The sequence below is a fragment of the Myodes glareolus genome, chromosome 6 (genome assembly GCF_982192425.1).
Source record: "Myodes glareolus chromosome 6, mMyoGla1.1, whole genome shotgun sequence".
NCBI classification, from domain to species: Eukaryota; Metazoa; Chordata; class Mammalia; order Rodentia; family Cricetidae; genus Myodes; species Myodes glareolus.
In genome coordinates this window covers 40,837,193-40,909,281 of record NC_142031.1, presented here as the reverse complement: position 1 = coordinate 40,909,281, position 72,089 = coordinate 40,837,193, and the positions used below count along the sequence as shown (strand labels likewise).

Sequence of the window (72,089 nt, the reverse complement as noted above, 5' to 3'; positions counted from 1 at the left end):
GTTACTTACATCTCTCTTCTCAAAGCTTATTATATCCACTAACTATGCCATTCGACTTTGGGCTTGCTAGAAAGTTCTTCAGTTGTATGTTTTTACCATAAATACACAGCATAATCCTAACATTTACACACGTACACAATCATGAGAATATTAACTCCTAATGTTTCTAACCAAACTGTTCTAAGTACAAAAATGGTCTCTACAAGTTACAGGTGGGAATATAGGCCACAGATACAGAAAATCTCTATTAAAATAAAGACATACACCATGTATGCATTAAATTATATAACAAACTTAAGAAAAATAAACCTTTAGCAGGAGATATCTGAAGACTCTTCCGCTTTCCATTAAGTACAATCACAGAAAGAAAAGCTCATTATATTTTATGGAGTGAAAGGTGGACTGCTTATATTAAGTATGATTTTATTCTGTTTCTGTATCATAATTTATGACCTCTTTCCTTTAGTTAATTAAGAGTAATACTTACTTGCATGGAAATAAACTGTCTCTTCATCTGTATTTCACGGAAACCCAGAGTTTGCTCCAATACCTCAGGATAAAACAGGTTTATCACAGAAACTCTCTTCCCAGTGAGAGTGGCACTGGAGTCAGATAAGCCTGAGTAGCCCGCTGGGAACTATTGCTAAAGAAAATATCTCCCTGTGCTGTTCTGGTGCCAAGTGATCAATTATAGTGTTCAGGTATGTTCTAGAACAAGGTCACCAGTGAGAGATAAATCAATCCAGTAAGCAAAGGAGCCAATTATTGTAAAGGAAAAAACTTTTTAGTGTGGGTTAGTCGATGAATTTGAAATGAAGAGGAACTAGCAAGAGACATTGTCTTCAATGATACTGCCATTAGTGAGTGACCCATTTTTCAATTGAAAGATTACCTCCAGGTTCATGTGGGAAGCTATAATTAGACTCAGAGTAGGTAAAAAGCGAAAACCAAACAAAAGAAATGATTGTAGGATGGAAACCTCTTGGAAGGAAGAGATTGGTGTGGTCAGGACGGGAACAAAAAAATGGAAGGTGAGGATGACTATAGTATAATATTTATATATGTGTATAAAAATACCAAAGGATAAATTCATTTATAAAGAAACTATAAAAACAGTGTATGTAGGATATCCTAATAACATTAGATATCCAGAAATGATTCTAGTCTATAATAAACCACTATATCAATATAATTTATATTATACAACTGACAATAAAAATATCTATAAAATATAAATATATAAGTATATACATAACACCTCATAATTAATAGACCTAAATTAGATATCCCTGCTCTAATATAGGTAGAGAAGGCATTCATACATAAGATTACATATACGTGTGTGTATATGCCTATGTAAGAAGGCTAAGTGCTATAACATCTGAATTATGAAAAATTAATAACAAAGAATTCTGATAATACTGGTTTCTGCCAGAAGTATGATACCAGCCTGGACTACATAAGTTCCTGGCCACCAAGGAGCACATAGCAAGACCTTGTCTGAAGAAGAAAGAGACAGAGACAGAGAGAGAGAGAGAGAGAGGGAGAGAGAGAGAGAGAGGATGCTAACCATTAGGCCTCATAAGTTCAATTAGTAGCACTAGAGGAAGAAATCCTTAAAAGCAAATTGTTTGATTCTTTTTTCAAATTTAATTTAAATAATTTAGAGGATTTCATACATAAGTACTATATTTATATCATTTCCACACCACCATCTTCCCCTCAAATTCCTCCTGTGTCAATAATGGCTATACCAGTTGACATGAACATGGATAGGTCCCATCCCTCAAGGAAGAGCTACAGGAAATTGATGTCTTCTGAGAGAGGGAGAATCGTTTCTTCAGGGACATGCCCACTGATAGGTGATCCAATCCCAAGTGGTCAGCTCTGGATTAGTGTCCAGATGAGCAACATTCCTTTCCTTATGAAGAAAAAATGAAGATAAATTCACCTGCATTCAAGAAATTTATTTTCTGTATTATGACGCTCACAAGCCCATTTGAATTCTGGGCATACAGAAAACTAAACTTCCCATAAGAGTTTTGAAAGCTAGGTTTATGTGACTACATTCTGGCCAAAGAAATATGGACAAAAATCATTCATCTTTCCTCTTCTCTTCTGCTAAATCGTAATGGCTACGTCCTAGAGATGGCGATAACATGTTCTCAGTCACTATGCAGAGCAGACATGAAGCTTGCTAAAAACCTGAATTGTATCACCATCTGGTCAACCCTTTAGTAAAAGATTGGTTAGTCACTTAAACAGCAAACAAATACTGAAACTCCAACAATTATACAATATTTATACTTACTAATAATGCATGTCAAATGGAAACACCTCCCATTCCATGAAGATAATTTAGTGGTGGAAACGCATAATTTATCATTAAATTACTACTACAAAATGTGTCTTAAAGATCAACTGGCATTAACTTGGTTCAGCATTTTAGGGATAGCACACACACACACACACACACACACACACACACACACATGGGGGGGCACACATACACAGGACCAGAACTTTCCAAGAGACTCTCAAAATATATAGCCTATTGCTATTTCTCTTGGCTACTCTCTAGAAGTGGAAGGTATGTCCCAGTTGCTGAAAACACCATGAACTTAAGAAACACCTCCCAGATACCCCTGAGCTGGAACTGAACTGATTGCTCCCTCTCTGAGAACTAGTTTTCATGATACTATAAGGCACCATGCAAGCTTCCAAAGGAGGAAAGGAACTAACAGTCCTATTCTATGAACCATATCAACTTACAGCATGGAAAGATAACCCAAAGTATGCAGTAGTATTATACATACCTTGACAGTAATGAACTTAAGACAAGAGGGAAACAATGTCTGGTACTGGAAATCAAGTTAACTACTCAGCATTAGTGAAGTTATTGTTATTTGGGGATAATATAAAAGAACTAATTTACTAAACCAGCATAATCCCTACCAACAATCTGTAAATATTTGCCCTTATATACACAGATATGTGTAGGCTTCGCTCTTAATCAAGGAAGCTTCTCCTTGCAACAGACAGATCACCACAGAAAACTACAAGCAATCAATCTTCAGAGTGCATAGCCCAGTTCCAATATATATATATACACAAAAAAAAACACTTCACTACTAAGGGTCTGGGGATGTTGCAGAAGACGAGACAGGAAAATAGTAAGAGCCCGAGGACCCCAAAATTTTCTTTGAAATTATGTCTCCTACTAACATCAGAAGCAAAACTCATAAAGTCTCACCAACATTACCAACCAAATGTAAGTTAAATAAGAATGATATCAATGAGCATACCAAATCTGGATGTGTAAAAGCCCATGAAGACTCAACCTTAAACAGAGTATTATAAGAAACTGAGAAAAGCTAGGAGCTGGAGAGTTAGCCTTCCCCGAGGAAGAGCTCACCAATTGGTTGTCCAGAGTCAAATGCTCAGTCCTGAAAACATACATGCAAGTAGCATTCTGTGGAAGTAACAGGTTATATTTAGATGTGTGTGTGTGTGTGTGTGTGTGTGTGTGTGTGTGTGTGTGTCCATCCTGGCTAGTTGTGTGTCAACAAGACACAAGCTAGAGTCATCTGAATAGAAGGAACCTCTATTCTGAAAATGTCTTTATAAGATTCAGCGGTAAAGCATTTTCTTAATTAGCGATTGATGAGAGATGGTGCAGCCAATGGTAAGCAGCACTATCCCTAGGATGCTAGTCCTGGTTTCTAGAAGAAAGCAGGATAAGGAATCTCTGAGAACAAATCAGTAAGCAGCACCACTCCTTGGCTTCGGCATCAGCTCCTGCCATCAGGTTCCTGCCCTGTTTGAGTTTCTGTCCTGACTTCTTTCAGTTATGAACAGTGCTGTGGAAGTAGAAGCTGAATAAACCCTATCTTTTATAAGTTTCTAGATCATGGTGCTTTTATCAGTGCAACAGCAATCCTAAGTAGAGATAGATAGAAAGATAGATAGATAGATAGATAGATAGATAGATAGATAGATAGATAGATAGATAGATAGATATCACATGCATGCATGCAATACCAGTTTGAATTGGGGCCATGAATTTTCAAAAGGGAGGAAGGGTATATGAGAGTTTGGAGGGACTAAAGGAAAAGGGAAATGGTATAATTATATTCTCAAAAAACTCAAATGCCTTTTAAAAAGAAGGGACTTATAAGTTGGGCTTGAGAAGTAGCAACCATGAAGTACACGTTTGAAGGAAGGTAGTCATCTATGGGTTTCAGTGGGATTTGGAGTTTTTAGTAAGAGGCACAAAATAATACAGTACCCATGGAGTTGAAATTAAAATTTAACCTTGGCAATATTAAAAACAAAGCAAAAGTATGACCCTGTACCATGCTGCCACTGGGGTTCATATGAATGTGAGTGGCCTGCAATTCCACCTGAGGCCATGCTGATATCTGGGTCCCTGCTGCTGTTGCTCCAGGGCCACGTATGGGTCATGTCCTAGTGCAGCCGGGTTCTCTGTTGATATCTGTGGCCCCTGTTACCACCTAAAGCCGTGCAGATGTCATTGGTTTGTACTTCTGCCTGAAGTCATATTGATGTCCGTGGACTGTAATGCCACTAAGGGACAGGGCCATATTGATTTGAGTAGCCCACACTGTCACCTGAGATTGTGCTGATCTATGCTGATCTTGATCTATGCTGCTGAAAAAAGCTAGGATGGTTTACGTGGCCTGAGCAGCATCAGAGGTCCATGTTTATGTCCATGGTCTGTGTTGTCCCTGGAGACCAAGCTGAGGTCTGTGGCATTTGCTGATGCAGAGATCATGTGGGTTTTCAAGGACCACGTTGTTGCCAGAAACCATGCGTTTGTCTATTCTCTGTGCTCCCACTGGCTGTAAAGGACAAAGAAGCTACTTTGTCCACGCATTGATGACCATAGACTCACAGTTGAGAAAAAGGCACATAGAAGGCTTGTGTGACAACCCATATCCCCACCCTACTCCCACCCCCACACCTCCAAAAAGTAAGAGCTTAGACAGAAAGCCATCAAAGAGAACTTTTAACATTTTTCATAAGGATGCTGAAGTGGCTTCTGTGGAAGAGAGAGAGGTTGGGTAATACAGGTGGGGGCGAACTCAGTTTTCTTTAAGGAACTAGACACTGGGAGCTTGGACATGCGTCTTCAGTGACTATACAGGCAACAAAATTGGAACTTGCTTTTTTTCTTTTTGTTTTCTTTTTATTCTTCTATTTTTTTGGGAATAGTGATGGTGGGGAAGATCACAAGGGTGGAGGAAGCAGACCTTGGAGGATTGGGAAGTGGGAGTGCTCAGGGGTCATGATGTGAAATTCCCAAAAATCAATAAAAAGTTTTTTTAAAAAAAACTGTCTTATATGACATTTTTATTATGAAACACTAAACCTTTCTGAGCTTCAGCTCAATAGGCAAAGTTACTCTCCTGGAGAATTCATGCCTTCTTTGTGGTGCTGGATAAGCAATGTCTGTGGTCAGCATCTCCATCCACGTGATGGACCGGGAGCTGCATCTTCCAATACATGAGCTCTGTTGCACTGAATACTCTAAGAGAATCTGTACACATCAAAATCTCTAAAGCCAAGAATCTCAAACTTTGTGCCCTTTATTATGTTGTAAAATCTGCGTGGGTTTGGAATGGAAACTTGCTCCATGTGTCCCCAGAACCACAGGTTCAAAGAAGCGAGTCCCCTGGTTTTCTTCCCTGCTCTAAACTCATTCTCAGCAAGGCAGCATTTCATATTTATTGAGTTGTTATAATTAATTAACATTCAGATAATCAAGAAAGCAAACTGATAAACTCTGTAGTCAGTGCTCCTCATTTTATTGATGTGTATCTTAAAAATATATTCTTGAGGTATATTCTTGCTAAAAAATTTGGTAGAAGGAATCATAGATACTGTTAAAAATACTTGCTGTTAGAGAAGCTGGAGGCCTGAGGTATAATGATTTATCAGTTCATTTTGAATATCTGTTGTGCTTACCTTATCAATATATTTATTATGAACATATTTTTGATTTTTTTAATATTTTAAATTAAAATGGCATTATATCATTTCCTCATCTTTTTTTACCCTCCAGTTCCTCACAATTATCCTCTTTTAAGTCCCTCCATGTTGCCATCTCTCTCAAGCTGATAGACTTTTTTAAATTAAAGGTATTATTTTATTTTACATCCTGATTGTAGGACTTCAGTTTTTCCTCTCTCCCCCCTCCCATTTTCTCCCTCACCTCTCCCCTCTCCACCACTCCCATTCACTGTCTCAGTTCCAAAAGAAGCAGGTCTCCCATGGGTATCAACAAAACATGGACAGCCTCTTTGTTGTTGTTATTATTATATTTGGTACATGGTGAGTGTGTGTGTGTGTGTGTGTGTGTGTGTGTGTGTGTGCGTGTGTGTGTAAGAACATGCATACACTCTGCATTGAACAATCGATAACTGGTCTCATCTCTGGGAAAGTCTAATTCTCCTCCTAGCAGGCATTAATTCCATCGTTCTTTACCAAGGGGTGGCACCACACTTAACTTTTGCCTTCCACATTAGCATATCTGTTGACACTGCCACTGTTCCAGTACGGTTTGTGCAAACAGTTCTAGGAGAAACTGTTTTTCAGTAGGATTCCTAGTATTCTGACTTTTACAGTGTTTCCACACCCTCTTCTAAGATGTTCCCTGAGCAGGACTGTGATGGGTGGAGATGTTTCGTCTAGTTCTGGATTTCTGGGATGGTCTTCACTTGCTGTAAAGTGAAGCTTCTTCAATAGCAGTGATCACTATACGTACCTTTAGGTATAAGGATAGGATTCAGGATGTAGTAATTATGGTCTTCTGGTCACCTGCTAGTCGTCCCTTCTAGTCTAAGATCCATGCTCTCACCAGCCAGGAAATATGGCTACCACCAGCCTGCAAGTACAACTGTTTGCACCTTTATACATAGCCTGTCATGCTGGTAATTGCTGTCCATAGGTATTGTCCGTAGGTTCATAGGTATTTTATCTGGTTCGGACTCTAATTGCTTCCTTCCTTTGCTCATAGTAAACTTTGGAACCATGAAAGATATGCCACGGGAAAGAGGATTTCAGGTCAAATCCAGCTCCAGACCCAAGTTCTATGTCCTAAATCGATGGTGTCTTCAGCAATAAAGGTCCGCCATCAACCCTTGAGAGGAAACCAAGGTCTACACGGGTAATATTGTTTTAGAGAGTCACCAGGACCAGCCTGGCCAAGCCTTCAAAGGGAAGTTCCTCTTGTCTGGTACTGTGGTTTTGTTAGTCTATAGTTCTTGTAATGAGCACTGTCGGTCCAAGTGATTAAACATCCTTTAAGAGAGAGGGAGGAGAAGGAGAGAGAGAAAGGTTATGTGACTGTGTATGTTAGGATTTCTATTGCTGTGATGAACACCATGACAAGAATATCACTGTCACATCTCACGAAAACAGAAAAACACTTAGGATTTATATGAAATCACAAAAGATATCAGAGTCAAAGTACTCTTAACCCAAACTAAATTATCAAGTATTAGTGACCAAAAGAATAAAACACTAGTGTTACAATAGATCCATAGGCAAACAAAATATATACACCATCAAGAAATACATACAATCTGCTATTCAACAAATGTGTCATGACCATACATTGTAGAAGTGAGAAGAATTTTTAAGATTAATATCATGGGAAAGAACAGAGTATTTACATGGAGATAAATAAAATTAATCTATATCCCTCACCTTATCCAACATTCAACACTTAGTGGCTTAAAGACATAACTCTAAGAATTAAACTATGAAACTGCTAGAATTAGAGAAACACTCAGGGGATGACACAGGTGAGAATATTTTTAGGTAAAATGGAAAATAAAACCAAAAATGGACCAATGGAATATGCCAATCTAACAGGGATGAATGACAGAATGGAAGAAAGTATTTGTAAACTGTGTATCTGATAGGATCTTGGTAGCTCCCTAATTTGACCTGGGGCCTGAGAAGTGTATGAGAATAATCTTTTCTGAATCTCCACTGAGATAATTTAAATGTGTATATACACAACGATTTTCCAAGCACAAGAAATAAAATGTTTATGCATATAAATATCTAAATACATGTCTAAAACTTATATCCCTTAGTTTTCTATCAAATGTTTCTCAGAGAAAACATCTAGATAAATTCATAAACAACCACGTGAATAAAAATGAAGAAAGACTACAACAATTCCAGCAAGTGTTCCCCTGAGAGAACAAAGCTGTTTCCTCCACTAATTGGCTTCATCAGGAAATAAGGGCTCTCAGGTCCAACAAGCACCTCACTGCCATATCGGGAGTTTCATAATTATCACAATATAGCTTTTATCTTTAAAATGCTAAGTCCTTTAGAAAAACTATAAGTTAATCATAAAAGATTTAACAATCCCTTTCCAGTTTGACATCTATTTGAGCGTGTTTTCCTTTTCTTCCTCCTCTCCTCCCTCCCTCCCTTTCCATTCTTCCCCCAACGTATTTTCATCCTTTGTCCTCAGCCCTTTCCACCCTGTCTTTTTGAGCACATGTCACGTTACTCTAAAACATTAGAAAGGTCAGGTCCTAGACCTGTTTATGATCGCAACTCATTCTATATAGAACAGGTTAATTCTCTATTTATTATTCGGTTCCCTTTCATTTAACAAAGAAAAGGAATATCCCAGATCACATGTAGTGTACTTTTTAGTCAAGCATTCTCATAACTACATGAAACTTTTCATGAATTTGGAGCCTGGGCTGCAGTACTTAACGCTCCAGAGAAACCATTAAACTCTTATTACCAGTGCAGGACTGGGTCTCCAAAGACAAACAATTCCTACAGATCTTTCTAACAAGATGCCTTGAGCATAATTAAGACTTATTGGGTGCTCAGAGACAAATAATTACAAAACTTAATTAATGATCTGTCACACTTCTAAACAAGTTTCAGAGGAACCAATTAATAGGGACAATTAAAACTTCCTGGGTGTTAATTAGTGTTCAGTTCTGAAGTTATCTCGCAGGACTTGGTAGATAGCAAAGAGGTCTCAGTTCTGATGACAGCCAGGTTGGTGAAAAGCAGGAAGGTCAGTCTGTATCGTTATTATTCATTAACTTATGTCCTGTCATCCTGGCTCTTGATTCTTTACCCTACAAATGAAACAGAATACAACATAACACATTCAATTCACAACAACCAATAGATCAAATACTAAACAGAAATCTGTAGGAGAAAGTGAAATTCAGATCTTCACCATACGAATAGCAGAAGTCTTTCTAGATAGTCACACTGAAACATCACCTTTTGATCTGGAGCAACTGTCAAAAACTCTAGAATTCTCACTCCCTCCATGTAAAAGGAAGTTATGGATTCATCAACGAAGAATTTCACAACATGATTATTGAGTGTTTGCATGATACATAAAAGAAATCAATACATGTACAAAGTCACCATTGTGTAGTTCCCTTTTTCCTTCTCAATCCTGGGCTCACTCTTAACTTCAACTAAATCAGGTGGTTCTGTTCAATTCCAACTGATTGACTCTAGACTAAGAAGTTCTGTTCTTGGCCTTTTCCTCCAGAAAAAAGGAAACAACTCCTTTAATTTCGTGCTGTAAACTTAACTCACTAATATTTAAATTATCAGTCAAAACTGAGTATCTAAAGCCCTGAGAGATGTCTCATTGTTTGAAGTGCTTACTGCACAAGCATAAGAAATTGTGATCAGGCCATCAGCACAAACTAAAAGCTGGGTCCTGTGGCACACATCTGTAATCTCAGGGTGATGGGGTGGACATAGACATATTCCTCGTGCTTACTGATCAACAAATCTAGCTGAAATTAAAGCCACAAACTCACTGGGAGACTAACTCCAAAATGAATGTGGAGGCTGATAAAGGAAAAGACCCAACTTTGACCTCTGTCTTATATGTATACATGCACGAGAGAACACACATTCAACTAAGCACACACAATTATTTATATAGTTTTTCTTTCCATAAGACATTAGTCAAAGGTATTTTGTTGGACATAGTGGGAGAAGGGAACTAGTGAAGACAGTCAATTGCAAATATGTATTTATCAGCATTTGAGAACCTCATTAGTCCTAAAGGTGACATATTTAGGTCAAAAATACTATTCCTAGAAATTAATTGTCACAATGTTAGACATACTTCAGCCGGCAATGATAGATAGAGTCAGTCTTTATGTATATATTAAATTCATTTTTTGGATCTGACAACTCAAAGAATTAATACAAAAAATATGCAGCCAAGCAATAATTGGAGAGAATTAGTGTATATGAACAGAGACAAAGATGTGGGATACTACAAAAATGGTTGACAACCTGGACAGATATTCAGCCTCAAGTTTTTCAAAGTCTGCAATCCAAATCTCTCAATGTAAGTGTGGCTTTTACCTTTTGTTAGAGAAGCTCCTTTCACAGAAGATGGAGATGATTACAGAAATCTACAAGTGATCAACGTGTATAGAACGACTGTAGGGATCCCAACCTTCACTGGTAAACCTGCAACGCAACCCTTACACCTAAGGTTGAGGGATATTGTAGGAGGAGAACGACTGTAAGAGTCAGGGGAACATCTTCTGTAATAGAGTGTCTTCTAGACAGTACAAGGATGCTGTATCTATGAAATTTCCACAACATTGTGAATAAGACGTGCATGATGACAACGCCAGTTTATATGCCCATGTAGATAGAAGAAATCTCACAAAGTCCCAAGCCTAGATGAAGAACTTTAGGCAATAATGGCTGAGAATCAGTTTTCTGCAGAGCTGAGGCCCCCAATATGTTATTCAATTCCAAGTGGTCACCTTAAAAAGTGAGCATTTTGGGCAGTATTAAATGGAATATATAATACATATTATATAACAATTACTTATGTATGAGTGTAACAGTAATAATTAAGATATAATCAACATAAATATGGATGTAACAATAATATGGGAAAAGTCATGAATTTGAGAAGGAGTGCAAGAATAAATAGAAATTGGAAGGAGAGAGAATGGGATAGAAATGATATAAATACAGTACTTATCTATAAAATTTTCAGAAAGCCAAATTTAAATTTTAAAAGAATGTATACATCAAAAAATCATTTGAAGAAGGGAAGAGTAAAATGATGTAATTATTATCTCAATAACTAAAAGAAATATTTCAAAAGATATCATTTTATAATTTTCACAAAATAAATAATTATGTGTCAATATAAAATTTAAATACATTTTTTAATTTTATGCCTGTGTTTATACTTTAAATGCCTAATGCTGAACACTTTTTATCCATGAGAAGCTACATTGAAACTTTATCAGTTTCCTACAAAGTACATTGAGTTTTTAACATGATAACCTAGTATGTTTATTATGGTCCTTCCTCCCTTTTGACAAGACATTCAATGTCTTATATAAGTCATCTCTGAAGTACTATTTACAAGGAACTATGAAATTTAATTGTTCTTCAAACATTTCTAATATTTTAAATAAATAATGATCTTACATAGTTATGTATAGTTTGAAATTATAAATATGCCTGTCTTCATTGTGTAATATGAAAAAAGAATGGAATAATTGAAATATCCAAACTTTTCTGCTTATGTAATTCAACAATTTTCTGTGGTGTTATGAATAATTGTTTGATTGGTATCCAAATATAAATTTAAATTTTGAATTGATATTTTTATTCTCTGCATGTTGCCTCCATATTCAATCTAAAATAAGAATCTAAAATTCATCAATTTTAGGGCGAAAATACGTTTATATGATCATGGATGAATTTATAGCTGATGATCTCCTAATAATGAATAGAATCCTGAAAAAATAATACTTGTCCAGGATATTGTCATTATCGTTTCTGTTCTAAAATCTAAAATAAATGTCCTATGGAAACAAAATCAAATTCCTCATTCAAACTTCTTAAAATATTTTGTTATTTTGATATTTTGTTATTTTAAATAAATTTAATGCTGTCATATCATATTTTATTTTACAGATTATTTTTAGTTTTTAATTTTGTGTTTGGTGTGCTTGTGTATGTCATAGCACCTGGAGGTCAGAGTATGACTTGCAAGAGTGAGTTCCTCTCTTCCACTGTTTGCATTCCTTGAACCAAACTCAAGGTGTCAGGCTCGGCAGCAAGCACTTTTAAAGGTAAGCCATCTCACCTCACAGCACAATTTTCAGTTAATGATCTGTCCTACCAACTCAAGCTTAGACATTCTAGTTCTTTCTAATTATCCAATAAATTGTTCAAATACTAAAACTGGTTTTTTTTAAATTATTTTATCAGCTCATCTGAGTCTACCAGGTAGACATACATCTGGTGGAGAAATGAATCAAGTTAGAGAAGAAATAAAAAGCCACTCATGTCTAAATAATACACTGTGCAGTTCACTTTTCTTTAATGTAGACATTGACAAGAAAAGATACAAATTCAATTCTCCTTCTGTTTAAGACCAAAGAGGTCGAGGGTGCTTCCCTGGCATAAGTGATCTTACTTGGAGGTTCTCCCAGCCTCAATTTCTGCATTCTGTTCTGCTCTTTTCTATTTTACAGACAGTAGCCAGTAATAGGAATATTGAAAAATAAATAAACTTAGTCTTTCATTTACAAAAGTCCTACTCCTAATCAGTATTATTCTATATGATTAAATCTAGAAGGCACCTTCTTGGATCAGTGAGAGAATTATTGTAGATAACCAGAGATGTGAAAAACACATTTTACAATCATGAACTAATGAAATCATGAAAATGTCCAATTGTGATTTGTCACCCTTCGTTGGAATGGGTTTTTTGTTTTGTTCTTGTTTTGTCTTAACAATCAGTGACATACCAGCAATAAAAATGTGCTTTCTTTTCAGCTTTTGGCCTATCTGATTGGAAGACTCCAGATTTGTGAGCCAATTGAGGGGTTTTTCTTTGTCATCCATACTATTTAAACAATTTCAATAATTGCAGTTTTCCTCAAAACTTTAGACTCACAAAGAATCTAATGACAGACCCACAGACTCCCGTGTAGGTCAACAGCGGGTTTTCTTGGCCTGGAAGTATAATGGCATCAGCAAGTAGAGCTGTACAATTTCCTAGAAACCAGATTGCATTTTCCAATGAGTGGCCGAAATGGCAGGTGAAACACATGGTATCCTGGTGTCCAGTCATCAGGGAGAAGCTGGGACCCAAGCTCTGGCAGGGTCTTGGGTGGATTCCCATGTCTCCATCCCCTCACTACAGTCAATCTCACATCTTTCTGTAAAGATGTGCCAGATACAAAAAATATTAATTGGAATTATGTTCATCCAGTTGATAATTTTATAGATGAATTCCTCATAAAAGAATATCCAATTTTAAAAGGATTACAATTTTCAAATTTACCCCTTCTCTCTATTCCTTTGTCTGTCTATCTATCGTCTATCTATCTATCTACCTATCTATCTACCTATCTATCTATCTATCTATCTATCTATCTATCATCTATCTCCATGTCTTTGTCTATGTCTATATCTCTGTCTTTATCTCCCTACCCTATCTCTATCCCTATCTCTATCCACGTCTCTCTTTGAGACAAGGTCTCATATTAGTCCAGCTGGTCAAAAACTATGTATCTAAGGATGGCTTTGAACTTCGGCTCTTCTTTTCTCTACTTTCTAAGTGCTGGGATTATAAGTGTGCATCACCGTACTGGGTTTAGAGGGTGCTGGAGATTGAGCCCAGAGCTCCATGCATTGTAAGTTAGCACTGTACCAACTGAGCTACGTCCTTGGTCAAAATTTCATTTTTAATTGAGAAAAATTTATCTAAGTAAATATTAGATGTTTTACTGAGAAATTATATTAGTTCTTTTTTTTCCTGTCTGAGAAGAATACTCGACAAAATCTATGTAAGCAAGGAAGGGTGAACGTTTTGTTTTAATTTTAGCTTTCTCCTGTTAATGGCTTTATGGTACAGTCCACGATGGCACTAAAGCCATAACTGCTGAAAATGAGGCAGGAAATGATCAGAGGTGAATTTGTGTGCTCAGTCCATTCCTGTTTTTTTTTTTTTTTTTTTTTCAGTCCAGGAACCCAGTCCATGAAATGATGCTGCCCACATTCAGGAAAGGTCTCCCTGGAAACCTCACAGATGCATCCAAATGTGCACCTGCCAGATGATGCTAGATCTGATGACAAAGGTGGTAAAGATTAGCGACCACTGAAATACATAAACACAGCTTCTAAAATATTAGGCAGGCCACAAAAGAGTCATTAGTAATAAATATTAGACTTATCAATGAAATTGAGAAATAAAAGATGTAGTAATAAATGTTCTATCTAAACAAAGGTCAGAAGCAAACTGATTATATTGACACAGAAAAGAAGGCTGAACGAAACAGGTATCACTGTAATATATATTTCTTAGTCCAACACAAATGTAAAAGAAACATTTGAGGACAGGGAAGCAGTGATAGAAAACTAAGCAGAATATAATTTGACATCCGTGGGGGTTTTGCTTTGTTCTGTTTTGCTTCCAGGGAACTTCACAAAGCCAGTGACACCTACAAGCCCCAGCCTCTATGTCTCTCAGAAGAGGATGATTCCGACTTTATAATGTCATCTTGAAACAAAATTATTTTTACAGGCATCACAATACCACCTCCATAGTTTTTCTGTATTTTATGCTGACAATATATTTTAAGAGTTCGATATTTGTCGGCATTTTTAAATTTCCATTATGTATTTAGCATAGTGAGCATAGATTTATTAAAGTGAGAAAGAACTACCAAGAGCAAGAGTGTCACCAAGATTTGAAGGTCTACAACTTCCATTATTGTATATGAGCTTTGTGCCACCAAAAGAAAGGTTTCTTTTGGAGTATTTTAAAGTTTCTGGAAGATGAAAATAAAATTGAAAAAAGTAAAAAAAAAAACCACAGAACAAATATTCTAATAGCCAACTACAGGAAGAGCAATGAAAGCAGCAGCAAACATTTTTTGTGCGCCTTTAGAAGTAGCGAGGGACCAACTAGGAAAGATATTTGCAGCTAAGAGAGCAGAGCTGTTTTATCTGTTATTGCTCTGATGGCAGCAGACACGCAAGGATGTTTGACAAGTCGGAGCTAAACTCTGTGTCTCTAGGATGGACATATCCAAGCTCTTTTGCATGCCGTAGGAAACCTTTTATCCTCTATAATTAGTTCCATAATCAAAAGGCATGTCAGCACCCATCCGTGAGGATTAAATGATTACGCGATGATGAAAGCTCATAAGCCAATTAAAGTGCCAGCCTTTCACTAGGGAGTCGGTGCACACAGGCACACTCTAAACGTTCCTTGATCTCTCAGCCCACACAAATCATTTCTCCAAGCCTGGCGTCTCCCTAACACTACAAGAACAGGAACATGGACAGGCCGCTTTAAATGTTGTTTCTATGCTGATGCTGCCATCTAATGGTCAGATGCTGCAATAGCATAGTGAGAAATGGCTACTCAAAATGAAGGCCTTTATTGAACACACATGATACTTCTCAAGCAGGTGATGACTTAAAAGATACAGGGAGATAAAAAAAAAAAGGGTTTCTCATTACTTCCATGAAATGGTTCATGTTGTGAATACCCTATTATGAGAAAAGTTTGACTCTCACATTCTAAAATACAACTAGTGTCTAAAACTAAGTTGGTAAAAAAAAAAAAAATCCAGGATATAAAGACATGTTAAAAGAGTATTTATTAACCTAAAGCTATAGAAACATCACAGATGATGGATGCAAGACGCTTATAAGACAAAGGACTCGGTTGCTATAATCAAAATGATCACACAAGTTCCAGCCAAGAGTTCCCACCCTGTATAATTTAAATATGTCAGGGATAGAAACATTGGCGTGAAAATCTAGAATTTCCCAGGAGCACCCACAAATCTTCCACTGGTGTATATCACGTGTACTTGGTCACCCGGCAACAACAGGAGACTGATAACTATGTCACTCATCTTCCACCAAAGGGTTGTCATTGGTTAGTAGTGATCGCAGTGTAATAGCCTAAACCTAAAGGGAGACTGGGAAGTGTAGTCATGTACGTTGGCTGCAGGTACTTATATTTATAGCTAAAACTGAGATTTTAAGTAAAAATTTTAATAGTGGACATTGGGATTCGTCCATATATATTTATACTACAGAGTTAAATGTAGTACAGTTGGCATCTGTCTTTCCTGGTGATTCTTTGTCTTATTATCATGATGGTACATCTCATAAGGGCAGTGTCCCCCACACCCATGTATTAGGAAATGAACAAAACCTAAAAACTTGTTTCTTCTGTGTCTCTCATTTTCACAGCTTCCCAGGGGTGTCAGAGGACCAGCCTTAGCAAAACTAGCTCTTGCCAGGGTAGACGTATAGGGATTTAGACATATAGTAAAGAATATGAAGACACATATATATGAAAATAATAAAACGGAGAAGCATATAGGATAGTATCAAGAGGGAATTCCAGTGAATACTGAAAATCACTTGCCTTTAATTTCCAATTGCTTTAAATACCCCTAACACCAAAAGGTGGGAGTAAGACAAAAACTGAATTAAAATGATAAAACGAAATGAACAGACAAACTGAAGGTTGCAGGCTACATCAGCATTCTGTTGCTACAACAAAACAAGTCATGCTCACACCCTATACATTCTGTAAATCCCAGGTGGATTCTAAAGTTATCTCTAAGGGAACTGAAACTTTGTTGGATCCACATACTTTGTTTGAGGTAGGTGAAAATCTACTTCACTTTTCCTGAAGTACAAGGCCTGGCTATTAGCCGCACCTGTGGACAATAACCTTGAGAGAGCAGAACTCTGACCTAAATCTAGGTGGGACTTCTGTTTGAGGAAGAAGCACAATAACCTTGAAGGAATAGACGTCTGACCAACTCTCTGACCTTTGGTCAACATGGAAACAGACTCACATTTTTGGGCCTCTGCAGAAACAGTGATATACCGTCATAGGATCATAGTGGAGACTTGGAGTAACCCAATACCCTTACTGGTTGAACCAGTCATGCCCCAATGCCACCCCAGTCACCCCAGTAAACATGAGTCCTGACCTGAGCTTCAGTACCAGTAACCGATGTGGGAATATGATTGACTGTTGAACAAGTTAACAAAGAAGCTTTTGTTTTATTTCTTTTTTTATTTGAGGGTTTTAGTTAAATAACATTGTATATTTCCTCATTTAAATCATAGAAAAATAAAATCAGTATATGAATGTACTTTATAACATCAAACTCTGTGATCAGATAGATATTCAGTTGCCACTGGGAGGTGGTGGCATAGTCCTTTAATCCCAGCACTAGGGAGACAGAGGCAGAAGGACCTCTGTGAGTTCGAGGCCAGCCTGGTCTACAGAGTGAGTTCCAGGACAGGCTCCAAAGCTACAGAGAAACCCTGTCTTTAATTTGGTACAGATATTGAGTGATGGAGGCTTGTGGAAGAGTGTGTAACTTGAAAGCAGAATGCAGAGCACAGGGTGTAAACAGTTATTTTTCTTACCCAAGGAAAGGAAGGAATAGCAATGGTGACAAATGAGGTAGAAACACAAATCCTGCCTAAATAGCTATTCCTTTGCCTGCGACTCAGAAACACTGAGTAACCTGGAACCATGGGAACATTGCAGGTGTGTTTGCTTTTCCTGAAAGTTCTTCTAAGAGTCCCCTACACGTTTTGTCTGTACGTGTGTGTGTGTGTGTGTGTGTGTGTGTGTGTGTGTGTGTGTACATGTGCGTGTACGTGCATGTGTATGTTCAAGCTTAGGTACATGTGTGAAGGTTAGAAGCGAGCCTCAATCATCAGCTTGCATTTTCCTTCTTGTTTGAGATAGAATCGCATATTGTTCCCCATTGTTGCTGGCAGAGTAACTGAGCTACAAACTTGTGGAAGGTTCTCCTGTCTCCACCTCCCAAGGAAGCTGGCTTCACAGATGTGAAATTCTTCACCAATTTTACATGAGTTCTGGGGCTCTGAACTCAAGTCCTAACTGTATCCACTGAGCCATCTTCCCAGCTCTATAAGCAATTTTTATTCTATTGACTAGTCTGAAGTGTATCTAGGTCCTCTTCTCTTTAGGCAGTCCTACTGTTAGCAGGACTTGCTATCAGAGACATCCTAGTTCAAAATAGTCATGTTTGTAAAAGCCAAAAAACCTTACTGTACCTAATAAAAAAGTATAAACTTGATCACCATACAGGATGGATTTTTATCATAACTGCAAGGGGAGGAGACTGAAAGGATTCTCAGTTTTAAAAAATAAAAATCAAACAGTTAAAACACCAGGCTAACTACACAATTAAAGAATCACAAACTAGAGGGTGGAAATATAAGACTCTCTCATGCTATTTTATCATTTCATAGAATTAAAGACATTGCATTGGGTACCAGAATTTTCAGTGGCAGACGAGTTAAGAGATGGAGAAAGTGGGAAGACAGTAAGCATAGAGTTGAAGCTTGCCCAGCACTGTGACTAAGTGTCAGAGGGATGTACCAGTGACACAGGAGAGTGTACCATGATTGACAGGAATTCTAATAAAAATCACAGATTCAAAGAACCTTGCTATCAAGTACAGACCAAGTTTGGATAACTTTTGTTTTTAGGAGGACAAGCAGTCACTCTTTTTTTTTTTTTACTAAAAGTAGCAAGCACACTCATATCTGAGATTGCTCATCCTAGCCTCCAACTAATTGTTTAAAAAAATAAATTGCATGAGTTAAATGGAAGAACTTTCTGAGCTACAATATGAGTCCATTTTATGTTCCCCTATTGGCACTGTTTCTGTTTCCTTACCAACTTGGCTCAGAATCCAGGCTTTCATTCTGAGACAATTGCAGCATACAGTCTTGTTTATGTGTCCTCTGACCTGTCTGGATCTGCAGCTCCTGAGAGAACCTGAGGAACCCGTCTAAACCCAAAGCAGTCTATCCTCAATCATGACAAAGTGCTGTATTTAGAGTGACCCCAACACTTGAAGCAAGTCTGACTGTGTTCTGAAGAAAAGAGGACCATGATGCTGTTTTACATCAAGGTCTCCAGACCAGGCATGCTGCACCATGAGCTCTTTTCCGTCAGAGTCTCCTGACCAGGCATGCTGGACCACGATGCTGTTTTCCATCAGGGTCTTCTGACTAGGATGCTGAACCATGATGCTGTTTTCCATCAGGGTCTGCTGACCAGGCATGCTGGATCACGATGTTGTTTTACACCAGCATATTCAAATCAGCCATGCTGGACCATGATGCTCTTTGACATCAGGGTCTCCTGACCAGGCACGTTGTAACCCAGAGACAACATTGCGAAATCCTTTTGAGCAGGGCTTGAGATAGATCCGCAGTCTGGTTTTTCCTTGTATCACTACAGCATGCTTCACCTGTTTTTATCTCCTCAGTTATAGATCTTGTAAAGAGGCAAATAACTGAAATAATTATATTTTATACCATATACAACCAGCATAATTAAAAATCATGGTAGATTCTGATTTTTTTTCATAAAGTCACTTTCAAGTAAAATCTTATCTTTTTAAAGTAAGCAGAATTTTTTATTCTTTGAACATTTCATACAAACATCTAAGACATTTTGATTAAATATAGATCCTTCCTTGTTTTTTTAACTCTTTAACGTTTTCAAGTTGGCAGAAAGTTAGTAAAGTTGTCTATAAACTTTATCAACTATTGTTTGTTTTGCTTTGATGTGTAAACAAAAAAAGCTAGTGTGAAAATAAATTATACAGGAAGAAAATTAAATAAGTGAGAAAAAATTTAGTTGAAATTACTTTCACTCTAAGCGAAGCCTTCTGCCTCTTATTTTCGATTTTATATGTAGGAAATAGGGACGTACATTCTACAGTGTACCGCTCATATCTATTGGTACTGTATTTATTAGATTTTACTTTACTTACAGTAATAAACATATTTAAGAGAGAAAACACACTTACATAGGGAGTTTTAGCATTCATTCGTAGTTACATGATTAAATAAAGCTTAATTATTTTATTTAATAAAATAAAATGTATTTTATGTAGTAAGATAGAAAGCTATGTGAAATGATAAAAAAGGTGCCAATTATGTCAATTACAAATTCTGCAAACTATTATGTTAGGATGATGTATTGTGTAGGTAGATTTGATCATGTCTATCAGCTTTGCCTTGAATCTATTTTCTAGGCATTTAGGATTTTTTTATTTTTGTGTTTTGTTTTTGTTGTTTTGGGGGGTGTTTTTCAAGCCAGGGCTTCTGTGTAACAGTCCTAGCTGTCCTGGAACTAGCTCTTGTAGAGCAGGCTGGCCTCAAACTCACAAAGATCCACCTGCCTCTGCCTCCCAAATGCTGGGATTAAAGGCGTGGGCCACCACTGCCCAGCCCCTATATTCTGTTCTTGATGACAATTTAGTTTTTAAGGAAAACTTTGGCCTTGGTGACTGTCCTGCCCATGGCCGCTTTCACCTCCTTATTCCTCAGGCTGTAGATGAGTGGGTTGAGCATTGGAATCACCGCTGTGTAGAACACAGACACCACCTTATTAAGGTCCAGCGAAGAGATGGCGCTTGGCCGCACATAGATAAAAAAGAGAGTCCCATACAGAATGGAAACCGCTGTGACATGGGATGAGCAGGTGGAGAAGGCTTTCCTCCGCCCTTCAGCAGAGCGGATCCTCAGGATGGCCATGAGGATGTGGAAGTAGGAGATTACGATGGTGGTGCTGCTGACAACCAACACAGCTCCTGCCACAATGAACACCAGCAGTTTATTGATTCGTATGTCCGCACATATGAGGGAGAGGATAGGAGACATGTCACAGAAGAAATGATTGATGATGTTGGAGCCGCAAAAGGGAAGTCGGAAAGCAGCTGTAGTGTGAGTCATGGTGTTGAAGAAACCAACAGCATACGGTCCCATCACCAGCTGTATGCAGAGTCTCTGGGACATGGCCACTGAGTACAGCAGTGGGTTACAGATGGCCACATAGCGGTCGTAGGCCATGGATGCCAAGAGAAGGCACTCGATGGCCACAAAGAACCCAAAGAACCATTGCTGCAAGGCACAGCCCATGAAAGAGATGACTTTCCGTTCTGCAAAGAAATCTGTGAGCATCTTGGGGCCCACAACTGATGAGAAGCAGATGTCCACAAATGACAGGTGGCTGAGAAAAAAGTACATGGGGGTGTGAAGACGAGAATCTACACGAATGAGAATGATCATACCCAAGTTTCCTGTCATAGTAACCAGGTAAAACAGTAGAAAGAGCAAGAAGAGGAAGACCTGAAGCTTAGGGTGGTATCTCAAGCCAATGAAAATGAACTCTGTGATCCTTGTGTCGTTGCCATATGCCATCGGTAAAGTTGGTCTCTGTAGCAAGAAAAACAAAGAACTATAGGAGCGTCACATCTCTCAGTAAGGCACAAGAGGCTGAAGCCACAGCACTGGATTTTAGGATCAACAAAATATACTAGCAAATCAAATATGTGTTATCAGAAGAGTAACGTGAGTTAAAATACAACAGAGAAAATGAGGGTGTTAGTATAAAAGGGTTCAACATTACCTGTAAAATCATCACAGTCCAAAAGGAAAAGCATTGTTGTTATTTTCATTAAATTTTTAAAAGAATTCAGTGGAAGGTAGTTCTCAAATAACCTTTTCAAACTAGACATAAAAATAATGATTTGTTTTTTGGGTGGAAGCTGAATGAAACAACACCTTACTTAATAAATGTCAGATTCTAGGTTTGATCCTAATTGGAAAAGTATTTAACTGAATAAAGAGAATGTCCCTGAAAATATATAGTGTAGACACTAATCATGTCATATGGTTGAATAGAAATTATGGATTAAACATGATTGAACACTCTATATAAAAGCTATGAAGAAAATAAATTAAGAGAATTATAAGAAATGACTGGGGATGTAGAGATTGCTCAGTGGTTAGAGCACTCACTGCTCTTCCAGAGGATCCCAGTTCAGATCCTAACACCCATTTTGGAATCTCCCAGACAGCTGTTACTCCTGTTCCAGGAAATCTGATGTTCTCATCTGGCTTCCTTGGATACCTGTGTATATGAGTGTGTGCGTGCGCGTGCGCACACACAGACACACACACAGAGTAAAACTAAAACAAATCTCTTTGAAATAAGCAACTACAAAAAATAAAAGCTAGGAAAAATATCACTATTCAGCAAAATTCCATATAGAAATCTTTGAAAAATCAACTAAGATAGTTGGGGTGCTGACGGTATGAAGGAGCATGCTAAAAATGCATGTGATGAGGTAATCAAAATATATTACATACACACATGAGATTATCAGGTGATAAAATTTAGCACTACAAAGGAGCTAGAACTGTTCAACAAAGCATAGACAGTGTGAAAAGTAAAGAGATAACTGAATACAAGTTTCAAAGGGAAACAGTCACATTATAAAGATCAGTTGTTAAAATCGTCATCAAGAAGCTCAGAATGTAATAGATTTATTTTTTCTGTGAAAAGAACTCGGGATGCGGTTCAATGGTAAAGAAAAAGTCAAGAATATTCAAGGTCCTGGTTCCATTCTCAGTGTGGCAAAAGACAGTTGTAAAAGTTGTTTTTAAATGTTTACTTAAAAATATAAGGTATGGAGCTCAATGAAACAAAGAAATGACTAAATAAATTGAAAAGATAAACATATACATAAAAATCTCAGTGGTAAAGATACATTTCCTTCCAGAGGGCAAAACAAAACAAGCTCTCATTGGAAAAGCAAACACTCACTGGTCTGATCTTCAAGCTGGGTGACAGACACAGATAAACCCACTGTGACATCAGAAGGAAGGGACATTTTTCACATGAATATTTTGCACTTGTTCAGGATCCTAGTAGCACATTCTTGTCAGTGACTATGCTCTTTCCTTAGCGAGAAATTTTATTTTTTTAATATTGGGTTCTCTATTCTTCACTGTTTGAAATTACATCCGTAGCTGAAATATTGCATCATTTTTTGTTTTGCATTGGGCAATAAATAATGCAGAGACTCATAACTGATCAAAGTGCTAGAGAAACTGTCAGTACATACTCAGCCTTAACTGGAACATCTACATTAACCATCCCCAGGAGAACATCATAAAAGATGTTCTATGAAGAGTGTAAAAACAGGAGGATGGGGAGGTAGGGGTGTTCTCTTTTGACATGGCATAGCAATCGCATTCATTAACTTCCAGCAGCTCTGTGGACCAGCACAAGTCTTCCACAAGAACAAGCCACTCAATTACTCAGGAGAAACTCTGGAAGAGCTTTGAGTCCCCAGCCACACCTGAGGAACTATCAGTAATTGATTCTTTAGAAGCAAATAAACCTTGCTGTGCTCATTCTAAGAAACTGTCAAAATGAGTCCATTTCAGGTTTGCAAAGAATGAATGTTCAGAGGATAAAGTATTTGTGGCGCAAACTTGATCCCCAGAACCTGCATAAAGCCAAATGTAATAGTATACATCTCCAATCCCAGAACTCCGATGATGACATGGAGCGTAAAGACAGGAAAATCTGTAGACACTCACAAGCCATTTAGTCTAGTACACACAGTGATAAACAGCAAGAGAACCTGTCTCAAGATGGTGGAGAGGGCCAATATCCAAGGTTATTCTTTGACATCCACAAACATGACATGACATATGGATCTTCACTCTCACACATTTCAACTTAAATATTCACACTAAGACAAACACACAGATACACATATCATATTTCCAAACTTACACACATACACAAAAGCACACATGTGAACATTCTACAAAACTAGGCATTTCTTCAAACATATATTTCAAAGAAGAGATTCATGAAGTGATGGCTACAATGAAATATTAGAATTCTTTTTAAACCCTCAGAAGTTTTCTTTCACTATAACTCCTTAAATTTTTCTTGTGCAAAGTAAAAAGAGTTCAGAAAGAGAGACATAAAATCAAAAGGCATTTCTCTAAGCACAAAGAACCAGGGAAATGTATTTTCATGAATTATCCAAAAAAGATTCAACCTTTAATTCAGCTCTACTTGCAATTTTAAGATTTTAAAACAAAGAGGAAGTATATACATGTGGTCTTTATAATTAAAAATAATCTAAAATCAAATTGCAGATGATAATGCTCTAAAGCTCCATAAAGGATATCAATGGCCAATGGAAAAAGTAGCTACCATCAGCACGAGACAAAAGCAAGTGAGGAAAGAAATGTGCGGACTGTAGGAGGCAAAAACTCTCTAAGCTATAAATTCAGAGCCCTAGATTTTCAAAATTTCTGAGAAGCTAAGAGAACGCTCAGTCACACCTCATTTTTTAAGAAATTGGATCTCCAAGATGTGTAGTTAAAGACTGTAGAAATGGTTCAAGGTTCAAAGTCACTTTACACCCTGGGTGGGAATGAGTAGGTGAGACTATTCTCATGACACAGTAAATCTGAGGTTTCGAAGAATGTGGGACAATGACAAGAACTGGTCAGTGTTCACAGGTCTGCTACCCCCAAGCTCCTTTTGAGGATCAGTGCATTTGATCCCGCCTACGTCAGGTTCATCATCACTGTACAGAACAAACTTTCACAGCTTTAACTGTGCAAAGGGATGTGTCTAAAACCCCAGGGAAGATGTTTCCTAAAAGCATTAGGAGATTTTTATCATCATGATGGGACTTAGTGTATCTGGTCTTTCTGCGTTAAGACTTGCCTATCGGGAACCTGAAATCACTCAATATCCCTACTCAAGCCTACACGTTTTTGTAGAATCCAAAATGTCCAAAGCTTAACAGTACATCTGATAGTAAAGTGATTGCTAAATCCAAAGAAATGGGGAAAATCACAAAGAAATGATGCTTGGGGGTAAAGTTTGGCTAAAAATTATGCTGCCATGTGTAGCTCTCTTGCGATCTTCAACAGGAGATCATCTCTATGTACAAAGTAGCCTAGAAAAACTATACAGATGACAAAACACACAATGAGAGGCCTGGGAACTTTCCTTGCCCATCCTGTGTGACCTAAATAGGTATCAATTTTGTGTACATGAAGACTGATTTAATTTTAACATAACTTCCTTGTTCTTTTTCAGTTCAGAGTAACTTCTCACTAAATTTTAGTATAGTTGTGATCAGATAAATTATGTCTCTCTACACCACATTTGAAATTTTTTTATTTTTTTTTGTTTCTTACAAATCCATTTAATTCACTTCAGACTTCTTAAAGAATAAACAAAGAGACAAAACTGAATTTTGAAGGTAACCAAAACTTACATTCAAATGTGTTTCTTTCTTCTTTGGAGGTGACAAAAATAATTAAACTTAAAATAGAACATAAACTGGGTTTCCTCTCAAAATGCAGCCATCCTTGGTCCTGACTGTGCCTCTGCACAGAGAAGAAGCCAGGCCTTCTAGGACTTAATTCTTATTTATTCTTGCTTTTCTTTTCAAAGAACAAGTACGACTTATTTCTGGAACAAATCGTTCTTCACCTACATGAAATTCCCAGAAGTTACATCATTTTCTTCCTTTAGGGAGTTTATGTTTCTAATGTGTGCTGCATCTTGGGAATTCTGATTTTGACTGAGAAGTACTTGCTATCATGAAAATTCTGCAAAGAAAACTCCAGTGAGAACAACTTAATTTGTTTTGCATATTTGAGTGAATAACCTTGTTTTGCTGAAATAATTCCAAAACAATAAAAAGTTTGAGACAAATTGCTTTAATAAGTAAAATAAGTAATGCATTTATACATTAGAAAAGAGTTTGATACAATGTCAGTTTAACAAAACCATAACAAGTTCCTGCTCTAGAACCTATTACTTCCATTGGCCATGGACTTTTGACCAGGCTTATAATACCAGGTTTGGATTCCTTCTTTTGAACAGTCTTCAGATACAAAGAGTTGTTAGTTACTCCCATAAGAGATGTGCCACTCTCTCAGCAGTGGGTACATCTTGCCTGGGAGTTGGTGTTGTAGTTCTAACTCCTGGGCATGTAGTGTTTGTACTTGGGTAAGACCCCTGGTGCATTTTCCTTCCCTATCAGGCTGTGCAGCATCTTCCATCACAATGAAAGCCACCAAGTAAAGATGAAGCTCCCAGTCTGGTTTCAGCATTATTTCTCTATATATCTTGCAGCCAAGGTTTGTAATGTCTTCAGCAATAAGGTCTTACCAATAAGCTCTGCTGGACAAGAAAAATGGCAAGGGTCTGTATAATTTGGGGAGCCTCTGAGGTCTCTCTGACCAACAAATCATAAGAACAGGGATTTGTGTTCAATAATCCATAGTATCTAGAAACAACCATATCCAGCAAAACAGAATATCTCCCCATTACCTGTTACTCTTCTTGAACTATTGTCTTACAAAATAGAATGTTTCCATGTGTCTTTTTCATATACCCTTTGTTTATGTCAATTCTCCTTTGCCTACATTTTTTTCTATCCATCTTACCACCTCCATTTCTGCTTAAACCTTTCTCCCCCAGTATGTCCCTCTCACCTTTCATATTCCCCTCCTTTACGGTGTTTCATCCCCTCATAGCTCCTTTCTTCTCTCTTTGTTTTTAGAAAATTCTGTGTTAGTTATTTTTGTGCTACTGCTGTAATAATAAAAAAATGACCAAAGCAACTTATAGAAGAAAGTGTTTATTCGACCTTACAGTTCCAGCAGAATAAGGGGCCATCATTTCAGGAAGCTATGGCAGCATACAGCAGGCATGGTGGCTGGAGAAGAATGCCAACAAGACGTATCTTTTATGCAAACATTAAGCAGACAGAACAACCTGGAAACGGCATAAGTCTCTAAACTCTAAAAGTGACACAGTTTCTCCAATTGGCTATACCTCGTAAACCTGCCCAAACAGTACTCCTCAGCTGGGGACCAAGTATTCAAATGCTCAGTACGATGGGGGACATTTCTCATTCAACTACTGCATAAAAATAATACAAACATAGATCCAAAGATTTGAATGTATGATTCTTTATGAGCAAGAATATGTAGGACTTATCTTTCTATATCTGAGTATTGTTCAGTAGAATCTTTTCTATTTCCATCTGTTTATTTGTGAATTTCGCTAAATAAAATTCCAATGTGTACTTATATAGTTTTGAGTTTTGTGACCTTAATTAAGTACCTTGAGACAGTGGTACATGAGTTAAATTGTAATAAATATGTTAATCTCCTCTCTCTCTCTCTCTCTCTCTCTCTCTCTCTCTCTCTCTCTTTCTGTGTGTGTGTTTGTGGGGGTCACAGAATTCAGGGAGGGGAGTATTTCCACTGGCAAATGAGTCATTCACTGGTCCTGGTTCTCAACAAGGAAATATTTTTAAATGATGTACTCCATTAAACTGGAAAACCTTTAAAAAGTGGATGGATGTCTAGTTTCAACCAAATCATCAAAATTAAACAAGAAGGTCAACATCCTAAAGATCCCCAAAACAAATGAAGAGCTAAAAATAGTAATTTAAAAGATAAAACTTTCCAGCTTTAAAAAAAATAAGTTCAGGGTCACTTAGATCCACAGTAGAAGTCTCATGGAGATCTTAACTACTCAATAAAATAGAAACATAATGAGTGCTCTGAAACTCCTTCTATTAAGTCAGTCGCTTTCTAATACCAAAACACAGCAAAGACACAACAACAATCACAAACACCACCAAAGGAACAATAACATATAAAACCATGGGACTATATTCCTGATGAACATAGACTTAAAAATGGTCAGTACATGGACTGACTTTGTGGGAGCCTGGTTTGTTTGAATGCTCACCTTCATAGACCTGGATGGAGGGGGGAGAACCTTGGACTTCCCACGGGGCAGGGAACCCTGACTGCTCTTAGGACTAGAAAGGGAGGGGAAGGTGAGGAGGGGGAGGGAAAAGGGAGGTGTGGAGGAGGTGGAAATTTTTAATAAATAAATAAATAAGTCTTTTTACTAAAAACAATGGTCAGTACAATTCCTGGGAACAGAATGCAAAATGACAATCCATGGTAATCAAGTTGGCTTTATCCCTAGAATGCACGAATGTTTCAATATATACAACTCAATAAATGTAATAATCCACTTGTGTGGACTTAAAGACAAAAATCACATAATCATATCAATAGATACAAGAAAGCCTTTTACAAAATCCAACATACCTTCATGGTAGAGGGAACTTAACACAATAAAAGCCATACATGAGAAACATACAGCCAATATCATCCTAACTCACACTGAAGTCAGGAACAAAACAGGGATACCTACTATCCCTGCTCTTTTTCAGTAATTTGTTCAAGATATGAATGAGTGATAATGTAAGAAAAGGAAACTAAAGCACTACAAATAGAAAAAGAGATGTCAAATTATGTCTATTTGAAAATGACATGTTGCTATATATTAGAGATCTAAAAGTTGTACCAGAACACTTCTAGAAATGATAAACTAATTCAGCAATATGGCAAAATACAGAATTAACTCAAAGAAATTCAAAGTTTTTTAAGCACTAACAACAAGCAGACAGAGAAGGAGATCATGGAAACCCTCCAATTCACAACAACAGCAAAGAAAACAACATATATAGGAATCATTCTAATCAAGGTTTGTGAAGGAGCCCTATAATGAAAACATTAAACTTTTGAAGAAAGAGGTAGAGAAAGACACTAGAAAATGGAAAGACATTCTATGCTTACGGACTGGCAAAAGCATTAGGAAAATGATCATTTTCCCAAAATCTATTACATTTTCAATGAAATCTCAACCAAAATACCCATTTAATTCCTTAGGGAATTTTTTTAAATTATCCTAAAATGCATACGAAATCCCAGAAGAACCCATGCAACCCAAACAATCCTGACCAAAAATAATATTCTGAGGGGATTAACATTCTAGAACTTACGAAATATTACAGAGCCATAGTAGTAAATATGACACTGTCATAGAAATAAACATGCAAACTAATGGAATAATATCAAAGAACCAACATGATCACACATAACTTCAGTCATTTAATATAAGGTGCCAAAAATAGAAGCTGAAGAAATAAAAAACATCTTCAACAAATATTTTGCAAAAACTGAATATCCACATGCAGAAGAATTAATTTAGTTCTCTATCTATCATCTGTACTGAAACTAGCTCCAAATGGATCAAAAACATAAATGTGAATCCAGAAATACTAAAACTGCTAGAGGAATACGTAGGCAGTGCCCTACAGGGCATACATATGAAAAGGGACTTCCTGCATAGGACTCTAATTGTTGAAGATTTATGGAGAACAGTTTAGACACTGACCTTCATAAGCTAAAAAAACTTCTGCCCAGAAAAAAAATCAACTGAATGAAGAGACAGCTTAAAGAATGGAAGATAGTCTTTGCCAGTTATACACCTGAAAGATGAATAATATTCTGAATGTGTTTTTAAAAACTCAAAAAATTGAATTAAACACGCACACACATGCAAATGACCCATTCAATAAATGGCCCTAGTACCTTGTCTTAGTCAGTGTTTTATTGTGAAGAGACACTACAACCATGACAACTCTTATAAGAAAACATTTAACTCGGGCTGTGTAATCTCAGCCTCTGACTCCATCTTTGGAGGCCCCTCCTCTGTGCCCTCAAACATTGACCCCTCCACAGAAAAGATCAAGACCACTCCCACAGGCTATTTAAACTGCTCCCCAGAAAATAAACACATGGTTTTCCCTCTTCCTATCAGATGGTCACACTGGGGGCTTCCCGTTTTCCCTCAGGGGCATCCAGGAGTGTAGGTGTCTTATTAAACCCGAATACCTTTTAATCTGGACTGATTTGGCTTGATTGGGATTATTTTGCATTGTCGGAGTGGCTCGGTTAAGAAATATTCCTAATAGGCTCGTTTACAGATTCATATATTTAATCCATTATCATCATGGCATTAAAAGAAAAAAACATGGCAGTGCACAGGCAGACATGGTGCTAGAGAGGTGACTGAGATTTCTACATCCTTGTTTGAGCTTCTGAGACTTCAAAGCCCACCCCAAGTGACACATTTTCTCCAACAATGTCACATACACATACATATCCAACAAGGCCATATGTCCTAATAGTGCCACTCCCCATGAGCCTGTGGGGGCCATTATCATTCAAACCGCCATACACCTGCACAATATTTCTTAAAATAAGATAAAAAATGCTAAGAAATATTTTTTAAAAGTTCATTGTCCCTATGAATTAGGGAAATGCTATTTTAGGTTTTATCTTAGCTCCATCAGAATGGCAAAGATCCGCAAACACAACAAAAGCAAATCTGGATAGGTTGTGGAAAAAGGTGAACCTTCATGCACTGTAGGGATGTCTGAAAAGTCAGAAGAATTCATATTGTTAACTACCTAAAATAACCTGCAATACATGTAAGTCTGTATGTAAATATACATATAAATTTTAAACGAAGTTTTCTTATCTGGACTTAGAATGCTCCCTCTAAGAGCCAAAAACCACCTAACAAAAACCCTCACACCAGGCAAATAAAACTTTATTTTGAGTTGTTGATTAGTTTTCTCCGTGAGGCTTCGAAAGCAGGCTATTGCTATTATCCTTTACTGCCCACAAAGGTGAAAGATAATTCCCTATTGCTTTAGACACCATGCACTTGAGACATTGAAGCCCCTGGTCTGGAACTGACCTGAATGTCCCCTCCCTGAGGACTAACTTTCATGATACCAAGGCACCACGTATGTTCGAGAGGAGGGAAGCACTCAATGGTCCTCTGATGTCTGTGAGTCATCACAGAGACCAGCCCGACACAAGGCTATGAATGAAGCGGGGGCACAGGTACTCCGGTGGTAGCCAATAGTGCTCTCATTAGATTTAAAACCCACACCTGTAACACACACACACACACACACACACACACACACATATAACCCATTTCTTCTTCCAAATAGTACATTCTAGCAAGTAATAGTAAACCATTTCACAAACTGCCAAGTGGTTGTCATTATATCATTGAGCCCAACACTTTGCCAAAATAATATTTTTCCTTTCATCAAAAATGATTTTTTCTCACATAATCTAACCTAATTATGGTTTCCCTTTCTTCTACTCCCTCTCGCCAGACCCTACCTTTCTCCCCTCCCATCTGTTCCACTCCCTTTCTATCTCTCATTAGAAAACAAAAAGACTTCTAAGAGATAATTAAAAATGATAAGATAAAACAAAAACTATCACATTAAAGTTGAATGAAGCAAACAAAGAGGATGAAAAGAGCCCAAGAGAAGGCAAAGGAATCAGAGTCCCACTCATTTGCAAACTGGAATCCCATTAAAACACACCAAAAACTGGATGTGGTAGAATATTATTTTAAGATATGTTATTTTTATGCTATGGAACATTTGTTTTAATGATGCAAAGATATGTTGCATTCTTTTATGTTGATTTTTTTTAACTCCATGAAGCTGTGAATCTTTGCCTGTCTAAAACACCTGGTGGTCAAAGAGTTGAATGGTCAATAGCAAGGCAGGAGAAGGAGTAGGTAAGACTGGCAGTCAGAGAGAATAAATAAAAGAAGAAATCTGGGAGGAACAAGGGAAAGCAAGAGAGAACAAGAAGAGAGAGTTTACCAGGGGCCAGCCACCCATCCACATAGGCAGCCATGGAACAAGAATGGAAGTTAGATACACAGAAGAAAAGGGAAAAGCCCAGAGGCAAAATGTAGATGACATAATTTAAGTCAAGAAAAACTGGTTAGAAACAAGCCAAGCAAGACCAGTTGTTTATAAGAAAGAATAAAACTCCCTCCATGTGTAATTTATTTGGGAGCTAGGTGCTAGGTCCCCCAAAAGAGTCCAAAAAGCCAAAAGAATAAGAAGTGAAACAACCATCAATATTTTGCTGTTCCACCATGGGACTAGAATAAAAAAAATCCAACTACACTTGGAAGTCATAATATATGTGCAGAGGTCCTGGTGCAGACCAGTGCAAGCCCTATGCATGACGCTTCAGTCTCTGTAAGTTCATAAGATGTTGATTTAGAAAGTATTGTTTCTTGGTGTCCTCCACCCCCTCTGACTCTTACTTTCTTTCTGACTCCTCTTCCTGCACCATGAGGGGAGGGAGGGATTTGATGGAGAAATCCAATTTAGGGCTGAGTGTTTTTAGGTCTCTCACTCTCTGCATATTGTCTCTCTCTGGGTCTTTGTATTTGGTCCTATCTCCAGCTAGTAGTCGATAAGTATGGTGGAGAGAAATTTTCTTCCTTTCTCTCTCCTGCTTTTCTTCCCTCCTCCTTTTCTTTTTAAAACAAGTTTTCATAATGCTGACATTACAAACTGCAAGTTCAAGATTACCCTGCCTCAGTCTCTTGGTTCTAAGATTGTAGGTATGAATCTTTCCTTTCCACAATTTACAGTTGAAGAGTGTCTACAGTGGACCTGCAAACACGTGCTTCTTTAAACTCTGAAATCTGCAAACATGATTTTGTTTCTGAATGTGGTTATATAATGTTATATGACAAACTAAATCTTTGGAGGGAGAAGAAGAGAGTTTATTGGGCTTAGAGATACAATCCATCATGAAGGAAGGGAAGTCAGGGTAAGAGCCCCAGGAAGAAACTTAAGCAGAGTCCATGAGGAAGCAATGTTTTCTGGCTTGAACACTATGGCTCATTTAGCTCGCCTTTTTATATGGTCCTGGGTCACGTGACCAATGGCTGTACCACTCACAGTGGGTTGGGCTCTCCCACATAGTTAATCAGGAAAATACTCTACAATAGGTCTTAAAGGAGGAAGAAGCAGGATAGAGCAGAGGTTATTTTTTTCCACCTACAAGTTGAAGAACTCAGAGAACTTTGCCATGTTGTTAAGGATCAGATAGATGTGTCCCTGGTCTTCTGAGGATGGAGGGACGTTTGAGAAGGAAAATAAAGGCCTTAAATGTCTGGGTGAGGTTCCTGACCAGCAGCTGTTGAAGAACAGGGATGAAGGCTCCACAACTGCAAGGAACTAAATTTTTCAGTCAAATTCTTTCAGTGTTACATTCTTTCATAAGGTATCCAGAAAATACTAAACATCCTGACCTGTTCATCTCAGTCTTGCATGAGTGTAGCTGCCTGGACTCCAGATGACTCGGACTGAAATGTGCTACATTAGCTATGCATCAATAACTATACCCAATATATTTTTCTTTAAAATATAGATGTTATTATTTTACTTGTAAAATTGTTATAGACACAGCAGATAAGTCTGTAAACAAGATAGCATGTAACCTAGTACATCCTATTCACTAATGGATTAAAAATGAGATGGGATTGCTGACAATCCCAGAGTAATTCAGGATTAGCAGAATGACTTCTATCCTAAGATATAATTTAAATGTAAGTAATATATAAATTTAAAGGTTTCAATTTCTGTACTAAATATTATTTCTAAGTTTAAAATATATTGCAGAAAATAAAACGATCCTCAAATGTCTTTCTAGGCAAACAAAACAAAATTGGTCAATTTTCAATTTTCAGAAATGCCATTTTAGTACAGATGATATCTTTCCCCTAAGAAAGCATTGTATGGTGTCTTTATCCTCAACCCTGTAGGTTTCCAAAGCACATAAAAGGCACAAAGATATCTCAGGGAGTAGCACAAACCAGCTTGAATACTTTGCTCTCTTTCTTGGACTATATATATAAGTCTCTGAGAATAATGTGTGGAGAATCCCTTTCACCTTTTGTTGCTTCTCCATACCATGGGAAGCCATACTAAAAATATATTCTTTTCATCTCTTTTTACCCCCTACCTTTTTTTTACAAGTTTTTCAATACCGTACCTAAAATACAGCCTTATATATAGTGTCTTGGATTCCTGATATCTTTAGTAACAAAATTCTACATATTTATTTTAATTTCTGATCAATTACTCATTTATTATCTTTATTAATCCATACCTTCCATGAGGATTTTTATTCCTAATATGATAATGTCCAATAACATGTCAGACCCATAGTAGACACATTAGTTAAACTGATACCAACATTTTTTATTCCCTTTCCTGCCATACTTAACAGAGTCTAGTAGTTTCTTGTCAGTTCTTGTTGCAAACTGGTAGAAAACCTGGTGAAGAAACAGAAACAGGCTAAAAGTTATTTTACAACATTTGTTGTTACTTACATCTGTCACAATATGTGAGCAAAAGGAAGCTCCTCAGGGAAGATCTTCAAAGAAATTCAAAATGTGGGTTTTAAATGAGTTATTTATGGATCCTTAAAAGTATAGACTGTATCCCCTCGTCCTTTTTTAAATTTATTTATTTATTAAAAATTTTCACTTCCACCCCCCCTTCCGTTTCCCTCCCCCTCCCCTCATCCCCTTTCTCTCCAGTCCTAAGAGTAGTCAGGGTTCCCTGCCCCGTGGGAAGACCAAGGACCTCCCCACTCCATCCAGGTCTATGAAGGTAAGCATCCAAACAAACCAGGCTCCCACAAAGCCAGTCCATGCAGTAGAATCAAAACTCATCTGTGTTCCAGGAAAAAGACACATAACAAAGACTGTGAGGACATCACATCAAGAGGAGAAATGAGCTGCATCACCAGGCTACAGAAAAGGTGTTGATTATCCCTGGATATCAGGTTAATTATCACCTAGCCTATGTATAACACAAAAATCAGTAAAAGTGGAGACATGCCACTTAATTAAACATTTGCAATGCAGCAATTACTTTGTGTAAATAGGTATTTAGAAAAACCAACCCGCTGTTAGTTCCATGAAATGCATGATGAAATAGAAGAGCTTTATAAAATATAAATATACACATTTGTAAAAGAAACCTTACTAAAGTTTAAAGCATATATCAAGCTCCACAAATAAATAGTGGGAGACTACAGTATCCCACTCTCACAAACAGACAGGTCTGCCAGACAGACAGAAATTTAACAAAGAAACATAAGGGAACTAACAAATGTTATGATTAAAATGGACATCACAGTCGTCTACAGAACATTTTACCCAAATACAAAAGAATATACCTTCTTTCTCAGTACCTCCTGGAGCCTTCTTTAAAATTGACTTCATAGTCAGTCATAAAGAACATCTCTACAGATAAGAAAAAAACTGGAATAACCCTTGTATCTTATCATATCGCCATGGGTGAATTAGAGTTCAACAACAACACAAACTTCAGGAAGACTACAAACTCATGGAAACTGAACAACTCTCTCCTGAACCACTACTGGGTTAAGGAAGAAATAAAGGAATTAAAGACTTTCTAGAATTCGAGGAAAATGAATACACAATATTTCCAAACCTGTAGGGCACTGTAAAAGCAGTGCCAAGAGGAAAGCTGAAAGCACTAAGTGCCTACAGAAAGCATTTGTAGAAATCCTACAGCCATTTAACAGCACATTTAATCCTACAGTCATTTAACAGCACACCTGAAAGCTCTAGAACAAAAAGAAGCAAATTCACCCAGGAAAAGTAGATGGCAGGAAATAATCAAATTCCTGGTGAAAGTAAATAAAAAAGAAACAAAGAGAACAATACAAAGATTCAATGAAACATGAGTTGGTTATTTGTGAAAATCAACAAGGTCATAATTCAAAAACCAGTACTCCACAAAATTGGAAAACCTAAAAGAAATGGACAATTTTCTTGATAAGTACCACATATGAAAATTAAATCAAGATCATAAAAACAATTTAAATAGACCCATAAGCCCTAAAGAAACAGAAACAGATGTTAAAACTCTTCAAATCAGAAAATTCCAGGGCCAGAAGATTTCGGTGGAGAATTCATCAGAATTTCAAAGATCTAATACCAATACTCCTCAAATTGTTTCACATAATATAAACAGAAGTAACTTTGCCAAGTTCTTTATATGTGCTGGCTTTTTTGGAACCTATTCTCTTTGGATGGATACCTTGCTCAGCCTAGATATAGAAGGGAGGGCCTTGGACCTTCCCCAAAGCAATGTGCCTTCTCTGAAACAGGACACTAAAATAGTCACTGGATTTCCCCTGGAAAGGGAAAATAGATGACATTTCCTACATAAACTGGAAAGGGAGAAAGGGAGAAGAAAATGGGGGAATGGGAACATGAGAAACCAGGTTGGTCTAGTTGGGGGTAGAAAGAAGGAGGAGAGTAATAACAGAGATATCTTGATAGAGGGGGCCCATTTGGGGGTTAGGGAGAAGCCTGGTGCCAGGAATACTCCCAGGAAACCACAAGGATGACCCCAGTCAAGACTCCTAGCAATAGTGGAGAGGGTGCCTGAACTGGCCTTTTTTTGTAATCAGATTGGCGATTGCCCTAATTGTCAACAGAGAACCTTCATCCAGTAACTGATTAAAGCAAATGCAGAGATCCACAGTCAAGCACTGAGCAGAGCTCTGGTAGTACAGCTGAAGAGAGGGAAGAGTGATCATATGAGCAAGGAGGGGTGGAGGTCAAGATCATGACTGGGAAACCTACAGAGACAGCTAGATTCTGGACCAACAGCTAGGGAGCCTGTATGAGACTGACCTAGATCCTTTACATGTAAACAACAGTTGTGTAGGTTAATCTGTTTGTGGTGCATGAGCTGGCCTTTTGGAATCTGTTCCACAAGCAGAGATGCAGCCCAGCCTTGATACAGGGCTAGGAGTCTGGTCCTGACTCAATGTGGTATGACATGCTTTATTGACTCCATGGGAGGCCTGCCCCCTGCCCCTTTCTGACTAGTGGAGGGGTGAATTGGGGGAATAGATGGGAGGTGGGGGAGGGAATAGGAAGAGAGGAGGGAGGGGAAACTGATTTGTATGTAAAATAAATGAAAAAATAGTAAAAAAAGAAAAAGAATCTGTGACACCCTTTTTTCCTCATATTAAAATTATTGAATCTAACACAGGTATCACAATGTTGTAAAACATTGGCATCACTTTTTTGTCGAAAATATCTGTTTTCACTTGTTTTATTAATCCTAGTTATTCTGACTGAGCTAAGATGAAATCTCAAAGTTGCTTTAATTTGCGTTGCCTTAATTGCCAATGATGTGTGTAACATGTTTTGAAATATTTCTTGGCCATTTTCATTTCTTCTTCTAAGACCCTTAGCCCATTTGTTGTTTTCTTGATTTGTTGTTTTTTAAATTTATATATATTGCAGATACTAATCCTTTGTGAGATGTACAAATGACAAGGATTATCTCCCATTATGTAGTCTTACTAATCCTTGGTTGTTTCTTTTGTAATAAGGAAGGCTTCTAAATTTATGAGATCCAGTTTGTCAATTTTGGGCCTTAATCCCTAATCGAAGGATTCCTACTCAGAAAGCCTGCCCTTTCCTGCCCTTACATCTTATGGTACTACCTAGGCTTCCATCTAGCAGTTTCAATATTTCACGTTTCATATTAAAGTATTTGATACATTTTGAGTTTACTTTTGTGCAGAGTTATATATTGGGATCTAGTTTCATCCATCTACTGTGAACTTTTAGTTTTTCCCAGCATCATCTGCTGAGGATACTGTCTTTCTTTCTCCAGCATGTCTTTTTAACATCTCGGTTAAATAACAAATGGCAATAGTTACAAGCACTCATGTTTGTGTCTTCTATTTTGTTTCATTGAATTACATGTCAGATCTGTGCTAGTACCATAGTGGCTTTATTGCTATAGCTCTGGAATACATGTTAAAATCTGGAATGTCAATTTCTCCAGCATTGTTTTTTTGGCTCAGGATTGCTTCTTCTCACTAGGTATTCTCTGGTTTCAAAAGAATTTTAAGATAGTCTGTTCTGTTTCTGCAATATATGGATTTTGACTGGGATTGCACTAAAACAGTAAAATCCTTTTGATAAAATGGACATTTTCATAATATCTACTGTACCAGTTCATGAGCATGGGATCTGCTTCCATCTTTGTGCATCTATCTCAACCTCTTTCTTCACAGATTCAAATTTTTCTTTTCTGTCCATTTTTCAGTTTATTTCTAGATATTTTCAGGCTACTGTGAATAGGAATGTTTCTGCTTCTTTCTCAACATATTTTCTATTGTGTGTAGAAAAGCTCATGATTGTTGTAGGTTAATCTTCCATCCTGTCACTTCATTTAAAGTGTTGATCATTTTTTAGAAATTGAAAGATATGAATTTCAATATCAAGCAGAAAATCCCCTCCTGTGGAACAATTCTAAAAATCCCAATCACAACGTAAACAAGATACTTCATAAGAGTTATATCTATATTGCAGATGTACTAAATATCTTTCCTGGAAGGAAGAGTAGCCAGAATTCATCACAAGATAAGATCACTGATATATTTTCTCTTCCAGTAGCATGAATTACCCATTATGGCTCCATCAAAGCTAGCCAGCATGGAAGAGCTTTGTCAATCAGTTTGAGAATGATTTCTCTATATCTTTTTGCCAAAGTCTATGGTGGTCTTTAGCAACAGGATTTTACTATGTGGTTATTGAAGATAACCAGGAGTGATGGGAATAGTCTGTGATGCTTTGGGAACCACTGGGACCTCCCTGACGAATTAGTCATAGGGAAGTATTCAGTCCCTTGTACCGTGGTTTTGGTTTAATTGACCCAAGAAACTGTGTGTAGCATTTTCCACCTGTGCTGGGTAGTTTCATTCAAGCACTGTTTTTTTTAGTTGCATGTTGAAACTAGCTGATTACCTAGTGTGTTTCTATAAGACTTTTTCAGGACTCTTTTGTTTTTAGTAAATCCATTTACTACTTTTTCTTCTTCCACATTTCTCCAACCCCACATCCACCTAATTCTTTAACCCTCAGTAGTCAGTCCTGCCTTCTTATTTCATTTCACATGTGTTTATCTCCCACTTATTAGATAGATGGATAGATGATAGATAGATAGATAGATAGATAGATAGATAGATAGATAGATAGATAGATGATAGATAATCTTAAATATGTAAGTACAACCTGTTCAGTCTTTTTCAGGACTATTTGGTATTGGATAACCAACTTGTGTGCCCTTCCTTTGGGAATACTATTTCTCCAGTCTCAGAATTCCTTAATTCCCTGTAGTTCTTTATGTAAGGTTGAGGCCTGGTGATCTTTCACCTGTTCACCTTAGCATGTCTATTGTTGGCATCCTTGTTCATTTCATATTTAGGCAATCAAACTGATGAGACTTTATGTCTGTGGCTTCTGATATTACTAGGAGGCACATCTCATAGCAAAGCCTCTGATCCTCTGGCTCTTACAATCTTTATGCTTCCTCTTTCTGAAAGATCCCTGGGTTTTGGAGTTCAGGAGTTGTGCTGTTGATGAATCAGTTGGAGAGGTATCAGATAGAGATTAACCTTCTCACCTCTGAATTTTGATGAGTCATGACTTTCTGTGAAGGTCTCTGTTCCAAAATAATTTCCATTTTGAGGGGTGTTGTATAATGAGAAATATTTAGAATGCAGTTATAAATATACTAGTGTAGGAAAATGGCTGTATGTTCTCCTTAAAGACTCAAGACTTCACTAGTCCCAGGTAGTTGGAAACCTTTCCAGTACCAGGCATGGTTTCCCTCTTGTTGAGATGACTTTAAGTTCAATCAGAGTTGTTGGTTGCCCCAAAGTTATGCATGGCTCAGCTCCACCCTTTGGGTTATTACGCCATGTTGTTTGTTCTTGTGGTTCACATGCTTCCTAGCAGGGTAGGGTTATAGGTTGATTCCCACCTCTGTGAGTTTATATAGTATCTTCTGGTACTATGAAAGATAGTCTTCACAGAAGAGGCATTTGGACCAGATCTTGGTCCTTCTGTGCCCTATGTCTGAAGTCCATGGTATCTTAAGCCATAGGAAGTTTCCTTCTACTTCTAGGTTATAAGAAAACCAACAGTAGTAGCCTATAATGTATTGGGAGTCTCTGTGACAACCCTTACCAATAACAACTCAAGAAAGATCATCTCATGCTTGGTGTTGGGGCTTTTTTTAGACAGTCTGCTGCTCCTGGGAAGATCAGTCTCAGCCCAGAAAGGAACATATCTTTTATACATTAATATGTATACACAGACACATATCTACATATGTTATAAGTATTTTAATAGTAGGATTCCTCATAATGTTTTAAAACATCCCTACTATTATTTTACCCTCCTCATTTCTTCTATTTTTATCTCTCTCTCTCTTCCCTTAAAAAGCTCCCACCTTTTGTCATCTTATTCCTTCAGATAGATCATTTGTACCCTGCTATTTCCCTCCCTGTAGCTTCCCAACCCTGCAACAATCCCCTTTACTTTCTAGCTTCTTCAGTTACTACAGGTTATATACTCAAATCTAGAGACCACATATTTTTTGTTAATATTCTCTCTCCCTTTCTCTCCATTTTTCTCTTTCTTTTCCTCTCTAAACTCTAAATGTATATAATATGCTTCTTTATTCTGTTTTCATAAATTAATTAAAATTAAGGGAAAATTCATTGTGAGATAACACATTACTAATTTGAAATGATTTTTATATATATAACTAACCATTTTCCACCATAAAAATTTTAGTATAGATAACGAAGCATATTAATTTGTTAGGAACTCCATAAGGAAATACTACACACTAGGCAGACTAAGCAAGCATTTATTTTCTCAGAGTTCTGAGGGCTCAAAGTCCAAGTTCAAGAAGTTGACAGAGCTGGTTTATTCTGAGGGCTCCCTGCCTGCCTTGAAGATGACTCCTCTATTCTGTGTCCATAAAAACCTCTCTGCTTGCCCATATCTCTTATGTCTTTTTGTACAACACGTCATGGGGTGAGAGTCCACTCACTTTCTCCTTTGGTCTTAACCACCACTCCAAAGGCCATATCTCAGAATAACTTACAATCTGAGGCACTGGACAGTAAAGCCTTCAAAATATTAACTAGACGGAACGTGAATCAATTTCTAGGACTACAGAAAGGTGGTAGTCTGCACTCAAATGAAAGGATATGGCAATAAAAAAATATTAGAACAATGACAGTGTAGAAAATTCTGAGTGGCATAAATTAGAAAAGTTCTATCATCAGATATTTTGTGTTTATGTTGTGACTTAGTTGTATACTCTCAACTTGTAACAAAGCACTACACCTTTGATTATACCCTAATTAATACATTATCCCCAAACTCTAAGTTAACTCTAATTATGTCTTTGGAGAGTGAAGTCTATATTTCTTGTTACTATGTAGAAGTAATCTATTTCTTGTTACTATGTAGATGTAATTGCCCTCAATGGGCAATTGAGGAAATAAATATTGGGTCAAACAAAGACTCACCAAAATACCAAAAGAAAGAAAATTGTGTGACTTCAAAGAACTGGCTTTACAGACAAAGGGTAAGTAGCTGAGATGAGGGAAGCCTAAGCAACTTTTTCTTGTTGGGACCTCAGCTACAATAAACAGGAGAATATTATTTACGGTCTGGCTTGGTCACCCAAAGATCACTGATATGCTGAATATGAATACATATGCATTTACACACACACACAAACATGCAAACATACACATTTCATTTAATAGTCTATGTTCTTACAGAATTTGGCTACATGATATTTGTACTGAAGCATCATGTATTTAATTAAACAAACATTGGAATATGTGAATTGCTTTCAAGTCCATTGTTTGCAATACTCTCTGTATTTTAGTCTGTGGCATGTGTTGTTCCCCTTCTTTGAACTGGTGTTTAGATGCCAGAGAGATAATCTTAAACAGTTTGTTTTTTTACTCCATTGAAGCAACTTGGCACAGGACACACACATACTTTTCTTTAAAGCCATTCTGACTGTGTGCTGTATCATGAGTGGTTCTGACATTTTCTGTGCATTATATTTGTGTAAACATGCATAATCAGTAAGTTATCTAAAATTTAGAATGGATTTGAGATTCTGGGCATGAATTTTCACTTAGTCTTCTTTTGCTGTGATATAATATGCAGCTCCTGACAGCTTTTTGTTGTCAGACATCCGGTGGCAATACTGTTATGAATTTTAGATCTAAACATTTTGTCTATTAGAAATAAGCAATCATTTAGGAAATACAAGTTCAAGAAATATGAGTATGCATCTCTTTATTTACTTCATAAAGTGTTCTCAATGCCAAAGTATAGAAGCAATTAGCAGAGAAATATTTTTGTTCAATGGAAGTTGCATTTTTGTGAAGAGAAACAGGTAATGAATATATTATAAAAAGATTGGAGTTGGTATATAATATTTCAACATAGTGGTCAACGGAGCAGGAGCTTAGCAGAGTCATATAGATGACAACTATTGATGACAGGGAGGAAAGATGTTTATAAATGATTAGTGATGGGCCATAATCAGGAAAAGACATTTTGAAGGCACTTAATGAGAATGATATATTAACCATGAAGATGTCCATCAGTTAGTGTTACAGGGACAGAGAATGCTCTGCTAAAAATTCTTTGATACTGCACACAAATGTCATGTTTGAGTAAGGGACCGAAAAAGGTTGAAGCAGAATGGGAAGTTATGGGGAGTGTTAGGAGATAAAGTCCTGTAATTAGGGAATTCCAGAACAACAAATCCATGGTTCAGGAACAAGACAAAGACAACTAGGCACTGTGAAACATTTGTGCCATGTTGTACATCATGGACAAATCAGATGTGTCAAGTACGTTTGCTTCCCAAAGAAGAGAGAACTGATGAGAGCGATGGTCTCAAGGTAAATCACAGCCCGCTGGCAGAACCTCAAGGGTAGAATTCAAGTGCTGACACCATGTACGCTAATGGGGGCAATGCATAGCTTAGCAGTAGGGAGAGAAGTAGACTAGCTTTACATCTATAAGCTACACGGACCACAATGCGTCAATTAAATTCTATGTTTAGTGGAAAACATAAAGAGTCTTGCCTCCTCAGTGTGAAGAGGACAGATAAGACCAAAGGTCTTGAGTGCACCCTTCTAGTGACAATAGTGACTGGCTTTGCTCAAAGGAGAATTTTTGAAAATTGAAATGCACCAGCAACCTCTATCGGTTTCTGGATTGCCATTCTGCATTAACAGCTAGAAATAAAAATCTCCTCTTCATTGTGGTTCTGATCTTGGTTGTGATTTGGAGAATTCTTAGAATTTTTGCAAGAGCAACTTTCTAACTTCATGGTTTATAGTTCCTCAATATATTACAAGCAAAAAATAAAATAAAAAGTTCTTCCTAGTGTTTAGTATCTGCTACATAAGAAAATGCCTGACAAATTCTTCTGTATCTCACATCAGCTGGAATAAAATGACAAGTAAGTGGTTTTAGTTTGTAAAAGGATTATAGCTTTAGAGTAACCATGGATGAAATTTGCAAAAACATGAGTAATGTAAACAATCATACAGGACACACAAGGGTCTTTGAGAGCATGGCTTCCTTCCCTCCCTCCTTCCATCTCCTTGACTCATTTTCACCCTTCCATTCTTCTTCCTCCCTTCTTTTCTATCTCCCTCTCTCCCTTCCTCCCTTCTTTCCTTCCCTTCTTCTTTCCATACTTCCCTCCTCCCTCCCTCTCTTTCTCCCTCTCTCTCTCCCTTCCTTCCTTTCTTCTTTCTATCTTCCCATCCTGCTGTCCTTTTTCCTATCCTGCTTCCTGGCTTCCCTATCTTCTTGACTTCCTTTCTTACTTCCTTTCCTCACTATTTCATATTTAAATTAATTTTTATTGGCACCCAAAAAAACTTATTAAAAACTGCAAATTTATGTAGCATTGATAATCAGATACAGTGTGGAACATTATGACTGGATTAAATGTAACACTATCATGTCCTCAAGCATTCATATTTTCTTTTATTTTCATTTTATTTACATTTCCATTACAGGGGTCTCTCTCTCTCTCTCTCTCTCTCTCTCTCTCTCTCTCTCTCTCTGTGTGTGTGTGTGTGTGTGTGTGTGTGTGTGTGTGTGAAATGTGGAGATCAGAGAACAACTTGGAAAAGAATCATGTCTCTCTTCCTACCAAGTGGGTCCTGAGGATCAAAGTCAGGTTGTCAATCTTGGCTGCAAGTTCCTTCACCTAATGAGATATCTCACTAGCCCCGTTAATTACTCTTGCATTTTATTTTCTAGTGTTTGAAACAGTCATTACAGTTGTCTGTAGTCTATGGCACAGTAGCATACTGAAATTTTTTTATGTTCCTTAGTCTAAGCTAGTTTCTCAGCGCACACTCCTGGGTAAGCTGATTTGAGACTTAAATATCTGTTTTGTTGATGACTTGACTGTGTGACTGGTTGCTTACATTCTACACACGTGGGTTTCACCAATTACATTATGAAGTAGGAAATGTCATTTGAGCTATGCAAAGATGATGAGAATTATGAAAATTAAGTAATCATAGAATTCAATGTAGAACCTGCTATATGATCCATATTGTGTAATTTCAATTTGTTGCACTAGCAGGAGAAATAATGTATATAAATGTTTAACCCTTGACACATGAGAAATTCTCAATTAATTATGGAAGGATACTAAATGTGTGTGTGTGTGTGTGTGTGAATTTTCTGTTGGAAATACTATGAAAGCTTAAGATTAACCTGAATTTAGGACACTCTTGTCTCAGTAACTTGTGTTAATCCTGTGAGACCATGTCCAGCTCACCGTACTTCAGTTTCATGAGTGGTGACTACTGACCAAACATTCTTCTGGGCATTTTCATGTATATATTCTTTATATAATCAGAAAGGATGTCATTTGTTTATTGAACAATTCTATAAGTTATTTCTCTTATCTATTTCAGGCCTTGTATTAAAGCTACTATATAAAATCCGTAATTTTAAAGTCATTCATACCACAATTGCAAAGATTTTTCAAAGTGACAGACTAAAGGTCTATAATTCAACATAGTAACTAAAATCTATTAGGCTTCCTAGTAATTTCTGAACTACCTGATATGTTTGTTATCATAATTCAATGTTTATTGATGACCAGGCTCTCCTCTGGGGACATGGAGGTGGACAATCGAACCATCCTTACTGAATTCATCCTGGTTGGCTTCTCAGCAAACCCCCGCTGGCAGCTGATTCTATTTGGAATATTTCTAACCATCTACTTGTTGACACTATCAGGGAACATGACATTGGTTGTCTTAATTCGTATTGATTCTAGACTACATACACCTATGTACTTTTTCATTGGCAATCTATCATTTTTGGATTTCTGGTATACTTCTGTATATACACCAAAGATATTGGCCACTTGTATCTCAGAAGACAAACGCATCTCCTTGGCTGGATGTGGGGCTCAGCTATTCTTCTCCTGTGTTGTAGCCTACACTGAGTGTTATCTGCTGGCAGCCATGGCCTATGACCGCCATGCAGCAATTTGTAGCCCATTGCTCTATTCAAGCATCATGTCTACTTCTCTCTGTACTGGACTGGTGGCTGGCTGTTACATAGGAGGGTTATTGAATGCCATAGCCCATACTGCTAACACCTTCCGGCTAACTTTCTGTGGTAAAAATATTATTGATCACTTCTTCTGTGACGCACCACCATTGGTAAAAATGTCCTGTACAGACACCCGTGTCTATGAAAAGGTCCTCCTGGGTGTGGTGGGCTTCACCGTGCTCTCCAGCATTCTTGCAATCCTCATTTCCTATTTCAACATCCTCCTGGCTATCTTGAGGATCCGCTCAGCTTCAGGAAGACGCAAGGCATTCTCCACCTGTGCCTCTCACCTGGTCTCTGTCATGCTATTCTATGGCTCCTTGCTCTTCATGTATTCAAGGCCTAGTTCAACCTACTCTCTAGAAAAGGACAAAGTGGTCGCCCTCTTCTACACTGTAGTTAATCCGTTGCTCAACCCTCTCATCTATAGCCTGAGAAACAAAGATGTCAAAGAGGCCTTCAAGAAAGCAACACAGACAATACGACCACACACATGAAGCTTATCCCCTTTTGCTAATTGCTGTGTTCATTTATTGTCCCAGTAATTCAGTTCTGCATGTGCTCACACATTTGGACCTTTCAATTAAATTCTACAAACGATCCGCTAGACAATAAAAGGTTGAGCAAATGATTTTTGCCTATTATTTTATACTGTGTGCAACATAATTCATTTCAATACTTATAGTTTAAAGTACTTGATTATTTAATGTTCTTCAATAATATATTTTGTCTCTTAATTTTTCTTGTTCATTAATTCTGAAATATTTAAGAGAAAAGAAATTGCAGTTTCAAGGGATATAGTTTAATTTTAAGTTTGTCAAGACATCGTTGCTGCTCCCTGAGAAGATTCAGACTGCTAAGGTTCTCGGGTGTGTAGGCATAACTATAGAATTTTACTTTAGTACAGTGCCACCTCCAATAAATTCTGTAATAAAGCACAAATTGAGTGTGTAGAAGCACACTTTGTCAAGCACGTATATTTTATATCAGTGTAGTATTAGATAAAGACTTTAAGAGTTGTTGAGATTATGAGGTGCTGTTAAAGTAGCACTAAAACCCTTTGTAAATGCACAGAAAAATGTGAGGCCTTCTAGGTGTGTATCACCCTAGCTAGTATGTAGTCTCCTGGGTAGAGTAGGTACTTGACAGGACCCCTTCTCAGGTCACATATTAAAGTGGCTCAATGGGAGGGGGACTTTAAGATAAAAGAAAAAAAAAAGGTCATTTAGCTTGTATCTGTCCAGATCCAGCAGCTGCCTGGTTGTTTCTTACGGACGAGCAGGGGAATTATCAGAGCATTTCCAGCCTTAACACAGCTGTTTATGTTGCTGTGGAAAACCCTGGAGGATCAAGTAGTTGGTACCCCTGGCTCTGAGCCAGCATCTTCACATGAATTCAGTGCCTTAACACCCTAGTGAATGGATACCATAGGGTAGAAACCTTTGCCTAAGGGTCCTTTAAGGACCTGCTGTAATCCCATCCATATCTAAGTTCAATCAATAAACACAGTAGATCAATCAGCATGTTATAGAGTGATTTGTTTTTTTAGAATCCCACCAGATGATATTTTAGGATAGTGTGGGCCAATATCTTAAAGCAAATCCTCTGCTACCTTTCCATGCTGATTCTACTTATCTTCAGATAAATGAAACAATGCTCTAGACACAACATTTAAAAACTATATTTAAAATTCAGTGCTTGGCAGATTTAGCTAGTATGTTTCTAGATCAGAGATTAAAAGGGGGGTTTCGCTATCAGAGATCAAATTTTATTTTTACAATTGACAAAATGGGCCCATTTATATATTTAGTAAAAATTTAAAAACAACCAATATAAAATAGTTCACTCCGTCAGGTGAACTAACTCCAAGTTTCTCATCTTTCCTTTTATCTGTAATTGTTCTCTCACACATAATTGTCATTTTCCTTCCCTAAAACCAGTTTTGACATTACATATTTTTTGTTCAGTAAGGAATCCCTACCAGTATCTAGTATCTGTGAGAAATTGCAGATTGCTGTATACATCTTAATAATTCATAAAGTGTTTCTCTCATATATCTACAATACCTAATGTGCAAGGACAAGAACTGGATCAGTACTAGGAGGGAGAATAAATAAGCATCAATCCAATAATAAAGTACTATAAATTTTCTTATTTCACATCCAATTATAGAATTTTGTGTTTTAAAACTACATTAATAACATAGACTGATAGCCGATAGCAGACTAAAGTTCAATTACTCAGCAACTAATACAAAGCAAAGTTACATTAAAAGACAAAACTGTTACACTACTAAAGAAACATGTACACTAATGAGACATTTTCTGATGAGTTTCAAACAATGAAAACTTTATCTCCAGATTCAAAGTTCCTTAACCGTTTGCCCCATGTAGTTTGTTATCATGTAGTCCTGGCTTGCAAAGCGTGTTTCAGCCCAGACTTCAGAAGGAGCTAACTGAAGAGTTTTCCCAGAGCTTCCTTCGCATCTTTAGTCCTCAGACTGTAGACCATGAAGTTCAGCACGGGGGAAAAAAAAAAAACACAGTAGAAAAGGTAGACACCATCGTGTCCCTCTCCAGGGGGTGGCTGGAACTTGTGCAAGAGTAGATGTAGAGAATGGAGCCGTAGTACAAGTTCACAGAGATGAGGCACTAGAAGTATATGGAGACAGCCTTAAGGTGGGCCTAACTGAAGCGGAGCCTCAGAATGGCAACAATTATGAAGAGACAGAAGGCCAAGATGAGCAGGGTGGGAGTGATGGCGTTGGCGTCCAGCAGAAGCACATCACAGACGGGTAACTCTCCTTGACATCACACCCCATCTTCAACCAGAATTGAGACATCGCAGAAAACGTCATCAATGATGCTGTCCCCAAAGAAAAGCCCAGTGTAATGTGTTGCTGGTTAATAGTTCTTCATTGGTAAGTCCTCAGGTACAGCAGTGCACAACCAAACAGATGCACAACCTCTTTGACAAGACCTATGCATCAGGCAGGTGCTTGTACGTGGCTCCAAAGATCATAAACTATGTCACCTAGAAGGTAGTGCTCACTATAGGCCACTCTGGAAGAGAAGAGCTGAGACAAACATCCAGCAAAGGAATTGCTTTTGTCTTCAGAGATGCGGGTCACTGGGATTTTTGGAGTATGGAAGAATAAGATCCAAGAGACTTACATTGGCCTAGGCACAGTTTGTGTGACTTGGATTCAGTCTTAGAATTCTGGAGGATAGATGTGGCCTGGAGTTTCCAAAGCTCTCCAGACTAAATAGGTTCAAATTTGATTCTGATCATAAGACCTAGGAATTTTGAGCAAGAACATTCATGATCTGATTTAGGATGTAAAATCACTTTGGAGATCATGAGGAAAGTACATGTCAGAACCAAAACAAGGTGGTAACAATAGCTAAATGAAGAGGTGATGGTTCCTCAATCTCAAGTTGCAAAGAAGTCAAAAGTGTTCTCACTCGCCAAACATAAAACTGTTCCTCCTCCTTGGTGTGAATCATGTAATCACATACAAAATATCACCCTCATTGCTCTTCCCAGAGTCTCTCAATTGATTTCCCACATTCAGATGCATTACTGATTCTAACATATTCTTTTGCACTTGTTTTCTGAGGCCTAGTTTCTCTCAGTAAAATCAATTTTTTGCATGCTGATAAATGACAGAAAATGATATACACCTTAAATATCTTAAATAGGCAAGATATTACAAAGCTGAAGAATATCAGAACATATTATTTTCTATCTATCTGTGTTTTAATACCTGTCCTTCAACATCTGACAGTTCTTCCAGCCCTCTCAGTCTCTAGTAATTGCTCCTGCACATTTAAATCAAGTTTTTAAAAATATTGTCTTTATTTTAAAATTCTATCTATAGAAAATGCATACGTTACATGTTGGAGGTATAATGTGGGATTTCCCTCTGTATGCTGTGAATATGTTTTATCACCATTGGTTAATAAAGAAGCTACTTTGATCTATAGCAGAGTAGAATATAGTTAGGCAGAAAAACTAAAGTGAATGCAGGGAGAAAGAAGGCAGAGTCAGGCAGATGTCAGCAGCCACCAAGGAAGCAAGATGTAAGGTAACAAACCATGAGTTTCATGGTAAAATATAAAATAATAGAAATGGGTTAACCTAAGATGTCAGAGTTAATTAGTAAGAAGCCTGAGCTACTAAACCAAAGAGTATGTAAGTAATAGTAAGCCTCAGAATGGCTATTCATAATCAGCTTCAGGAATAGGCAGGTGGAGAAAAGCCAGTCTGGGGGCCAGTGGGATGGAGAATACTTCTAGCAATAGAAGTAAGGGTTTTATTTTAGACACTTCAATTTGACTCAGTCTTCAATATTATTTTCCAAAAACAGTAATTCTGCTACATTAGATCTTTTGTACATCAAATTGACTCTAGTTAATAATATTTTATATACAAGAAATTGTCTAAGAGCATAGATGTCATGTTAATTAGATTCATGGAACATTTTCGCAATTTACACTTATGCCAAAATATCCTATTGTATGTAGACTTTTGTGCGAGCACACTGGGGAATGAATCTGGCCTGCACATGTGTTCTAATGATGAGCTATCTCAATCTCCATCTATGCAACTTTTATTTATGAGCTAGAGCCTAATAAATCTAGTAATAAAAATTTGTTAACATTTCCCTCAGAGACCTTATCTCCTGGGATTCTGATTCCTTGAGGGAGTTGACACCAATTATTCCCAGTGTTTAGAAAACACTTTTCTACATACTGTACAAAATTAAATCAGCGAACATATTACTAAAGATCAGCTTCGGGATGCTATGATATAGAATTTATACTTCTGGATAACCAGGAAAGACAACAGGTGTAATTTCCAAGGTAAGTTGATCTCATATAAACTATAAATTAGATACTTCATTATTACATTAGCAGATGGTTATGTGGCAAACTTCTTCTGAAATGTGTATTAATTGATACATACATAACTGATGCCTTCAGGGGCCAGGTAACTAAATTGAAGTCAGAGACCTGGAAAAATATCATTTATAAGGTAACCGTGTGTGGTGATATTTTGTTTGTGATCTAACAAATAAAGCTTGCCTGCGGATCAGAGTGTGGAGCTAGACACAGTTAACCGTAGAGACCCAAGCGGTGGTGGCACAGACCTTTAATACCAGCACTTGGGAGGTATTTCTCTGTGAGTTCAAGGCCACCCTAAGCTACTTGAGACAGAATCAGTCTAAAAGAGAAACAGATCTCATACCTTTGATCCTAGCACTTGGGATCACACATCTGTAATTCCAACACAAGGGAGGGGAGACAGGGATAGATAGTTGGGTGGAGAGAGAAATATAAAGCAGGAAGAGACAGGAACTCAGTTTTCAGTCTGAGGATTTGTTGGAACGAATCACCCCTTTGGCCTGAGGTAAGAACTAGTGGCTAACTGCTCTGCTTCTCTGATCTTCACGCAAGCTTTATTTGTTATAGCAGAAAGAAAATACCACCGCACTATGAAAAGTAAATAGGCATTGGTTGGTTATTCCACCTATGTCTTTTACTTCAAATAGCATAGCTTGAATACACACGATAATGTGATTGCTGTCGAGGTAGGAGTGTGGGAGTTGTCATACAGATAGTGCAATATGTAGAAAGGTTTATTGTGTAATTTAATGTCAGAGCTGAGAAGTCTTGTTTTCAATGAAATCTAATTTATTCACTCATTCAATGTTCCTTTAGTTATATTTATATAAAAACACACATCTGAATCAGCTTATTTAAAAGCTCAGTTAGCTCAGTGGCTGAGGTGAGCCTGGGAAGCATAAAGTCTAATAAACTTTTATACAACCAGAATATCATTTCATGCAGCATTTCAAGTTGAACACAGAGTTAAAAGTATAATAATTATCATATAAAATTGTAGGCATTTTAACATCTTTGTTTAACGGGGCAATTATCTGGTACACAGTTCTGTGTGTTCTCATTTGCCTCAGTCTTTTCCTGTAACTTTAACAGTGGCACACAAAATCCTTTATTTCTGACCTCTTGATTTAAGAATGAAAGATATAAGTAACCAGAAGTGAGTTTCGATACCTAGAAAGTATAAAGATGTTGAAGCATTTTTAATACTTAGAGATTTTCTGATCAACCTTAGACAAACTCATCCCAGGGTTTTCTCACCTCCCATTGCCTTTGAAACTGGAAAGTATTGAAGGTTTGCCTTATTTACAGCTTTCAGTATATCCCACTTTTCCTGCCAGAAAGAACACCAGTCGGATACATGCTGATACTTTCAAGTAGTACACACTGAGGTCATAGCACATCCTGAGGTTGTTTTTGTACAATTTTTTTCATTTATTTATTTATAAAAATTTTCACTTCCTGCCCTCCTCCCAATACCCTCCCGCTCCCCCCACTCCCTCTCCTCCTGCTTCTCCAGTCCTAAGAGTAGTCAGGGTTTCCTGCCCTGTGGGAAGTCCAAGTTCCTCCCCCCTCCCTCCAGGTCTAGGAAGGTGAGCATCCAAACAGACTAGGATCCCAAAAAACCAGTACATGCAGAAGAAACAAGTCCCAGTGCCATTATCAATGGCTTCTCAGTCAGCCCCCATGTCAGCCACATTCAGAGAATCCAGTTTGATCACATGCTCATTCAGTTCCAGTTCAGCTGGCCTTGGTGAGCTCTCATTAGATTTTTGTACAATTTTTGTAATAGCTATGATCGTTTCAACTGCACGTTCCTCTTTCCTAGTTTTACTGCACTGTTCTATCTTCTCCTGCTTCTCCAAGTGATGTCATCCTTGCTAAATAAGTGCTTCAGTTAGAAAAACACACAGGTGCTTAGAAAGCAAAGGGGATGTAGTTATGTCCTTGGTAATCTTTCCCTAATTTTAACAAACCTGACTTCTTTCAAATCAGTGAAATGCTTTAAATATCCACTCATGTTGTTGCCTGTATCATGCTTGAGTATTTCACTAATTTAGGAGAATTTTGTCTGTTTCAAATTCTTGGCTACTGAAGATGAGGCTTCAGTAAACTATTATGTATGGTTTACTATGTGGATATAAATTATTTCTCTGGGATGAAGATGAAATGTTTGTTTTTATTCTTAAATCATTCACTTCTCTCTCCAAAGATCCTGTCAACAATCAGTATTTAGATGGAAATAGAAAACGCTTTACTGAGTGAGGTAACCCAGACCCAAAAAGAGGAATATGGTATGTACTCACTCATAAGTGGATTCTAGCCATAATTAAAGGACAATGAGCCTATAATTCATGATCCTAGAGAAGCTAAATAAGAAGGTGAACCCAAAGAAAATCATATAGTTATCCTCCTGGATATTGAAAGCAGACAAGATTGCCAGGCAAAACTTGGATGCACAGGGATGTGGGGGTGGATGTAAGAGGAAATGGGTAGAGAGAAGGAAGAAGGGGGGGATTCGGGATAGCTTGGGGGAATGGGATGGGTGGGATGGAGGAAGGGTGGATATGGGAGCAGGGAAGTAAATATCTTAATTAAGGGAGCCATTTTAGGGTTTGCAAGAGGTCTGAAATTTTCATTCATTAAAAAAATGAAGAAATCAAAGACCCCAGTGATATTTTTTACTGGCTCAGAGGTGCCCAAGCCCTGGAAAAGGCAGCTCTAAGAACTATCAGGAAGACAAAGGGTAAAACTCTAGTTAACAAAAATTAAACTTTAATTGTGAATTTACCCAGACAAAAGCAAAATTCTGTCTTTCTCATAATAGATTGATCCAGAAGAATGCACAGAAATCAAACTGTAGTGACGGAGTTCTTCCTCATGGGATTGACCAGCTCCTTCCAGCTCCAAATTCTCCTCTTCCTGCTATTTCTCTGTGTTTATCTTGTCACGCTTCTGGGGAACCTGGGAATGGCCATTCTCATTCGCCTGGACACTCGACTCCACATCCCCATGTACTTCTTGCTCAGCCACTTGTCCCTTGTGGATGCCTGCTCCTCTTCGGTCATCAGTCCTAAGATGTTGTCTGACATCTTTGTGGAGAGAAAAGTGATCTCCTTCCTAGGTTGTGCTGTCCAGCTTTGCTTATTCGGCCAGTTTGTAGTGACGGAATGTTTCCTCCTGGCCTCCATGGCATACGATAGGTATGTTGCCATCTGTAAGCCTTTACTATATACACTCGTTATGTCCCAGACGGTCTGTGTGCTACTAGTAATAGGGCCTTATGGCATAGCCCTTATAAGCACCACGGTACATATAACATTTGCCTTTCTCCTGCCCTATTGTGGTCCAAATCTCATCAATCACTTTTTCTGTGATCTTCTTCCTGTTTTATCAATGGCATGTGCAGATACGCAGGCAAATAAACTTTTGCTTTTCATCTGGACTGGGATCCTGGGTGTATTCAGTGGTATCATCATCTTGGTGTCCTACATTTACATTGTCACGACTATCCTGAAAATCCACTCTGCTGATGGGAGGCGCAAAGCCTTCTCCACCTGCTCTTCACACCTGACAGCTGTCTCCATCCTTTACGGGACTCTCTTCTTTATCTATGTGTGTCCAAACACCAGCTCTTCTCAGGATATCAATAAGGTTGTGTCATTATTTTACACCACTGTTATCCCTATGTTAAACCCGTTCATCTATAGCCTGAGAAATAAGGAAGTCAAAGAAGCATTCATCAGGACATTCGAAAAGCAACTTTGCTACAACTTGCAAGATAAAATATTATAGATATAAGCATTATTGGATAACAGTTATCTCACTTCAGTTTTTCCTTTCAAGCACAAGAAGCTGAGATCTTTAAACTGAGAGGTATGGATTATGGAATGTTCAACTTCAGCCAAACTTTGAAGATTTGTGACTAAAAGTAACAGACTCTATTAAGCTCTGAAACAATAAAACTTAATAAGCAATGAAATTCATACTTCAGCTATGATTTACAGGTAGCCAAGTTCCTAAATTATCTCCTATAATAGGATAATTCATAATGTGTCGTGGTTTTGAGTAAGAATGACCCCCATAGACTAATGTGTTTGAGTATTTGGCCCATAGGGAATAGCACTATTAGGAAGTGTGGCCTTGTTAGAGGAGGTGTTGCTTTGTTGGAGGGAATATGTCACTGTGGAGGTGAGCTTTGAGGTCTTACTTGCTCAAGCAAAGCCTGGTGTGGCAGTCTCATCCTTCTGCCTGGAGATAAAGACATAGAACTCTCAGCTCCTACTCCAGCACCATGTCTGCCTGAATGCTGATGCTTCTTGCCATAAGGATGATATGCTAAACCTCTGAAACTGTAAGCCAGCCCCAATTACATGTTTTCCTTAGTAAGAGTTGCTGTGTTTATGGTCTCTCTTCACTGAACTAAGACAAAATGCTTAATGTTGAAGCTGTTCAAACAGCTATAAAGAGGTTGATCAGGCAGTAAGCAAACACAACCCTTTTTACAAGTATTTTCATACTTGGAGTAGATATTTGACAAAGACATTGTATACACACTGTAGTCCCTACTTATATTATACAAGTAGTTTTGGAGATTGTGCCAATATACATTTGCATCTATACAACTAAGATAAAAAATGCATAATCTTTTAGTACAGTGATAACTAATATGTTGTCTTTCAGTACAATTGTAAATACTATTTCATTTTTGGATACATTTTAATTTGTTTATAACAATGATTTTTTACTTCTATGAAGCAATGATCCCCAAAACATTATTAAATTATTTTATATTTTGAGATTATAATATAATTACATCATTTCTCCCTTCCCTTTATCCCTTCCAAAACACCCGTGTCCCCCTTCCTTGCTCTCTTTCAGATTCTTTAATTGCTGTTGTATACATAAATACAGCATGCTCAATCTGTATAATGTGGCTTGTATATACATATACATTTTCAGTACTGATCATTTGGTATTGGAGAACCAGTTGATGTGATTTTACCTGGGAAAGACTCTTTCTCTTGCTCTTCACTAAGAAGTCTTTAGTTTCCTACAGTTCTTTATTAGGGTAGAAGCCTTGTGGACTTTCCTACAACCATACTGTTACTGCTTTGGAAAACTCACATTTTTGCTGTATTTGATCATGTATGTTTTCTACTAAGAACGCCTGTTCACATTGACTAAACTTTAAACTGATTTATCATGGAATAAAGGGCTTTGAAGGTTTGCATAGAGAATTATTTTAGTAAACTCAAAACTGCATTCTTTCTTGATTCTTTCAACACACTAATAAATATTTCCATCATGTGGTAAGTTTTACAACCCAGGTCTAGCATTCTCAAGACCTTGGAAGTTAGATCAGAAAGAGAATGTCTTTTCTTTTGGTCTCTGGGAGAATATAGGAGCAATAATTCAGTTTTCAGCAATCAGAGAATGTTGTAGGAGGCCACTTGTTTGTTCCCAGATGCTCAGCCCCAAAATAATCACACAGAAACCATATTATTTACAATACTGTTTGACCAATAGCTTAAGCATATTTATGGCTAGCTCATATCTTAAATTAACCCATCTCCTTTAATCTGTGTATCACCATGAGGCTGTGGCTTACCAAGTAAAGTTCAAGCATCTGTCTCTGGAGGGGCTACATGGCTTCTCTCTGACTCCACCTTCTTTCTCCCAGCATTAGTTTTCCCCTCCTAGCTCTATTCTGCCTGTGCAGGCCCAAGACAATCCTTTATTAACAAATGGTATTCATAGCATACAGAGGGGAATTCCACATCAAAAGAACACAAATGGATAAGAACAAAAATAAACTGCCCCAAGTGTTCTCTAGTTCTCTTCCTTAGCTCCAAGTTGTTTGTTTGTTTTTGAGGTTATATTTTAATCACATTTCTTCGTTTCTTTTCTTTTCCCTCTAATTCTCCAGTATGTCCTTCCAAACTCTCCTTAATATTTGTGGACTCTGATCATCAATTGTTATTAAATGCACATATGTATTTATGCATACATATATATTCCCAAATCCAACCTGCTGAGACCATATAATGTGACTTGTGTGTCTATTTTGGGGGCTAACCCTGTGGTATGAGACATCCAATTAGTTTGTTATTTCCTGGGGAAGGCCACCTCTCTTGCTTCCTTCTTTTCTCAGTTGCCTATAGTTATTTGTGAAGGGTACAAATATTCAAATTAACAAAATCAGAAAGAAAAGGGGGGATATAGCAACAGACACAGAGGAAATCTGAAGAATCATCAGGTCATACTTCAAAAACCTTTACTCCACAAAACTGTAAAAAGGACAGTTTTCTGGATAGGTATCACATTCCTATCCATCAAGAACAGATAAACAATTTAAATAGACCTATAAACCCTAAGGAAATAGAAACAGGCATTGAAAGTCTCTCAACCTAAAGAAAACCCAGGACCAGATAGCTTCAGAGCAGAATTCTACCAGAATTTCAAAGAAAAGCTAATACCAATACTCTTCAAATTGTTCCACACAATAAAAACAGAAAAAACATTCCCAAATACTTTTCATGAGGCTACAGTAACCCTGATAACCAAACCACACAAAGATGCAACAATTAAAAAGAACTCCAGACCAATCTTCCTAATGAACATTTATGATAAAATACTGGCAAATCAAATCCAAGGATACATTGAAACAAAGAACAATCATCCACTATGATCAAGTAGGCCTCATTCCAGAGATGCAGGCTTGGTTCAACATACAGAAATCTGTCAATGTAATCCACCATGTAAACAAACTGAAGGGGAAAAAAATGATTATCTCATTAGATGCTAAAAAAAAAAAAAAAAAAAAAAACTTTGACAAAATCCAACATCCATTTTTGGTAAAGATCTAGGAGAGATCAGGGATACAAAGGTACATACTTAAAAATACTACAAGTGATAAACAGTCCTTTAACAACCAACATCACATTAAATGGAGAGAAACTCAAAGCAAATCCACTAAAATCAGGAGTAAGACAAGGCTATACACTCTCTCCATATCTATTCAACTCTAAATCTAATCACATCTTTAATCCCAGCACTTGGGAGATAGAAGCAGGCAGAAATATATGAGTTTGAAGCCAGCCTAGTCTACAGTGGGAGTTCCAGGACAGGCTGCAGAGATACTGAGAAAATCTGCCTTGAAAGCCAGAAAGAAAGAAAGAAAGAAAGAAAGAAAGAAAGAAAGAAAGAAAGAAAGAAAGAAAGAAAGAAGAAAATAAGATTAAGGGAAAATAAATTAGAAAGGAAGAACTCAAAAAATCACTATTTGCAGATGATATGATAATATACATAAATGATCCCAAAAATTCTACCCAGGAACTCCTACAGCTGATAAACACCTTCAGTAAATACAAGTTTAACTCGAAAAAGTCTATCACCTTCCTATGTAAAAACAATAAATGAGCTGAGAAAGAAATCAGAGAAATATCACCCTTTAAAATAGGCACAAATATAAAGTATCTTGAGGTAATTCTAAACAAACAAGTGAAATATCTTTATGACAAGAACTTTAAGTCTTTGAAGAAAGAAATTGAAGAAGATATCAGAAAATGAAAAGATCTCTAGTGCTCATGGATAGGTAGGATCAACAAAATAAAAATGACAATCTTACCAGGAGCAATCTATAGATTCAGTGCAATCCCTATCAAAATCTCAATACGATTCTTCACAACCTTGAAAGAGCAATACTCAACTTCATATGAAAATATAAAAAGCCAGAATAGCCAAAGCAATCTTGTATAATAAAGGAACTTCTAGAGACATCACCATCTCTGACTTCAACCTCTACTGTAGAGCTATAGTAATAAAAACAGCTTAGTATTGGCATAAAAATAGACACATGGATCAATAGTATCAAATTGAACACTCTGACATTAATTCACACATCTATGAACACCTGCTTTTTGACAAGGAAACCAAAACTGTACAGTGGGGAAAAAAAAGCATCTTCAGCTAATGGTGCTGGCACAACTGGATGTCAATCATTAAAAGATTACAAATAGATCCATATCTATCACCATGCACAAACTCAAGTCAAGTGGATCAAAGACCTCAACATAAATCCAGTTACAGTGAAACTAATAGAAGAGAAAGTGAGAAGTAGCCTTGAACTCGCTGGCACAGGAGATACTTGCTAAAGATAACACTAGTTCCAAAGAAACTGAGAGCAATGATAAATGGGACTTCCTGAAGCTGAAAAGTTTCTGTAATGTAAAAGGCTCAGTAAATGAGACAAAAAGGCAGCCTGCAGAATGGGAAAAGATCTTCAGCATCCCCATATCTGACAGATGTCTGATCTCCAAAATATACAAAGAACTTAACAAACTAGACATCAAAATATCAAATAATCTAATTTTAAAAATGGGGTATAGATCTAAACAGAATTTTCAGCAGAAGAATCTCAAATGTCAGAAAAATACTAAAGCAATTGCTTAGCCTTCTTAATAATCAAGTAAATGCAAATCAAAATGACTCTGAGATACCATTGCATACCTGTCAGAAAGGCTAAGATAAAAAATGCTGATGACAACTTATGTTGGAAAGAATGTGGAGTAAGGGGAACACTCCCCCACTGCCGGTGGGAGTGCAAACTTGTACAGCCGCTTTGGAAATCAGAATGGTGACTTCTCAGAAAATTGGGGATCAATTTTCAATCTCAAGACCCAGTGATACCACTCTTGGGCATATACTCAAAAGAGGTCAATCATATCACAGGGACATGTGCTCAACAATGTTTGTAGCAGCATTATTTATAAGAGCCAGAATCTGGAAACAACCTGGATGTCTCTCAATTGAAGAATGGATAAAGAAAAATTGGTGCATTTACACAATAGAGTATTACTCAGCTGTAAAAAATAAAAAACAATGACATCATGAAATTTTTAGGCAAATAAATGAAACTAGAAAAAAAATCATCCTGAATGAAGTATCCAGAAAAACAAACACAGTATGTACTCACTCGTAAGTGGATAGTAGATGTAAATCAAAGGATAACGAGACTACGACCCAGAGCCCCAAAGAAGCTAGGTAACTAGGAGGACCCTAAGATGGATGCATGGTTCACCCTAGGAAGGAGAATTAGATGAGATACCATGGGTGAACTGGGGGTGCGGGGAAGTAGAGGTGAGGGAATGGGGGATGAGAACATGAGGGAATTGCAAGGTAAGGAAGGGAGAGGGACAGGATGGGAGAGCAATCAAAGAGATATCTTGACAGAAGGCACTATTATGGGGTTAGGGAGAAACCTGGTGCTAGGGAAATTCCCAGGAATCTACAAGGCCTACCCAAGCTAAGACCCTAAGCAATAGTGGAGAGTGTAACTGAACTGGCCTTTCCCTGTAATCAAATTGATGACTTCTCCAATTGTCATCATAAAGCTTTCATCCAATAACTGATGGAATTAAGTACAGAGATTCATAGTCAAGCACCAGCCCAAACTCTGGAAATTCAGTCGAAGAGAGGGAGAAAGGATTATATGAATAAGGGAGGTCAAGATTATGATGGGGAAATCTACACAGACAGCTGAACCCTTGGGAATCAAGAACTCTAGACTGACAGCTGTGGAGCCTGCATGGGACTAAAGTAGGCCCTCTGCTTGTGGGTGACAGCTATGTAGCTTGGTCTATTTGAGGGGCCCCTAGCAGTGGGACTAGGATCTACCCATGGAGTATGTGCTAGCTTTTGGTGTTCGTTCTTTATGGTGGAATGCAGTGCTCAGCCTTGATGCAGTGGGGAGGGACTTGATCCAGCTTCAACTTAATATACCAGGCTTTTTTGACTCTCAATGGGATCACTTACCTTTTGGGAGTAGTGGGTGGGAGTTGGTCTGGGGTGGGCGGGAGTAAAGAGGATGGGAAGAGGAATGGGAGGGAGAACTGTGGTTCAAATGTAAAATGAACAAAAAATAAAGAAATAAAAAATTTTTAAAAAGAAAATACATAAAAAACTGCTAATAAAAAGAGGCCCATATGTGTAGTTTTGAAAACTAAAGCACTTCATTCTTGACTTCTCCCCACTCCCCAAGTGTAAATAGACCAGAGAGCCTTTATCCCATGACAAATGCAGGCAGATGCAGAGACCCACAGCTAAGAAGAGGGAAGGGAGAAATGTAGAAAACTCAGCAGGAGGGGAGGGAGATCAGGAACTTCACAGGAAAACCCACTGAAACACTAGCCAGGCTCATGGAAACTCAGAGTCTGACCAACAACCAGAGAGCATGCATAGGTCCCTCCTAGGCCCTCTGTATGTATGTGACAGTTGTAACTGGGTCTATATGTGGAACTCCTGGCAATAGGGGCAGGGGCTGTCCCCAGTGCTTTGACTGACTCTCAACAACCTATTCCTCATGCTGGGTTGCCTTGCCCCGTCTGAATACAGGGGGAGCTGCTTGGTTTTATGGCAGCTTGATAAGCCATGCTTTGCAGAAGCCATGGGAGTCTTGCTCCTTTCTGAGCAATTAAAGAGAAGGGGTGGATTGAGGGGAAAATGAGGGAGTAGTGGGAAGAGAACAGGAAGGGGAGGCGGCAGTCAGGATATAAAATAAACAATTAATTTAAAAATCGTCAGACTGGCCTGGGTTAAAGGTCAAGTGAAAAGTCAACCAATTCTTTAAATGTCAACTTGGCCAATCACAAGGAATACTAAGTGGGCTTTCTTTTCCCATTTTCTTCTCTGCAATTGAAATTTGTGAAATTTGTTTTGTTCTTATCATCTCAATGTTTCCTTTCTTCTCAGATCCTTCCAGTATTGACTGGAATCATCTTTCTTTGATTGTTGCTTCTGTGTGTGTGTGTGTGTATGTGTGTGTGTGTGTGTGTGTGTGTGTGTGTGTGTGTGTGTGTGTGTGTGTGAAATTCTATGCTAGAAAATAAGGGAGAATTATCATAAGAGGAAGTGGAGGAAAGAAACAGAAAGGGTAAAAAGACATATTTTGGGTGATGATGGGAGGGGCTTTTACTGACTCAGAACTGATTCAGGGTCATGCTTGAACAGAACACACAAGTTATATTCACAATAAGAGGCACAGTATGCTGCTAAAGCTCTCTCGATGTGCGAGCAACACATTCCATCCCAGCTATACTGTACAGCCCAAACCCCAAATAGGACAGAAAGCTGACAGCATCAAGAGGTAGTCAGAGCAGAAAAGGGATTCAGTCAGCACAAACAGTCCTGTGGCTTATGATACAGGAGAAATTGTGAAACTCAAAAGTTAAAGTGGTGTGAAAAAAGAAAAACAATACAAAACAGGATGAAGCTCGTTTGAGCCAAAGCAGGAAGTTTACTTGGGTCTTGGATTCAAAAGCAAGCTGGAGCAGTTTGCTGCCAAGAATCATACAAATTTTGAGAAGCAGCTTCTGGTTTATTCCTACTTCCTGATAGATAACTAACTTTTGTTTACGAGGTAGTTGCCATGCATCCAAGCATGCCCCCAGTGAACAGAATCTGGTTATATTCTCCAATTAATAAAACTAGAAAAATACAGCGGTAGACCGTCATGAGGTGAAAGGGTGCACGCAAACTGAGCCTAGAAGTAGAGAGGACGATAGAACTGGGATCCATAAGTAGGTGAACAAAGCTCTAAGCTTCTGTCAATCTATTCTTGACAAAATAATCAGTATAATGTGTGTTAATCAGCTAAATATATCATTAGTTAAATGTGTGTTCTTTCAACATCTCTAAATTCTACACAAATGTATGTACATTTGTGTACATACAATTCTACACAAATTGTACACAAAATTTTACTCTTTTGGAAAATCTAATAAGTACAGCAAAATGATTTGCAATTTGATTTTTATGTTACTGTAACACTATAAAATTGTTCTACATCATTCATTTTGTAAACTGTGCAATATTTATAAAAAATAATGATCTTTCCTTATAGTGCTAGGTATTTGAGTTATTTTCTCCATGTTTTGTTTTTTCTACACATACTATTACAATATGTAAAATTGTATGCACTGGCACTTACGTATAAGGGATATAAATATCTAAAAGAGTTTTCTGAAGAGAAACCCATGTAAAATTATCATTTTCAATAGAAACTACCAAAAGTCTTTATGGATTAGAATTGGATCATCAGCAACACCAGCTAAATATATAGTCAAACAAGGAACTCATCAATCATTAACTTAAAAAAAAATCTTGTAATGTTTCATATGAGTTGGAACATACTGCATTGATCAATTAATTATTCTTCCTTAGTTGATTGAACTATAAACAAGATTAACTTTCTTTCACATATTTGGTGATTTATGCTCTCATTGATGTTCATTGTTTACTCATTTATTTTCCAAATTAACTACTTTTTGGATATTTGATTTTATTGCTTTAATTTTTGTCTGCAACGAATGATACAGGGCATCAGTACTCTGTTAACTTTTAAAGTTTTTTTCCCCATTGATAATCTATAAGATTCTTTTTTCTAACAAAAAATTACTTTTCTTTGACATAAGGTTGAGTGGCAAGACAATGATATTTATGCTACGTATAAATGTCCTTACCTCTCTCTGTCTCTGTCTGGCCAGCAATTTTATTAATAATGTCACTTGTTGTAAAGAAGTTCATATTTTCCCCTAGTTGTTTTATCTTCCATATTTAAATATTTAATACATTCAGCAATGTCTTTGCTATGGTTTTTGGGTTTTTTTGTCTATTTATCTCCAAATATGACATGGTCTTCTGTAATCAGTCTGCTAAACAGCTGGATTTTCATCACGAAGCTGTGATGGCTTCTTCTGCCATGTATTAGACTCCAAAATACCCTCTCCGGATCAGAGTTTAGGAGCCTGACTCTTGTCTCTCTAGTTATTTTGAGATCCAATTACCCACCATGATATTGGTATCTAATACCAAACTGCTTTTTATTACTATCACCTTGCAATAATTCTCCCCAAGTGAGAATTCTCTCCTCTCACTTTCTGCAATTGACTTAGCTGCTCATTGCTCTCTCCTCCACAGACGTCTTAGAATACACTCTCAAATAGAATTGCTAGAGTCTGATTTAGCCTCTTGTAACTTATGGATAAACATAGAAATTACAGCAAGCATTAATGACATGATGTCACTCACTCAAATGCACAAAATATTTCCTCTTAGGTCACGTTCACGCTTCTTTAAATTAGAATTTACCTGTGTTACTGCAGAGACCTTCAAATTAACTACTTTTAACCTTTGATTTATCAATGTAAAACTCTTTTATACATTATAAACATTATTCATGATGAAACATATGCATAAACATCTTTGCTTTTATTGTATTTAATTTTACTTACATGTGTTGATCAACTATTTCTAACATTTATTTTTCATGTCTATATTAAGAAATATTCATATATTCAAATAATATTCAATTAAGTTATCTTCTAGCACAAATTTACATGTCTCTTCTCAATATACTTCTATGACTTGACTAGAACTATCACATCAAAAAGGCTGGGTGTAAAAGTATTTAGAAGAATCTTGACTTTTGAGGGGAACATTCAATATAGGGTTTCTCTGTGTACCCCTGGCTATCCTGGAACTAGTTCTGTAGACCAAGCTGGCCTCAAACTCAGAGATCTGCCTCCCCATCCCTCCTGAATGTTGGGATTAAAGGTTTTTCCACCACTTCCTGGCATGACATGACATTTCAAACGAACTACAAACTGCATTACCAGGTTCATTATGTGGCCTCTAATTCCCATTCCAGGAGTCTTTAACACAAATATTGCACCATCATCTTAAGTCTGACGCAGAAAGAATTCTATCTTAAGCACCTATAAGGAAGTGCTTCTTCTCCAATGTTCTCCTGAATGCATCTTTCACCTCTTTGTTCCTCAAGCTGTAGATAAGGGAATTCAACATGGGGATCACGACAGTATAAAATAGGGAGATAACTTTATTGATATCCAAGGAAGAACTTGCGTTAGGTCGAGCATAGATGAAGAAAAGAGTCCCAAACAGAATGGAGACAGCTGCTAAGTGAGAAGAACACGTGGAGAAGGCTTTCTGTCTACCATCAGCAGTCTTGATCTTCAAGATAGACCCCAGGATGCAGATGTAGGAGACCAGGATGATCAGACCACTAGGAACCCCTATCATTCCAGCCAGGACAAAAAGCACTACCTTGTTAATCCACGTATCAGCACATGCTAAGGAAAGCAGAGGGGAAACATCACAGAAGAAATGGTTTATGGTATTTGGACCACAGAATGGTAAACAAAAAGTCAAGGTTGTATGAGTTGTGATGTTTATAGCAGCTAGGACGTAAGGTCCTATGACAAACTGCACACAGACCCTCTGGGACATGATGAGTGTATACAGCAAGGGCTTACAGATGGCTGTATACCGATCATACGCCATGACGGCCAGGAGAAAACAATCAGTTGTCACAAAGAGACCAAAGAACCACATCTGTGCAGCACAGCCCACTAAAGAGATGGCTTTGTTCTCTGCAAAGATGTCACACAGCATCTTCGGGGCTATGGAAGAAGAGGAGCACACGTCTACGAAGGACAGGTGGCTGAGAAAAAAGTACATAGGTGTGTGCAGCCTGGGGTCCACCCAGATGAGAGTGATCATGCCGAGGTTACCCCCCAGGGTGACAAGATAAACAAAGAGGAAGATGATGAAGAGGACAATCTTCTGATGAAGACGATCGGTGAGGCCCAGGAAGAGAAACTCGGTCACTGAGGTCTGATTCTTCTCTTCCATTGTCAGTCGCCTTCTGCTGTGAGATAATTGTGTATTGTTTTACCACAAACTGCCATTAACAATTGCAAATGTTTTAATTCAATAACAGGTTTCCTTAGAGAGGTTTTTAAGAGATTATTGGCCAATGTTATTGAACTAGGAGAGGATTTTTCTAGCTTCTGTGGGTGGTTTGCTATAAATACCCTATAGAATGTTGGGTCCATGGCCTTGGTTTCTATTGATGCTGTAACACTTCCCACAAAGATTGCCCGACTATGGAACCTAAAGCTCCTTCAATGAAACTGCCGTTTAAAAGAGAATTGCAATGTTTAGAGTAATTATGCAAGTTCATGCTACTAAATATCTTTCCATAAAAAGAAAGAATGTACAAAGTCTTTAACAGGTAGGTTGTGAAAAGCAGCTGATGTCATAAAAAGATGTGAAACTTACCTAGGAGATGGGGGACTCAGATGTTGACAGTCATTTGCCATAGAAATTATTCAGAAAATCAACCATATAATAAGCTTAAATAATGTCAAATTGTGCCTTAATATTTCTGTTATTTTATATAAGATCCCCAGGTATACATTTTTAATCAATCAACAACATTCCTGAAATGCTGAGTATGCCTACCAGTCATGATATTTTTGTGACTTTAATAAGAGCAACTTGTAAAAGTCCTAGAAGAAGATTATGTAGGATAAGTATTAAAATAAAATTGATTAATGTACCATAATCAATTCATGTGCTCCCTAAATAAAAGAAATACAGTATTGAACTTATTAATAATTTATATATATATCAATATATACAAGTAGCTAACAGTTACTATATTTTTCAAACATTTTCAGTAGTATAAAGTGATTGAAATTATTTGGATGATGTTAATTAGATGTTTTTTCAGCAATCACAAGCATTAATCTGGAATTTGGGGCTGGACTATCATCTATTGCAGAAATGTTTATGTTTATGATTGTGTTATGATTTATGTTGTGTTATGTTTGTTCTCACAAATAGCTGTATGAAGCAAAAGCCAGTACATGTACACATAGCATCTAGCTTTGGAACAATCATTATTTGATTGGTTTGTTTTTATTGATTTATTGCAAGTAACTCTGAACCATCCATAAAATATGTTGCAAAATCTTTATGTCCTTCATATGCACTTTCTGCTAGCATCTAGAAAGCCTTCTGTACACCGAGTCTTGAAAAATTATTCATTTAAAACTGGCAAAACCATATGCAATTTATATGCAATGTATTGTTTTAAGATATATGTATACATAATGGATAGGCACATTGATCCAATTATGTATCAGTCTTCTTACATGTTTTTCTTGATAAAGACATGTCTAAAACTTTAAGGACACAGACCAGGTAATTGACATGAGCACCTTTAACCCCAGCACTCAAGAGGCAGAGGCAGAGGCAGAGAGATTTCTGTGAGTTTGAGAGTAGTCTGGTCTACAAGAACTAGTTCCAAGACAGGTCCCAAAGCTACAGAGAAACCATGTCTTGAAAGACAAAAAAAAAATTAAAAACATATAAAATCTCTTTGCAGTTTTCAAAACTACAATATATTGTTATTAAAAATATTTAAATTATTTAAAACCAGGAAATTCTCCTCATAAGAAAATTAATGAAGCAGTTGTTCAGGCTCGTGGGACTTTTTGTTTCCAAAGTTTAAGCTGTTATTGGTCTTTCTCCCCAACATTTCATCACCTCCTTATAGTTCAGCCTGCAGTGCACTCACTTCTTTAAGGATCTCCTTTCTGCATATCCTTTTGCCACCTCAAAGTCAGTGACCGTTCTCTGAGTAAGGAAGGAAGGTTCTTCAGCCTACATGGTGATACCCTTCCTGCAAAGCATAGCTTCATAAGTTCTCAGTGAAGAGGATAAACTGCCCGTGCTGATGGCTCTGGCCATGAAGAGAGAATCCTGGGCGAGTGTTCACCCACTCACTGCACAGAATAAAGAATCTCACCTGGAGCTACCAATAACTCAGAGTCAGGTCCCTGAAGAACTTGGCCTCAGGAGCTTACACCTGAAGGGACAAAATTAACACGGTCTCAGCAGCATCACGGCCGAGTGTTAATTTCTAACAGTATTTCATTCTTAATAAAACACACACACTTTTCTTTCTCTCTTTTTTCCTTTCTTTCTTTCTTTCTTTTTCTCTTTTCTCTATTATCTTTTTTATGTCTTCCCCTATTTCCGTTTACACATCCTTAATAGTCTCCTCTCCACTATCATACCCTATCTTTCCCCAAAGATTCAATGAACTCATAGAAAAACCCTATCTTCTATCAGCAGAGACTAATGCAGTAAACAGCCATTTGCTTAGCCTGAAGTAATTTTCTGTCTTCATTCCAGAGCCAGACCATACAGGCAGAAATACTGACGCCACAGTTCATACGCTGTCACTTGCAATAGGATTCTATTCTTCCTCTAGTGGTTTGTTGCTTCCTTAGGTGCTGGGATGCTTAGTGAGGGCGTAAATTCAGAGCATCCACCATAGACTAACACAACACCCTCTGATGTATGCATCTTCACAAGGTCATCTAGAAAAATCTAAATGGGGACATGGAACCTAAACTGATCATCTTCTGTAAACAGGCAAGACTGGAAGTGGAGGGATTTGGACACCAACCCAACAAAAGTGTCAACCTATGGTTTGTCCTGCCAGCAAGGTGTTCAGGGATTGAGCCTACCTACCAGACTCTTCATCAAAGAGACCAGTCTCCCTGGAGAGACTTCATCCAGAAACTGATGGAAGCAGATAGCAAAGCTCTGGGAGTCCTTCCGAGGATGGAGAGAACAGATGTGAGGAATCAGAGGGGTCAGGGACACCATAAAAATGCAGCCCACAGAATCAACCGAGTGGGAATCACAGAGACCTCCAGAGGCTGGCCCTCACCATGTGCTATGGCTAAGAGACCTGGTGTTCTTGTGGGATTCCTAAAGTGGAAGTGAGGGTTGTCTCTGACTCTTTTGCCCACTTGTGTGACCCTTCTCCTACTGGGTTGTCTCATGCAGCCTTGATGTGATGATATGTGCCTGGTTTTAGTTCAGCTTCTTATGATGGAAGTCCCTGGAGAGACCTCTTTTCTGAGGGGAGGCAGAGGGGGGTGGATCTGGAGGAGAAGGGAGGTGGAGGAAAGACTTGAGGGAGGGAAGGGAGGAAAAAGTGCAGCCAGGATGTAATATATGAAAGAAGAATTTAAAAAAATATATTGGACAGCACTTAAGAAACAGCACCCAAGATTGTCCTCTGACACCTACTTCACGTATACAACTCTAAACCCTCACCACACAGAAAAAAAAAAGAAAAGACTGTTGATGAGCAAGAAATATTTCCCAAATCACTCTATGCAAAATTACTTTAACACTAAAAACATGCAAAAAAAAATCCCAGAAAAAAAGACAGGTGAAAAATAGCATTCTTCACAACAATAAATGCAAAAAAATCCTTACAAAACCACAGCAAATTGAATGCAAATAAACCAGATGAAATATATTACAGAAGCGCATCTTTACAAAGACTTTGGAAAGTGTAATTATTCATATTCTCTGAGGTTTTCAACAAAACTATGTCTGTGGATACAGAAAATGAATTTCAAAAGTCACCAATATCTACTTCCACTGTCTGATAATTTTCTCCATCCTTTTCTTTCATCTTCCTGGGAAATATATTCCTACATATTTTAATTTGTCATATATGGAAACTACCTGGGAAACTACCAGAGTTTCTCTTTTAGTTAAATAGTTTCAGTGGGTAGAACAATTGTTGGCCAGTTCTCTATTCCAACCTTGTTGTATTACAGGTTCTCACACTTTCTAATGAGGTACTGGGGGCTTTATTTTATTTGTTAGACTTATTTTTGGTTTTTATTCTAAATTTTAATTCTGTGTGCTGATTTCCAATTCAATTCTGCACATTTTTTAACTTTTATTGATTCTTACTGGATTGTACATCGCATGTTCCAATCCTCTTTTTCCCTTGTCCTCTTGTACCAACCCTCCCAAAAACAAAATCAAATTTAAAAGAAAAACCAAAAAAATAAAATAAAACAAATAAACAAATCAAAATATAAAAAAGAGAAGAATCTAGACATGGAAGCTGAAGTGTGGACAGTTTACCCTTTAATCCATTCACCTTTAATTGGATGGATCTAGAAAACATCATACTGAGTGAGGTAACCCAGGCCCAGAAAGACAAATAATACGTATTTGCTCATAAGTGGCTTTTGGACATAAAGCAAAGAAGACCAGCCTACTTGCTTGTGTTCTTTGCAACAGGTTCGAGGTCTCTGGATTCTTCCATGCCACCAATAATGGGCTCTAACTGGACCCCCTCTTGGACATGCTATGGTTATTCTGTTCTGGAGATCCTGCTGTTTTGGACCTGTAGATTCATCCCCTTCACATAGTCCCACAGTTCGTAGATGAGGTGGATGTTGGGGTGGGTCGACTCATGCCCTGGTTCTGGGCCGGGATGGTAGCTGGATTTGTCTGCCTGCCAGGTTTCCCTCATCATCACTACACAGGTGAACTCTCCAACATGGCCTCAGCTAGCTCACCTGATGCAGCCTATAAGAAGCAATCGGGCCAGTTCTGCTCTCAGGTCCACAGATCTGGGTCCCCCTGACTCATATTTCCGGGACCATCTCTACCCTTCTCTTTTGCCCAGATGAGATGCAAGACCCACTCAAAACCGCTGTAGGGGGCTTACGGGGGAGGGGCTAACACTCCTATTTGCTGCAGCTGGGAGTAGCAAGGCTAGACAGTGTATGACCCCAGGGCCAGCTCTCTCACCTGCTACAAGTAGCAAAGGGCGGGGAAGGGAGGGCATCTTTTCCTCACCCGTGTCATGACCTGGAAGACATGGTGGGGAGAAGCGTCAGCTCTGCTCCTCTGATGCCCTAATGACCCATGTTGTGTCCCCACAACAGGGTCAGCCCTAGATAGGATGTTGAGAGGAAGCAGAGCCCACTGTCTCCTGTGCGGCAGCCAGTGAGGGTCAGAGTGAGCTCTTCCGCTCTTGTGACCCCAGGGCCGGCTTTCTCACCTATTGCAGCTGGTAATGGACAAGGGGAGAAGGGCATCTTGGGCATACCACCATATGGCCAACGAGGGGAAGGGAGGGTCTGTTCTTCTGCTCTCACACCCTCAGGGCTGGCTCACCTGAGTCTCCTACCACACGGTCAGCTCTAGTGTGCAGCCCAGGTGAGATGCACACATCTTTCCCAAATGCCATAGGCGGTTGAATGGAAGGAAGCTCTCCCCTGAGGCGCAGGACCAGCTCTCCTCCTGCATTGCCCCCAGAGAGGGGCAGGGCCGTCTCTCCCAGGACCAGTGACTGGTGGAGATGGCTCAGCACATCACGGTTCCAAAGACCCTTTGTGCTAACACAGGCCCTGGCCATCATCGCAGACCATGGACCCAGTCATAGCACCCGGCAGTAGCTCGACCAACATCACCATGGTCTTGGTGGCAGCACAGGCCACCCAGATCAGGACGGCCCCAGCAGCAGCATGGCTCTAGGGAATGTGATCTCGGGTAGCTGAACAGAATCCGGGCAACAGAAGAGCCCTCAGTGCTAACAGGAGCCATGGACATCACCTCAGATCCGTCTTTGTTTGTTTTTGTTTTTCGTTTTGTTTTATTCTTTGACAGGTTCGTATATGTAATAAATTTTGTCACTTTTCACACACACACACACACACACCATTACCTCTCTATTCCTCCTCCTTCTCCCACCCAAATCTGTTACAGCTACTGGGAAAAATGTGCCACTTTCTTCAAGAATATAGCTGTCCCTCCCTACTCTAGTAAACAACCTCTCACCCATGTTCATATGAACAATCGTAATTAAATTAATAAGTAGAATAAACATAAAAGAAAGAGGAGAACTTGTTGGACTTCTATATATAAGGCTGTGTCATAAGAAGACGGAGCAATTTCCCTTCCTGTCTGTATGTCTTTTAATACCAGTTAGTTCCTAATTTTACTGACTATAGCTCCCTTTGCTTTAAAAATAAAAAGTCGTCTTTGTTTATTTGCTCATGTTGCAGAGAGAGTTTTCAAGTTTTCACCATGAGATGTGATGTTCACTATAGGCTTGCCACAAGACTGGGCATCTGAGTTAAACTCCCAGAACCAAAAAAGTGTGGAAGAAAAGAACCAACTCCACAACACACACACACACACACACACACACACACACACACACACACACACACACCCCATACTCACATGGTAATAATAAAATTTTTAATAAAGATAACATAGCATCAGAAGGTGCTGCCAAGGGAGAAAAATAATCAATAGTCGTAATGGCTGAAAAGAAAGATAAACACATCCAGGAGAACATAGCATAAACACCCTGAAATCATCAATAAGAAAATGGCGGTTCTGTATACATTCCCATGCAACCAATTGATATATATATTTCATATTTGGGAATAAATGATTGGTACTGTGTATTGATCTACAACTTGAGTTATTTCTACCTGTGGCTGATCAAAATCATCCTCCATAAGCCAATAAATGGATGACTAATATTTACATGTTTTATGTATTTATGCTGATATTCATGCACCATGCACCTGCATGCATACATGTGCAGAACGTTCAGGCAGTTGTCAGAGAAGCTAGAAATGGGTTTTGGGTCCCCTGAAAACGGAGTTAGAGATGGTTGTGAGGCCCTTGATGTGGGTGTTAGGAACTGAATCTAGATCTTCTGCAAGAGCATCAAGTACCCTGAACTGTGGCCCATCTCTCTGGGCCCTAGACATCCAAATGGATCAGTATCACTTCCCAAAGAAAGTACATGTTTTTCTCATGATGACATTGGAATTATTTCTTTTAATTTTTATTCCAGTAATACACACAGCTTTGTGTTTTGTTTTACTTTTTACATTAACACTAGTATTTCTAAGGTCTAGATTTCTAAAGCACACTATTCTGGGCTGGAAGTCCATTGAATCTATCATTTGTATTGAAGCCTTCCAAATGTGTTTATGGAAATGGAGCCCTTCAGCATGAGAGAATGAGTATGCATACCAAATAACAGCCTCGCTAATACTGAAAACCATAATGTTTCAGCTACATTTATTTAAAGGCAGCACAATGAGTGTTTAGTCTAACTTCATGAAGAAATAAACACACTGGACAGTTTTTTCACTTCCAGTTATTTTTATAAATTTATGTGTCCAGGTCTAGGATTTGTCTTCCCCTTCATT

At 37.9% G+C, this 72,089-nt stretch overlaps 4 protein-coding genes across 4 annotated transcripts; 2 read left to right on the top strand and 2 right to left on the bottom strand.

Annotated features, from left to right (window-relative positions):
• Window positions 1-20,391: 20,391 nt before the first annotated feature.
• LOC125405086 (olfactory receptor 5G9) lies at window positions 20,392-21,336 on the bottom strand. Its single transcript, XM_048441481.3, has one exon. It carries the CDS (start codon window positions 21,334-21,336, stop codon window positions 20,392-20,394), a length of 945 nt encoding a protein of 314 aa, XP_048297438.3.
• Window positions 21,337-44,808: 23,472 nt separating this feature from the next.
• On the top strand, window positions 44,809-45,747 carry LOC125405023 (olfactory receptor 9G4). Its single transcript, XM_048441387.3, has one exon. The coding sequence runs from the start codon at window positions 44,809-44,811 to the stop codon at window positions 45,745-45,747; it is 939 nt and encodes a 312-aa protein (XP_048297344.3).
• Window positions 45,748-52,995: 7,248 nt separating this feature from the next.
• LOC125404960 (olfactory receptor 5G25-like) lies at window positions 52,996-53,949 on the top strand. Its single transcript, XM_048441264.3, has one exon. It carries the CDS (start codon window positions 52,996-52,998, stop codon window positions 53,947-53,949), a length of 954 nt encoding a protein of 317 aa, XP_048297221.1.
• Window positions 53,950-63,921: 9,972 nt separating this feature from the next.
• On the bottom strand, window positions 63,922-64,866 carry LOC125404888 (olfactory receptor 5G29-like). Its single transcript, XM_048441145.3, has one exon. It carries the CDS (start codon window positions 64,864-64,866, stop codon window positions 63,922-63,924), a length of 945 nt encoding a protein of 314 aa, XP_048297102.3.
• Window positions 64,867-72,089: the final 7,223 nt, after the last annotated feature.

Coding starts and splice junctions, on each gene's coding strand:
- LOC125405086 (XM_048441481.3), bottom strand. CDS start 21,336: ATGGCATATGGCAACGACACAAGGATCACAGAGTTCATTTTCATTGGC.
- LOC125405023 (XM_048441387.3), top strand. CDS start 44,809: ATGGAGGTGGACAATCGAACCATCCTTACTGAATTCATCCTGGTTGGC.
- LOC125404960 (XM_048441264.3), top strand. CDS start 52,996: ATGCACAGAAATCAAACTGTAGTGACGGAGTTCTTCCTCATGGGATTG.
- LOC125404888 (XM_048441145.3), bottom strand. CDS start 64,866: ATGGAAGAGAAGAATCAGACCTCAGTGACCGAGTTTCTCTTCCTGGGC.